The sequence below is a fragment of the Rousettus aegyptiacus genome, unplaced genomic scaffold (genome assembly GCF_014176215.1).
Source record: "Rousettus aegyptiacus isolate mRouAeg1 unplaced genomic scaffold, mRouAeg1.p scaffold_m13_p_2, whole genome shotgun sequence".
NCBI lineage: Eukaryota > Metazoa > Chordata > Mammalia > Chiroptera > Pteropodidae > Rousettus > Rousettus aegyptiacus.
The window spans coordinates 51,998,681-52,058,992 of record NW_023416295.1 but is presented as its reverse complement, the minus strand read 5'-3'; the positions used below and the strand labels follow the sequence as shown (position 1 = coordinate 52,058,992).

Genomic DNA, 60,312 nt, shown 5'->3' with positions numbered 1-60,312 from the left:
TGAGGGAAAGAAATATTGTCAAGTAATGAGAGCCCAGGATGCTGGCATCATCTTTATGGATATTGAAGTCACACACAAAGATGATAGAGGAGGAATAAGAAGAAAATCAAAGAAGAACTAATCAATGAAGGGAATTAATCGAGAGAAATGATCTATAGATTCATAGCTGATAGAAGCAAGAAGGGGTGGAGGATAATACCTCCAAATGGCATGGGCTTAATGGAAAATTTTTGATAAACACACATACTCCAAATCCTCACCTTGCAGTACTGAGGAATACTCGAAAGCAAACAAAAACAATAGCTCTCACTGGAATAGGAAGGGCTGTCCTTATACGTCCAGTTTCATTTACAGCAAGATGATAAATAGAACTTTCGGAGACCAAGTTTCTGATACAAGGGAGTTTTCTGATCAAAGAACAAGGAGTCGGAGCTGGCAGTGTAGAAGGTGATTAGGGGTGGGGTATAGAAATTGATCAAGTTAGGGCTATACAAAAAATGTAGGAGTTTCCAGGGACCCATACTGGCAATAAGGACAATAGAGAGTATTTACTTGTGGTGGTATCTGAAGTAATCAGGGATGTCAAGGATGATGGAAATTGTTATGATAGTTTCGAAGAACCTTAGGCATTGGCTCAATGGGCAGTCTTTCTACTTAAAGTGTGGTTCCAGGAACAGCGGCATTGGCATCATCTAAGAACTTATTACAAATACAGAATCATAGATTCCATCTCAGACTTAATAAATCAGAATCTTCATTGTAGTAAGATCCCTGGGTGTGCACAATAAAGTTTGAGAAGTCTGACCATGGTTATTTACCTCTAAAATATGGGGCACCTCTGTTTCCTCCTCTAGCTCCTGGCAATGGACTCAACAGAGGCCAAAGGTGTGGATTTCATCATGGACTGTTTCTCTACAAAACAGCGTTTTATAATACTTCATTGATGACTACATTACTAGACTTTAAACTTGTTGAAGATAGGGACCATTTTGTGTATCATTAGTCCCTATGCCTACTACCATCAAAAAAACAAAAAGTTATTTCTTAAATATTGCTGAGGACTAGAGTTGTTGAAGATTAGAGAGCAATAGGCAATATAGGCTATATAGGTGTAGTGGAGAAAACCCTTCTCCAATGCAATTGGGCTGCTGGTTGAATCGTAATTTTAAAAAGGTATTTAAAATAGAAAGAAATAAAAAGAGAAGATGTGTAGCAAATATTTTAACTTAAAATACACAAACACATACACATATACACATATTCCTACATTTGTATGTATATTAATTCCTTCACAGATATTCTGTTGCAAGGCCAATGCCTTTTGCGTATGAATTGGTTTTTCAGAATTACATCTTTCCTAAACAAACCACACTAAAAATACATTCTCTGAAGAAACTACTTTGTGTCGTTTTCTTTAAAGCATAGTGAGAAGCACTTTGAGCACAGAATCTTCTTAGATTTTTGTATTCGCTTTTATAATTCTCATTTATATATAACTTAGTGACATTTAAAAAATTATTTGACTTTTTTCTACTTTTCTCAAAACATTCAATCTTGTTTTCTCAGAAATAGCAGCTCCCTACTTTTTGTTCTTATATTTTTATGGTTTACATAGTATTTAATTAAATTGTCTAGCAACAGTAAGGCCAATTCTTTGGTAATAAAGCAATTTAAAAGTTCAACATCGTTCGTGATAGTGATGGGCAATTTTAGTGTATTGCTTATTTTCTCCTATGGTTAATTGTGTGATCATATCCTGGTTTTCAGTGAGTCCGCCCATCAAGTTGACCCAAGCAGGTCTGGTTGTGTAGCTTGTCAATCTAGAGTTCTTGGGACTTGGTCCTCTGGAAGGAAGGCAACATGTCAGATCTTCTGCAGCATTCCATGGTGGCTTCGAATTAAGCAAGAGTTTCACAATTGCTCACTTGAATGCAATCAAATATCTCAAGTGAATGTCAACCAGTCTTCATAAATAACTTCCTGTTAGGATTGTTTCAAAGCTCAGCCTTTTAAAAGATGCATACCAGAGGACAAATCTCTAATGAAATGAGTTATGTGACACTTGAACAACGGTCTGAGACACTCAGATCAGGCAAGAAAAGCTCATTTTGAATGCACTTGACACAGCCATAATAAAGTCAACCTAATTAAACAGATTTTGGTTGGCTCTTGACATGACAATATATGACTAATACAAGAGAGCACTCAAATTTACTTACTTTGTAAATATGCTTTACTTAAGTTCATTTATAAAATATCTTTGGAAATTTGTTTTGTTTTGTATTGTGAAATATAACAAAATCTAAGAGCAATAATTGCTCCTGGAATATTCACTCTAGAACAAGAACTGAGAAACAAATTGTACATGTAAGTGGATACTGTATATTTCACAATAAATATTAGTATTAGCTACAGTAATAAAGAAATATATTTACTCATTAAAGAAATATCAAAAATGAATAGTGGGCTCTCACCTGCATCACAAAACATAACATCAGAATGTCACTCATTATGCTATTTCAATATTGTCTTTTTTTTTTTTTTTTTTTTTTTTTTGCCCTTAAGATCTAAGTTCAAAGGCAATGGAAGTCTTACTCTGCCTACCTTAACTTCTGTCACATGGCAAGACACACAATAAATGGTACTTGAATTGAGATAAAAGTTGGTATTGTAATAAAGAATGGAGGGTCTTTTTAATTCAATTTTAAAGTTACAAATAATGAAAAGATGGCACCAATAATTTAAAAATATTTTCTTTGTGCAACTGAGGCTCTGCCAGGTTTAAAATACAAAGCCAATCATACTTTATTTCCTAAATAAAAATACAAAAGAGCTATATATAAAATGACCAAAAAGAAAAAAAAAGCATTATATTTTTATAAGCACATTAAAAAAATACTCTATCAGATGTTCAAGAAAAGTTATCAAAATTTAGTATAAAGTTTTCTGAATATCTAACACAGAATCTTCTCCATGATTATTTATTACACTATGAGTATCAAATGTTTGTTTTCCTTAAGAAATATCTGATGGCTCTACAATCAGTGCTTAGAAATTCAGCATACAAAATCCATGCTTCCCCCACCTATTATCAATTAAATATTTTATACAAAAGAGAAAAGTACTTAAATCAAAAGATTACAATAGTGATAAGAATTTGTTTTATTGTGTTTTCCACATAAAGAGAAATAAGGACTTTTGGTGAAAAAAAATTATTACAAAGATAATCTATTGATTGAATAGTAACAAATTGAATCAGCAACAAATAAAATTTTGCTTTAAATGAGTCAAGTATTCTGTATTTAAAATTCAGTTTTACAAACATTCAAGATTAGTGAATTTTGGTTAAGGAAAAAAGACTGACAGAATAGAAAAAGAGACCTTTCCAACAGATAGCAATTTATAAAGTTATTTTTTAATTGCTTTGGAAAAACACAGTATAGTTACTTAAGGAAAGTCTTTCAAAGAAGGCTTAAGTGCTTCAAATCAAGTTGGCTGTAGACTAAAAAATATTTTAAAATTTGCCAAGAAATTGAAGTGTTAAAAATAGTCTTCTGTTTATTAATTTAATTTCACGTTTAAGAAAACTTTTGACAAGTAAGAAACAAAAGGCAAAGAATTTACCTGCATTTTCATATAATAAATCCTAGATCTATAAAAATCTCCTGGGTTGTACACAAAGGCCATGGTTTGACCCTCATTGATCCGTTTCTATGTAGTTAAAAAAATACAGTATCAAATCTTTCTCCCACCCCCCCAAAAAAACTAGAAGAAATATTTTCAGTTGTGAGTGTATGAATGTAGTTATGCATATCCTCAAGTGTACAGAACACATAAACAGCACTTTACTTGGAAAATTATTTTCATCATACTGTAAACATCTTTTCCCCTACATCTGGACATTTCAAAATAGTCTTTGGTATTATTAGCTATTGTGCTTTGAAATAGAAACAAGGGATTTCTGTAGCAGTGCTACACAGACATTGTAAGATATAAATAAGAAAAATGCACTTGGAATAAGTTAAAATTAGCTGCTTTTGCATAATTTTTGAAAACTACAGTGTATGCCTAGTCACAGTTTTATGAGAAAAAAATATCTCCTTTTTCAACTCCTTAATTTTAAGGAACACTTAATCATTTTGGCTAAAAATCCATTTTTGGAGTAGATCTGATGGATTGCACGACACTAAGCTTGGATGCTCTCCATTTGCTGAAAGGCACATTTTAAATAATGGATTATATAGAAGTTGATCCTAGAATAAAAGGAAATACAAGAGATATTAAGTTTCAAGAATCATAGTTAACTGATTAATAAAAAAAATTTAAAAACTACTTAATGGTCTCATAGAAACTAAAGGGAGACCTGCACACCAAAGGCACATCATTCTTAACTTGTAATCTTTCTAGAATCAATTATGTTTGATACGATCTTGTCGGTTTCTATGGTGTAAATGCCACCATTTATGCCACTACAGGAGGTATTATGTAAATGAAGAGAGATACACGAAGGAAGGTCTCAATCAAGTTTTCAGACAAGAAATATTCCATTAATATATCCATAAATGACAAACTCTTTAAAAAATCGTAAGTCATAAAAATCGGTCTTACAAGTGTTCTTATATTGCACAAAACAATTTTCAGGCAAGAATTATTAGGATCCAGCTAAGCCATAAAACATATATTTAAAAACAAAAAATACCTTTCATATATTCTCTTAGTTCTAGATACACAAAAATGTACTCAAATGGGGAAGGAAAGAATTAAGCATGTTAGGTAAAAGAATATATATATATATTATTTTATTTTTCTCTGCCATGAAAAAAAGTATGCCTATTACAAGAAGCATTATAAGAAACTTTTTTAAAAGACAAATTTATGGGCAACTATTACTAATAATTTACATAAGCATTGATCTGTATAAGCCATGCTTTAACTAAGCTACTTTACAATTATTTTGTTCCTAAGAATATTTAACTCATAGATATATATTCTCTTTTGCCACACAGGTAGACAAGCATAACAACAAAATTAACAAAGCCTGAGAAATTCTGATGAATAACATTAATAAAATACATTTCATGCATTTTCCCAGATAAGTGATTAGAGTTATTCAAAATAGTAATTACAAAAAGGGGTGAATTAATTGCACTAAGGTACCTTTTGGATCTCCCAAATCTGTTCTCCAGCAGCAACTGTCTTATGACCTTTGTAGGCACATGCCTTCAGCTGAACAAGACCTTGAGCAGCATGAAGACATAATTCCTTCTGGATGTTATGCCGAATTTCATGTTGAGCAGAGTATTCAAAATACTACGAAAGAAAGAATGCTGTTACAGATAAAAGCACTCTATATGCTCAGCTGCCACATAATGGTCCAATAAAAAAAAATCAGCAACTTACTGAATAATGAAGTCACGTCTACTTCAACAAAATAATACATCAGAAACATAATAGGCATCAGAAACATAAGCTGAGCTTTTATGACAGGAGATGCTATAACCTTTCTTCATCCTATCACCTGGTAGTTACTTAAGAAGGTACTGTCTTCCTCGCCATATCAGATATTGGAAGTTATCAGGTAGGATGGAGGTGAGGACAGGTTCTTCATTAAAAAGAGCCTGGAAAGCTCTAGCTAACATATTGCCTGCCTCCTCCTCTCCACAAATGTTCCTTCTCTTTTCATCTCAAGTAATGGCATTCTCATTTAAAGTAGGAACATTTAAAAGGATTAATTTCCATGCCTCAGTTTCCTTAGCTGTAAAACAGGTCATTTAATAGCTCCTACTCTGTTAGGTTATGAAGATAAATGTGTTAACACATGTAGAACACTTTGAACAATAACTAGTACATGGTGGGCATTTGATACATTTTAGCTATTATTATTATTATTATTATTGATGCTTCTCTCTCCCTATACACCCAATTAATTAGTCCCTTAGTCCTAATGAATTTTCCTGTTACCATCTTATCCATCCTTTCTTCCATACCCTCACTTCTCTTGTTCAGGCACTCAGACTCTATACTGCAACATCTTCAGCTATCTCCAATTTCTGTTTTGATATTTCAATTCACACTGCTGCTTGAGTAAAGGGAAACTCACTCTGCTTCAATTTAATGTTGGTCTTTTAGAACATTTATCTGATCCTGTACCTCCCCTGCTTGAGTCACTACTGTTGCTAAGATAAGGTTCATGAAATCTTCCATTATCAATCTTATACCAGCTATTGTCCCAATGATATAGTATGCTCCATTCACCAATTCTACCAAAGCAGAACATGCATATCCACAGCTCTTTACTGTGCTTTGCCTGGGATATCTTTCTGGATCCTTCTCTGCTTAGCTAACTCTTTTTCATCCATCAAAGTCCACTTCAAATATTACCTTCGCTTTTCAGTTTTCCCTGAATTTGTCCTACTGTACAAAATTACACCCTTTTCAGGGTTCCTATGGTTCCTCACAGATAACTTTTATTGCACTCTATTGGGATTGTGTGTGTAGCTAGCTGGCTTCACCGTAGACGGAAGTCAGGTGGTGTATCTAGTAATAACGTTCATTACAAATCAAACATCTTATAATGTTGACATACCAAAGATAAAGTAAGTGAGCATAATTGATTTTCAATAACTAAATAATTAGTCTTAGCACTAATATTTATTAAGTCCTTATTATGTGCAAGGGCAGAAACTATTCTAAACCCTTTATATGTATTACAGTAGCCACTCTACAAACATTAGCTGAATTAATCTTGAGTTCCCTTGGTCTTAGTCTCATGCTTAATTTACCTCCTTCCACAAATATAATGTCAGTCATTTTTATAACTCATAGCTCCTTAGATGGAGGCACTGAAAGAAAATGGGTTTAGATCATGAAAACTGCACTCTGGCTATCTTTAAGAAAAATAAACCTAGGATCTCAAAGATAGTAAGAAAGGTTGCCCAGTATTTTACTTTACTCATATTATTTTTAAAAAATCATTAAAAGGAATGTTATAAAAAAAATGGGAAATAGTTGAAGATACTTAGGCAATATAAAAAAAGAGCACATAATTAGTTAGCTGAGAACATTGGAGAAACTTAGAACCAAGACAAACACCCTGGAAGAGAAAGTAGAAGAAACAAAGAATTGTGTTAAAAAGCCGTAATGTCTTAGACTGCATTGTACCAGTTTATTAGTCCATTTAATCATATGATCAAAATATTTATTTTTACTAGGCATATACAAATACTGCTACAATGGAGTTTTATGTTCTAAAAATATTATTTTCTGGTCAAAACAATAGAAAGGAGCATAAGGAAATGATCCAGTTAGATAATATCTCATAAATGGTTAGCACTGAAGGAACTAAAATTTGCAAAGTAATTTAAATGCAATGTTCGATTGAAAATAAAATGTAAAGGAAATAAACCAAAATAAAATCAATGGCTATGTTAGGGTGATAGAAGCCAGAATTCTCTTCTTAAAATATAAACCAGAAAATATTATTCTCTTGCTTAAAGCCCTCTGAGGGCTTCTGTCACATTTGGAATTAAATTCGAGTACCTTAACGAGGCCTGCAAAGCCTATATGAGCAGACCCCTTATTAACGTCTCTGACGTCTCTGACCTTGTTCCCCGCTCTTCCCTTCCTGAGCCACTCTGCTCCAGTCACACTGGCTTTCTGCTTGTTCTGTGTACCTGCCACTAGGCCTCTGGCTTTGCACTCTCTTTGCCAGGATGCTCTCCTCCTGGGACATGGCTCCTCTCCCAACTTCTCAGGCCTCTACTGTAGGGCACCTGCTCAAAGAGGTCTTCCTGAACCTTGAAAATAACCACCCCTCACACACGGCATCCCTCTATCCTGATTTATTTGTCTTTATACCCAAAATTACATATTCATTTTTGTCCATTCCTTCTAGAACACAAGCTCCACCAGATCTGGGACTTTATCTTTTACACTACTGTAACAGTGCAAGACACATTACAGGCTCTAAACAAATATTCATTGAAAGGATATATGATTTATTTCTCCATTCCCAAATTTCTGAAAGACAACTATACTCTATTTATCATTTAAAAATTATGAGACAATTATAAAAAAAAATATTTATGGCAATGACAAGAGAAAAACATATACAACTGTATGAAATATATCTTCAACTTTCATGATAAAATAAATGTAATGTTAGAGAGAATCTAAGAGAAATTTGTAAGTATTTACATTTAATGACAAGATTTTTACAAATGAAGAAATAGTTCTCATTGCTCAAAATCTTAATTTTTACTAGCATATGCAGTGTTAGTTCTAAAAGAATGTAATTATTTATATAATCATTTTTTCTTTTAATACATAGAGGAAAGGAGATTTAAAAAATATCTATATATGTATTACACACACACACACACACATATATGCATGTGTGTGTGTAATGTGTGTGTGGGTATCTCCATCCCATTTCAGAATTACCTTAACCATCCAGTGATGAATTCTGAGTCATCTGCCTTAAGTGGATTGATTGGTTTGGATGAGTGAGAATTGAAATTACATTAAACTGAGGCTAATGAGTAGGAAAAACATAGAAGAGGAAGGACAAGGACATAAACTGACCTTTCTTCTTAAAACTACAACATCAAAGTTTTTCCTGCTTAACATAGGACATCATGAGTATTTAATAGTGTGAAAATGCTCTGTACACATCTTGAACTCTATAGCAAAATATCTACAATTCTCAGGAAAAAAGACATACCAGCTCTTCTCATTAGCACACATTTCTTCATACTCTTCTCATTCTATTCTCATTGTCACTAGCCACCTCACTAATAGTTCCATTGCTCAAAATGTACCTTTGTACCTTTTCAAAAAAAGAAATGTTTTCAAATGTCATCTTTCCCAGATAGATGTATGGGCACCCAGTCTAATTCAGATGCCCTCCTCTATACCCTCAGAGCACTCTGAATGCTTTATCCCAGACATTACTATCCTGACTACAACTGCTGGTTCTGAAATATGGATTTCCTGAAGGAGTTAAGAATATAAATTGCTTGAAACCAAGAGAGTATCTGAGATGCAAGGGTCACTCAGTGAATTTGTTGAATAATAAATGAGAGAAAGAGTCTAAATATCCCAGGAGTTAACTTATAAAAGGCAAATAAAGGAAATTGAAAACTAGAAATAATATTTTAATATGTTCTCTACCCATATTAGGTTAAATAGTGACATTTGAGATTTGAGTCTAAATGGGTAAAACAGTCAAAGAGTGGTAATAAGCAGAAATGTCATTGATCAATAAGAATCAAGAACATACCTTTTTTTTTTTTTAGAATATTTATTGTGGCCCACAAAAATAAGGCTGCTCTTTCAGTATTAACGTGGTGTAATTTGCTATTGAGTCCAGTTAAATGTAGCCTTTATGCATAACTTTGCAAAATCACCATGTCAATAGTAACAAGACATCAAAATCCACATAAAAGATCCCATTTTTCATTTCAGAAGGGATTATTCTATTATTTTCTTATTCACCTTTCTACTGAATGGGTAAGTAACTTTAAATTGTTTTCACAGTCACAATGAAAATTAAAATAAAGTACTCTGCAACTTCCGTATAAACTGCCAAACTTAATCTAAAAGCATTCACACACCAGTTTTAGGACTTCTGACAAATATACAACAACTTAACTTGTGTTTGTAAGTGCTAATAAGAGGGAGGATTTTTAATGCAGTGCTCACCTGGTTTCCCCCAAGTCCATGACAGGTATACAAAATTAATGGCTTGCCTCCTTGGTTATTTTCTCCAACATCCAGACATAAGGGCTGACCAAAACTTTTAATCTAAAGGAAAAAATTCAAGTTATAAACATTTAAAAAAATCTCCGTGGTTTATATATTTCTTCAGTCAATTTTGAGAAGTAGTGTAAATAATGATGTAAAATCTCAAAAGTAATAAACCAGAAAGTATTTCAGCAATTTTCCCTGAACCACATAAATGCTGGTGGCAAGGAGTATACCAAGTAAAAAGGAACAGGAAAATACTCACATATCCAGATATAACAGGATTAAGGTCTGGCACATATACTTCTGGATAAATATTGTTCAGATACCATGTAAAATTTTTACATTGAAGGCGGTGCTTTATTTCAAATCTTTTTGAGAGATCACCAAATGATTTCTGGAGAAAAATGAAAAGTGAAGGGAAAATTTAACCAAAACAGCACTGATAAAGTACTTTAGGTCTTTAAAAAAAAGTTCTGGGATAATGCGAGATGGAATTTAACTGCATTCACCAGTCATTCCGGCAACAAGGGTGCCTGCTTGCTCATTTCTGGCTTCAAAGAAAATGAAGTGCCACTGTGGTGTTGACACAGTGCTATCTTATTCTTTTTTTGTGCCACAAACCTCCTCCATGGGACAAAGATCTCTAGCATTTCTTTGCTATGAACAAAGAAATGTAGTGGGAACATTCAAAATTGACCCCAATTTTATATCTAAAAATTATCTGTAAAGCAAAGTGTGAAAAAGCAGGTATAGAGAAACAATGCCAACACATAACGTAATCTATAGCTCTTTTCGAGTGAAGACCACAAAAAAGTAACACAGTTGGGAATAATTTTTTCTAGGTTTATGGGTGTTGTATACTCCTAACTATATTCCTTAATAATAACTTAATGATTACAATGTATTGTTAAAAAAAGGCAAGTTTTTAATAAATTGCATTTTATTTTCCTTTAAGAAATTAAGCAAATAATTTTTTAAAAAGCGTTATTAACCTGAAAAGGTATTTAGTTTATAGGTAAAACTTTCCAAAAAATTATGTTATATTTAGTACCTAAATATATGAAGAGGTAAATACTCAAGCTTATCAGTTCAATTATGAAAAACATTTTCTCTGCCAACATCAGTCTTGAACCCGGGTTCAAGCAAAATGTATGCAACTCTAAAGGCTTTGGGCTAGCCTATACATTTTGCAATACAGATCTAGTTGCCCTGTGGTAACAATAGGGGCTTGCTGGCTGACTCACTCCTTTGTGGGTAACAAGAGAGCAGAAGCTGTATTTAGTGCCCACCTACCTGCATAGCCAAGTACCCTTGTGCAATATACAATCCACCCAATTTGTCTCAGTGACCTTGAGTAAAAAGATAACAATAGAACCCCACAGTGCTCTGACTTTGTATCCTACTGACATGTCACATGAAGACACTCAAGACCAAAGAAAAGGTGAAAAGAGGTAACGAGACCTTCACTATAGTCAACACATGTCAATGCCCTTTAAACCCTATGTTCCTGCTCCTCCCCACGAACTAGCACTGTTTCGTATAAAGAGTTGGGTGCCATTTACTGAAGCATGTTCTTCAACTGTCTAGTTCATTTACCATGTCCAATATTAAAACTATTGTAACTCAGTTCTCATGTATTAGGCATTACCATTTTGCAGAGCTTGTATCTATTACAGATCAATAACGACAATAAAACTATACACTTGTTAGCACTTATTTCTTTATTTCACAGCTTATCTGGGAGATAAGCAAGTATTTCTTCTCTCTCAAGACAGGAAAGAAGAAGAGAAGAGACTTGATTGAGCACGCATTACATGTCTAACCAACCTCTCCACCACCTTAATTTCAAAGGGGCTTTGCCAAAGTAGCTCCTCTAGTGAGTAATGTACCCAGAACTGGAAAGAGAGAGAAAGAGGGAGGGAGAGAGGAAGAAGGAAAGAAAAAAAGGGAGGGAGGGAGAAAGGGAGGAAGGGAAAGCTTGATATTCGTGTTTCATTTTCCTACTACACTCTGACAGTTTCTCGATCTCCAGTTCAAAAAGCCACTTTGTACCTCGATTTAGGTGCTAATCACATTACCTAAGACCAGTTAAAAACAGTTCCACTTAATCTTATTTTCTTTGAGAAAAATACTGAACCAAGGTAGTTACAAAAACTAAATGTCTTCCATATTAAAAAGAATAACATTAAGTAGAATGCCTAAATTTTTTAAAAGTAGTTTTCTCAATTTTTCTTAAAAAAAAAAAAAAACTGGCTTCAATAAGTTATATATTTTAAGAGTTAAAAAAAACCCACCTTCAAAAATAGCTTTTAAAATGCTTTGTACTTGAGTTGACTCAAATAAGTAAAAGAACATGTGAACTTGAAGTGGATTTTTACTGTAATTTAATTACTTAGCTCTAACTTACTTGTTTAACAATTTTTGCTGCATCTGTGTTTCTTCTATAAAATATTTCCTTGTAATCATCCATCCATACTTCTGCAAGGCGAACTTGGTTGCGAGCAATCACCTGAGTGCCTTTTGGAAAGCTATGAGGGCTTTTGCTGCGAAAAACATGTCCAACAACAGAGCAAGGCATAATCTCCAACTGCCCACCACATTGCCATACCTGATAATTAATGATATTTGTTTAAATTTACAGAATTTTAGGAAAATCAAAGTGTTTCTCTTAAGTTCTCCTTTAAGATATTAATAAAAGCAAAATATAGAAAAGAGATTTATCACAATTTCACAGTCTTTGTCCTCTGCTAGCTCAACTTAAGTTCTTACATATGAAGAATAATTTCATTAAATGGTATAAACATCGAAGTCAACAAAAGCATGTTTTCAGAACTTTAACATACTAGTGATTTCAGATCTTTCATAAATATGAATCCCAAAATTTTTTGCAAAAAAATTATGCAAGCTCTCTAATGCAGAAGACCAAAGGCTCTTCTGCATTTGACTTCTACTTTCTTATACAACTTATATGACTACATCACTTGAACAACAGAGTCTCTACTAATACTCTTGGAGTGAGTGCACCCACATTTTATTTACTCCTTGCATATTCAATTGTTTAGTCAAGAAAACAATTCCAAATAGTCATTAATACCAATGTAAAACCTATTAAACTGGTAAAGTAGTTGGTCATTATAAAAAGCTCACACCTATTTAGAGAGTCAAAAAATACTTTCTTGCATTAACTCTAAATAAAATACAAATCATTAAATCAATACCTACTCACTTAAATATCTTGACAATTGGTTCTGTCATAAATAATCACTAAGCAAAAATGTTTAATAGTATGTGCTAATATTAGGGCAAGTGATCATATTCTCTTTTTTTTTTCTTTTTGCTTTTTTTAAACAAATGAGAAAACTCAGTGATATGTTCAATTCAACAAACTATGCTTGAGATCTAACATGTGTTAGGGTTGGGAATACTGAAATGAATAAAACAAGACCCCTGCCCTTAAGCAGCTCGAACTTGGCTAAAATCGTCACTGCCATTACGTGATGGAGCCAGAGCCAAAACTTAAATCTTCCAACTTCTAGTTCAGTTATTTTTCCATTACATTTCAGCCAAAGGAATGAAAAATGAATGACAAAGTCACTGCAGAAAATGAATTCATGAAATCAAATAAGTACATATGGAGACCATCCGAAACCTTTGTTTTGTTTCTCATATTAACTTTTAATATGTATAGGGGGGAAAAAAACTCACTTAATCCAGAGAGTTAAGTTCAATGTCCTTTCAAATTACACATAAATGTTTTTCCATTCTGACTCCCTGGATAATCAACTTACTTCCTGAAGCACTAGATTTAATTATATTTATCTTGGCTAGAATTCAGTAGCTACAAGTGCATTAATTGGTGCTGTTGCCTGGACATAGGCGCTTAACTGATTCCTCTTATTAAATTGGCAGTATCGAATAAATAAGTTACATTAAAAAATATATCCTTATTTTAAAATTTCTAGCAGTTCAATTTTAGAAAGCACAAAAATTAAAGACTGCACATATCCATGGTCATTTGTGTTAGCCAATTAGAATAAAATATACATTTCATTGTTTAATATATACATTGTATTTATGAACTTACTCTGAAAGACATTTCTATATTTTCACCTCCCCAGATTTCCATTTCGTCATCGTAAGTTCCAATATATTCAAAATATTCCTTTGATATGGAAAAAAGGCCTCCTGCGAAAGTGGGTGTCCTGAAAAATAATCCATTTTCAAACTTTGTTATTAAAACCAAATAAGAAAAAATAACATCTTTAAAGAGCAATTATCAAATTCACAAACATATTAAAGATACCACAATTTTGAAGCTTTTATTAATCTGTATAAGATTAATAAAAACTAAAAATGCTATATCTTCAAAATCAAGTTCCCAACAGAGTAAAATTATTGTCTTCTAACCAAACTTAAAGATTCTTAAGTAATGATTGTGAAGAAGACATAAGAACTCACCCGATTCTACTTCTTAGTAACATCACGGGTAAGCGCATAGATAAATTACTTCTCTATTCCCTATATAGAGAATGTTTGCGTTCTGTATAAAATATCTTGGATGCAATTACTTTAAAAAGCAAAGCCTGAATACATATTCAAATAATTGAATTATATATAAGACTTTGAGCGTAATCGTCTTACTTAATTGGGTAGGTTTCATCTTTCCTTCTTTGCCTCTCATGATCAGGAAGTGATTCCCAGCCAAATGAAAGGCTCCAGTCAAAATTTCCACGGTTGTGGTTATTTCCATAAGGAGAAGGTTTGTTGAATTCAAACGTATTCATATCTATGGATGCAATATCTGGACTCACAACGGCAGTGTAGTTCTCTGCTATTCTGGCCAACAAAGGTTCTAACCAACCATAGAAACACTCACCTAGAAGGAAGACAATTTTAATTAATTTAGTGAAAACACTAAGCGTTTTTTCCTTTTGTTTTTTTGGAAGCGGGTTTACAGAGAAATGAGAATAACAAGGTCATCTGTATTTTGAATATTTATATAAGGGAGATTTCTTAAAGGTTTCCTGTGATGAGATAAAAGCAGGATTTAAAAAGTAAAGCAAGATTCAGCATAGTTAGGAAATTTTCTCTTCCTTTAGAGAAGAAAAATGATGCTAGTGTACTTAAGTTTCAGATGATGTATTTCTCTTTATAATGGGCCATGAATCAAAGATAACTTTTTGTTGACACATGCCACCTAGTCCCAAAAGTGTTCTGATTTACTTAAACTCGTCTACTTGAATAAGAGTAGCAATCAAAATCTTCATTTCTCTGACTGGATCTTGTGAGAAAATAAGTCAAAGAGTCAGGATATTCCCATTTTAGCAGAAGGACCATTCAAACCTGCCCCAGCCCTAACGGAAAGTGGGACAAAGAAATGCCATAAAAGATCTGGGCTTTGGTCACAGGCCAACCTGTGTCACATAACATAAAGTGTTCAGGAGATGCTGACATGTGCACTCCTACTCAGAGTTCCCCATCAAGCAGAGTTTGGCAATCAGGCCCAGGAGGAAGATCAAATACATTCGCCTTAAGGGGAAGAATGCCAGTCTCACATTATTGTAATGAATACTGGAGAATGGACCATTTCCTTTTAAAATCACTTCTCTTGGATTGCCTGTAGATCTCTCTTCATTTTTCAAGTGGCTAGTATTAAGAGAATACTGGATTTGTTAGCTCTAATAGTCTTGGACAAATCCAAAAGCCCTCTGTGACAATTAGCATATGGTGGAAACCATTTGCTGGGTCACACATAACCAAGAGTTGGCCAATTCAATACTAAACACTCATACATAAAGTAAAACTCACTATACTTAGAGTTAAAGGGATTAAGTGACATTTTGGTAATACCTAATGTATACATTAAACACTGACTCTAAAAATACCTTCCAAATACTTTATTGAAAACCATTGACACTGAAAAACAATATTAAAAAACAAATGAAAAATTCAGCAGCATCAAAAGCAAGCAAAAACTGACAATGTTCATGGGAGAAATATCAGAAGTTGGGAGGCGGACCCCTAACTTGGTACAAGAAGGTGTGTGTGAATCTTGAAAAAAACAAAACAAAACAAAAAACTAAACACAACTTAAAAGTGTCAGTAGGGGGACAAACATTTAAGCAAATAAAACTTTCACTCGTTTAAGGTGAAAAATTTAAGAAAAAAATTGGTTTTTATTGATAGAATGAGCATCTAAAAAAAAATTCCAGGCAGGGATAACTCACTGGGGAAGCTGGTCACTGGAAGACATAAAAGTTGAGTCTTAATCTTAAAGATAGTTAAGAAATCCATATACGTGAAAGGAAGTTCCTATATAGAGCTGCTTGGGCTATAATCACCAGTTTTAAAATGTTAAAGAAAATGCAATTAGACATTTTTTTAAAAAAAGGCTTTCCTACCTTTTAAATTAGAGGAGAGAAGGAAAAATGTTACAATTATGTCTATACATATATACTTACAGTGAGCATCTAAAAATGTGAGCGTTTCAGCTGTTGCTACTGTTGCTCCTAGCAACCGCGCAGTGATCAGACCTTTTCTCTCTCTTTGTCTGACTATTTTTACTATAGAAAATTGTTTTATATATTCCTCTAGTTTATCATGTAAATACTCTGTAAGAAAAAGAAATCAGGATTAATTCTTAAGTTCATTTTCATATATGAAATATGAAAGCTAATGATGAAACTACAGGGTAATTATACCTCCACATTCATAATCTTAACAGTTTTATACACAGTCTTCCAGTAAGAGAAAAATTATATCTTTAACTCTTTATTGAAAAAAAAGCTATACATGCAAATCTTAACTTTCGAACTATTATAACATATAACATATAGCACATACTTATCTTGTACATGCCATATTAATAAATATAACAAACTTGGGGGAGAATGAGAGACTTCAAATGGAACGAACCCCAGGAGTTAAAGATTCATTTAGAGGTCTGAGAAAATTAACTAAGGGAGTAAAAAAACTAAATTTGGCCAAAAAATATATGACACTGTAAAACTGGTATTTAATTTGTAAATTAAAAAAAAAATGCTAAGTATCAAAAGGATTCTCTATTACTCAGGCAGTGCTCAAAATAATTTTAGATCGAAATGTTAAGAAAAAAAGTGAATATGAAAGTCCAGGGCTGCAGTAGTTTGGGACTATTTCTATAAAGACTCAGTAGAAAATCTTCGAAAGCTTTGGAGTGTCCTGAGACATAATTTTTTCCCAGTAAAAATATGAAAAAAGAAAGAAGCATGTAAATGAGGAACGAAGCTGAAAATAGGCCAATTTTTATTAAAAGTATAATTTAAGGTATTCAATATTACAATTTGGGTGATAGGCATTATAAACGAGTTAAGACAGTAAGTAAAAGAAAACACATTAATCAAATCAGTCAAGTGTTCATATTCTTAAACAATTTCTTAAGCCTACCTTTTTCATTGTTAAATTTTTATTTCTCATTAAGTATATAATACAGTTCTTCCAGTAGGCGTCTTGGGCCTATGGCATAGCCTTAAAAATATTTGGTAATATTGAGAACATAAATATCCTAGGATAGATGTTTGTTTCTGCCAGATTTCAGAAGCAAATGCAGATGGCTTAATCTGTGATTATATATGTTTTTCTTCAATTTTTCAGTGGTGCAGATAATTGTTTATTTGAAACTTAAACATTCATAAAGGAAATGAGAGTACAGTACCAACTCTTTTGGAAAAATAAATCTAAACACTGTTGTCTCAGAACAATAGGTTAACATTTTTAACATCTTCTAAGTACCTCAGAATTAATTCTCTGGAAGACAAGCAGGATTGTAATTTGTCTTGAAAATATAATTATGGATATTTCAGCTTTAATCATAGACTTGTAGAATAGAAGCTTATAAAACGAAAACATTTCAAAGGTCTTAATGGAAATTTTTTTTAAAAAATGGAGTCATGACAGATTTCTTCAATAAATTATCTCATTGTTTGAGTTTAGAAATTTTTTTTTTTAATTTACCCATACCTTTCGAACTTACTATAAATTCTTATCTGCCTCCTAAATTTAGTCTCTATCCACACCCCAATTTTTGTGAGGTTAAGAGCACAAAGCTGTGAAATCAGACCTCTTGGGTTCAATTTATAGCACCATTATCTTCGGGCAAGTTATTTCACCTTTTTGTAACTCAGTTCCTTTCTCTGTAAGAAGGATATGATAGGGTTTACTCTCATAGGGGGACTGTTGAGAGGATAAAAAGGGAGATTACTGCACAACTAAAGCATTTAAGACAGTACCTAGCACAAGACCTATGCTCTGAAAATGTTTTTTTGTTTGTTTTGTTTTGTTTTGTTTTGTTGCTATTGTTGGTACTTTACTATCTCTTTGTTGCTTGAATATTCACATATTTATGCTGCTTTTCCCTAAGCCAGTTGAAATCAGGGACTATGGTTTCCACTTCGCAAGCTCCTCACAGCAACCTGGGACACATTTTCCGCTGTGAGTATCCATTAGACAGACAGCTCTTTAACTGATTCAATAAGACACATTACACTAGTATGCAAAGATAGCACTCACCAAGAAAGCTGGTACAAATCTAGTTAATTGCTATAAAGAATTATAAAAATATTCAGATCCTCGGACCAAGGAGTCCGACTTCTAACTTATCCAAATTTATAATTAAAAAGAAAATAACATAAGCTCAAGGATATTCATTACAGTAATGTATAGTAATAGTATAAGAATAAAAGTTAATGGTTAAGTAAAGTGCATCTAGTCCATTATTATCATTAAAAACAAAGTTTTGAAGGTAAAAGAAATGGGGTAATAATAATATTATGTGAAAATGTCAGATTTCAAAACTGGATTTCTGACATGGATATAATTAGATAAACATTCTATATCTATTTAGACAGTGATTAAAAAGATTAAAATAATAGAAACAGGGGGATTTATGAATGGATATACTCCTCATTCTGAGTTCTTTTAATTCTATTAATTTCTTTTATGAAATTATATAATAGAAGCTCCTTCAACTGAAGGCTTACTAGAAGCAGTCTTACTGTACCCTTATTGCCTCATTATTTTAAAAATCAAACAAAATAAAAATCATCTGAGGATAAAGTTCAAGACACCAAAGAGAAAAAGATTTCTAAGGTTTTTTAAAGGTAAAACATATGAGAGGTAAGCAGACTTTAATCAGATGTCACTTAAAACTCCATGGACTGCAGTTCAAATAGAAAGAAATTCAGAACAGGTCAAGCAGCAAATAAATTCGTTGATTACAACTGAGTGGCCTGAGTAAGAGGATTAGAGATCTGTATGCAGTATGTAACTTTATGTAGGGGATTTGAATTTTAAAATTTCCCTATTTGGTGAGTATGTTTCACATTCAGGTCAAAAATCTCTGGTGATAAGCAACATTATTCCAGCGAGATGTTAATTTAACTTGAGAACATAACCTCAATTCACTCAGGATATTTTATTTTGAAACCACAGGAATGTTTAGAATTGTTTGGAGAAATAATTAAATAAACCAGGTTAATAATTTTATGCTTTACTCACTTATTATTCTTTCTGAAGTCTGGATACATCTTATAATTGATAACATGTCACTCATAATTGATAATATGTCACTTAATTTCTCTTCTCCTGGTACATAAAGTAATGGTTTATTTTACAATAAGTTTTTCTTTAGATTTGATGAAAGAGTATTAACCCAATTTTACAGATATGTAAACAGCTCATTAATACTGGAGCTGAAATTTGACCTTAAGGAATCTGGCTTCAAATTTGGGCTTATTCGGGAACAAATAGTAATCATCAAAATAATCTACATCTCTTTGGTATCTAAAATGTTTGTAATGTTTGAAAATTTAGCAAATTAGATTGTCAGGTTAGCTTTGTGATTCTGATTTAAAATGTGTAATTTAGTAACTATTGACTTGTAATTTTAAGTGGCAATGCATTAAAGAATTTGACTAACTTTGCAAACAATATTGGAAAATTTATAAGAGCCAAAATAAAAGAATGTGGTGACTAGTGATTTTTAACTACTCCTTTATATTAATTATGTATTATTTAAATTAAATCAGCTTCAAAACAATTCTAGGCATTATATATACTATTTATGTATTGCCTCAATTCTAAGCTGCATAATTGGATACATCTCATAATCAATGGCATCTTAGTTTAATTGGCTGTGAGGGTTTTATATTCTAGTGGTATATAAACTAATGACACATCGTACAATAAATTTGATGTAATATAGCATTTTCCTTATTTTACAGGTAAAGAAACTGAAGCATAGGGGAGTTAAATAACTTACCCAAGTTACATAGCTGTTTAGGACCAGCGCTGGGATTCAAACCAAGGCAGCCTGACTCAAAGCTCAAGTCTGTGCTATTAATCACTGTGTCTTACGATGAAAATCTTACACTGAGGACTACATTATGAAAATGTTGTTTCATACATTTCTGAACAGTAAAATATTTGAATATGGGCACCATTGGATTCTGCTTTCATACACTATATGTACCATCCAAGCTATTATAGTCAAGCTCTGAGATGGCATACAGAGAGTACAATATAACCAAATAGACTTTGGACAACGCGATACGGGTTTACTTGGGAAACAATCTAATTTGTATGTGCTTTCTTACCATCTACACTAGCATCATCCACCAAAATGATTTCCTTCAGCAGTATGGCAGGTGAAGAATAAAGCACACTGTGGACAGTTCTAAGCAGCGTGGACCACGCTTCATTATGAAAAACTATTATGACACTGGTGGTAGGCAGGGGAGGACAGCGCTTAAATTTTTGTTCAATACATCTAGAAAAAGTCAGAGAAGTAGAATAAGAATTATAAATTGTATTATTTTATTTTACAGATATGTTATTACTAAAATTATTATTTAACTTTCATCACTATAGACATGATACTGAATAGTTTTTTACTATGTAAGATGATCTTAATGCTATGTAACTGTTAAGTAGGTCAAAACAAATTTTTTTTTAAAAGGAGACCACTCACCCAGAGATCATGTTCACTGATATGGATTACATGTCAAACAAGGATTAAAACATGCTATTGTAAACTTTCTCAATAATATAACTTGAAATACAAATAACACATGAAATAAGGAAATTAACCTACAAGTGAGACAACCTGTAAAAAATGGCAAATACTTGTAATTTCTCAAATAAAAACCGAGTTTTTCTCCTTCCTTGCAGACATCATTTTTCTTATCATGTGCAATTTTAAAAACTGCAGTTTTAGTAAATGAATATTCATTGTTATATAATATTACATTAGATATTTTCCTAAGTATATAATAGTTTCCAAGTTTATTTAATCAATTTACTTAATCTGTATTCAAACCAGAAGGGAAAAAAATGGCTTAACAATAAAACCTATTTTCTTATGATGTTCATCATTCAACAAAACATACATTCCTACGACATGCCATATGCCATGCTATGTTAAAGATTTTGCTCCAATAATCCAACCTATTGTTTAATTAGATGAGACTTAGCATTTTAAATATTTCTTTTTAAAAACACTGTACTTTGAAATTTAAAATAAAAGTCCTAATTCCTTGTTAAAAGTCTTGTGTTTCTGTTGCTGCATGAAATATTGATAGGCACAAGGAGACTATAAGTAGTTTTTGACTGATTACTGGTACTACCCATTAGCTATGAACACTAGTTAAATGAATCAAGTGACCTTGATTCATTTTTGTAACAATTTCTTCCTCAATGAAAATAATCTTCATATGAAATGCTGAGGTATGGGTGGACCTGTATAGCCTCTAGCCCTTGAGGCTGGAGTTGATGACCTTCCCATAGCTTACTGAGTGGGGGTGGGGATCAAATCTAATAACATATGAGAGAGGGCTTCAAAACATTGCAAAACCAAACAGTGAACCTGAAACATAAAACATGTGTGGTCTATGGTAAAGATAAATAAATAAAATAACTGTATCTTTAAGTTTACTTAAAAAATATAAATAGTCGTACAATTTTGGACAACAGACAACAAATTTCTCCCATAGAGTCAAAAGGCACTATAAATACAGTGTATGAACAATCAAACAGTGCTGTTCTAACCCAAAGATAAAGAAGTAAATCTTCACTCATGGAGATAGAAGTCTAGAACCCTTCAGTTGCTCAGCCAGGGTCAATGGCAAAACCAGAGCCTCTGGTGTGGTACGTGATCAAGAGCTGAGACTGCCACCCCAAAAACTACAAACTCTCATTAATCCCTTTAAAGCCAGACCTCAGTACAAATGTGTTTTAGATTCTTTGCTGAGAGGAGGTCTTTAGGGTGGAATATCTGTTATTATAAAACAGAAATTAGATTGGGAATAAAATATGGAGAGGGTATTAGCACAACTGAGTAGGAAAACGAGGGGAAGGTTCTGAATGAAAGTGATTTTGCTCTCTAGTATTTTCGTGATTTCAAATTGTAATATACATTCACAGTAAGAAGCAAATAATCATATTCATCCTAACTGGTAGATGAAAGCCAATGATTTATTTTAAATTGAATTTTGGATAAATAACCAATTAAAAATACTGTAAAAATACAAACTAAAATTCATTTGTGCTCTTGATTATAATTACAGAAACAAATGACTAAATATAAGCTTGAATTTTTAAGACATGAAGGTTTATAAACCAACATAAACTATAAGTAAAATTTATGAAAGACTCCATATTATAGGATTTTCTTTTTTAAGAAAAAGGAAACCTTTTGATTTGTTGTCTTATAAGCATGTGGGCAGGGAGTTTCAAGATTATAAACAAATTTATTCTACATGAGACTAATATAATATTAACCAAGAATTACAAAAAGGTTTTGAAATTTTTAAGTATAAAACTTCACAAAAATTCACTGATAAAATGTGATTTTAACCTTGGAACTCTTTCCGTCGGTTTAAGCTAAGATTTATTTACTTAACTGATAATTATGAATATTAGGCAAAAATGTCATGTTATGTCATTAATGCAAATGGTAATAAAATTTCACACTATGATTTTTGTAAACCCCATTTATTTTTAAACAATTAGCAGGCTAAACTTATGCTTTAAAAACTGTTCCACATGTCATTTAAAGTAGTGCAATTAAAATAACTTGCCAAAGTGACTGCATATTCCCAATTAAACCATTTGAAAAATTTGGCATATAGAACTCTGCTTAATCAGTCACATGATCATTTGGCTTTGGGAGAAACTGAATCTATATTTCTAATGGGCATGGAAAAGATTAGCAATTCTTCAGAAAATATGTTCCTTCTAATAGAGGTCAAATTTAAAGTAAGTAAGTATTATATTTTCACCAATTCTTCAGATAGGTATCCATGCCTATCCAAAAAAAAAAAAAAGGTTCTTTATGTGCTCAGTTGTTTTTCACTTACTGGTTAACATTATTGAATATTATTGTAGTTTATCAATGCTATATTGAGGGGGAAAAAAAGCTTATCTTTAGTTGACATTGTCATGTCAAAGAATAAAAGTCATGTTTCTTGATTTGTGATGTGGATTGCTTTTCAGTCAAGACCTCTTCCCAAATCAGTAACGTGCAATATGGCATTTTAATGTTCTAACATAAAAAAAAGAATTGTGCCCTGTTATAAGAGCCAGAATATTTTATAGATATTGTGTCTTCACATATTCATTTAAAAATTGATGAGAAACTTAACTTTGAATCACACAGGTTAGAATAGAGCAACAGAAATCTAATCTACACAACTTCAACATCGAGGGTCTCACTCACTGTTGGAGCAAGTATTTATTATGATCAGATTATAAACCTAGAAAAACATGAATGAAACAATAGACCTAAGTCTGCAAAATTCCTTTTCTTCAGGTTCACTTGTCCAAATATAATTTTATTACAACCAAAAGGCAAACTACGTAGACACTGTTTACAGTTTGTCTATCTTACATTTTCAACAAATCTACAGATGGTTTGAAAGTGCTAAAAATTCATTTTAGCTATTCCAGTTCAAATTGAGCATTTGGACACTACCTCAATGATAACAAAATGGTTAACTAAGGACAAACAGACAGCACAGTAGAATCGAGGGGGAAATAATAATTGAAATACTGTATACTAGAAATAAACATGTAAATAAAGTGACAATAAAAAGCAATGTTGGCCTATCAAAAGCTAAAGAGAGACAACTGTATAATATGAAAACATATTCAACAAACCTCTAGAAAAAGCATCATAGTTGAATTATTAATTATAACAGTAGTGTCCCTTAAAAGAAAGGTTACAAAACACAGGGCATTCTGAAATATAATTATAGCATAGAGAGAGTAACCACAAAGTCTGTGACGTAATTTACAAAATACTGTTATTAACAGATCTAAAATCTTGGCACATTTTTTAACATTTCTATTCTACAGTAATACACAGAGGAATGAAAACGACTCCTCCACCTCTCACATTCCCCAAAAACCTGCCCCGTATTTCCACCTAATAGATGAGAAAATTAAAGTATTTTAGAATAAAGAATTCCCTTGTGGTTCTACAGGGGTCGAATCTAGCATTCAGTTTTCTAATTTCTAAGATAATAACTTTTCACATCTGCAATGCCTCATCCAGATAGATATGGATATCTAGCCCCAATAATCATAAGCAAAAACAATAATAATAATTAAAACACATTAAATGGTATTTGCTGATTTTTTTTTCACCTCAGAGTGCTAAAGAACAAGCATCTTCCTTAGCTAATGGCCCTCCCCTGCAAACCCTGGTGAGAAACAGTAGACAATGAATATCCTTCAACATACTCAGGAGGTCGAGTGTCTGGTCCAAGATCTCGGTGTAAAGAAATCCTGTCACTTGCAAAAGCATTAAAACAGTGTTTTGCTTCCCCACGTTCTTTTTCCTTCTGCTCTTCAGTACTTAAATTGGTTGTTTTGAATGCTTTACCAGAAGCACCAGGTGCATTAGAATCCTGAGGTGGGCGGTCAAGAACGGGTTTCAATTCTGCTGCTGTGTAATATCCTTGCAAACAGGGTCTCTCCCCAGCATCAACGTTTTGCCTGACAGGTGCTCCTATTTGCATTTTTGGCATTGCATCTTTAATATTGTTTACAGCTTCTAGCATTAAATCAAACATCTTGTTTTTGTTTTTCATGTTCCTTTCCATCCTTGATTCCTCTTTGGAATATTGAACACTTACTTCTCGTTGCATTAAAATCAAAAATATTATAAAGAAAAAAATTACTGTACCAAGCTTCCAGAGCTTTTTATGGTAATGTCTTTTAAGATGTAATTTTACTAGTCGCTTTAGGTGAGCCATTCTGACATTAAAAGCTTGTCACTTGACAAACAACAGTTATAGTTTCTTCTTTTACTTATATTTTTTATCATAGATTTGCTGGCAAGAAGCTTTCATTAAATGGTAATATACCTATAAACAGAGATGATAGATGGGATTAGTAGCGATTCATTCCATCAGCATGGTTCATTCATTCATTCAACCAACAATTAAACATAAACTACAAACAACATACTCTTATGGTAAACAAGAGTACAAAGATATCTTTTCCTCAAGAAAATTATACTTTTGGAAGAACACAATTGCTATATTAACTACAATCTATTGGAGCCATAAGATATTAGAAATTTCTCTCCAGTAAAAAAGACATGGTTAACTGGCTAATATATATTATATAATATGCATAAAATTATTTTTATAAATATATTTTGAGTCTAAAAAACAGGTATCTTAAAAATTGAGGGGCCAAAAAAACTTCATTAGACTTATTGAAAAGAATGGAGAAATCCATAAGAAGGCAACGGTATACTGACAGGTACTATCAGCTACATATCTAAAATATTGCCTTTTATTTTATAAAACTTTAACTAAACCAGTTAAGATTAAAAACCAGAGTCACCAACAAGTAAATTGGCATTCTCTCAGATTTACTCACCTGACAGTACTTTGAATTCTGACAGAACCAGTAAAGACTAGAAAATTAAGAGCATCTAATGTATTGTTATCAAATAACCATTTCAAATACAGAACTATACCACACAGACACAAAATCTAAAGCAAAACGAAAATGGCATTCAGCTTTACTTATAGTGTCTCTACAAAGGCAATAGAGATCATTGAATTATAAAAGCAGTATTTGGCCTGATAAAATACCGCTTGCAGTTGATCCTAAGAACAGAGCAACATGTTTACTAAACCCTAATAAAAGCCACCAGGAGCAAAAGAAAGGGGGGCGGGGGGGGGGGACAGGGGAAGAGGACACAGATGACAGCCTGAATCATAGTGAAGGTTGATTTTCTTCATAACGCCTTCAAAATGTAATGTGAAAGAGGTTTTACTACACAATTACATACCATGCATCATTATAAATATTCAAGTACTTTGCAGGGGTAAAGGGGAAGGCCTGTCCTTCCTAAAAGCTTTTCTTTTCTAAAGCCTAACCATGTTTTAAGGAAAATGTCACGTATAGAAGTGAAAAATAACTTCAACACTTTATTCAGTTTCTCTTTCAAAGTTATCACTAAATTTAAAATAAGGAAATCGAGTTCTAAGGTGGAATCTCTGACCTTTAGCAAGAAATTTTAAAACAAATATTTTTAAAAAATGGCAAAAATACTTAATTCTATGTACTATTTCTAATTCTACATACTATTTTTTTTTGGTATGAGGTAGACACTTTGGCTCCAGAGGATACCTCAATTGTGATGTACATTGCCCATAAAAATGAGATTACAATATTTCGGAGCTTTGGTTGCTTTAAGAGACTCACATAGGATTAAAATGACCTATTAGCTTTTAACATTGCTTAAAGACACAGTATAAGGCGTTTGAGAACTCCACAATTGTCGTTTGTAATTTCTTATGTGTCGACTGTTTCTGCTAAGCTGTGGCTACAAAATTAAAGATACCTCTTACCTTCAAGGAGCAAAGACTACTACATAATATGGCACGTCAACAGGCAACCACAAAGCTGTGTAGTGTGTGTTATGACAGGAGACTATGAAAGCAACATGGAGGATAAGGAAGAATGTTAGGGAAAATTTCCCAGAGATGACGGTGCTGAGCAGAATCTTGAAAGATAAGCAAATTCTAGGCAGGTGGACGAGAGAGAGGAGAAAGAGGGAATGGTAGATGCAAAATCATAATAGCAAAAAAAGTCATGGTCAATCCTGAGTATGACAGAAGTGGAAGGCACAGGTATGAAATGGCAGGGTGACAAGACTGAGAAGTTAGTCAAAGACCAGTCCACAAAGTGAAATTGAAATCTACCAATTTTGTGCTGAATGGACTGAATGGAAAGAAGTGGATAATTTTAAAGGAGGATTATGATTCTATTGATGTTTTAGAAAAACACAGGTTCCTCAGCACCAGTAAAATGAAGGGCAGCAAAACATGAAGAGAGCAGGAAGGATGGAGAGGATAGATTCAAGAATCCAGAAAGTGGATTCAAACAGGACTTGGTGAGAGAAAGGGAAAAATGGAAGGTGGATGGGTAAAGTGATGACATTATCAAAGGCAGGGGATATATAGGAAGGAGACTAGATTTGGGATGGAAACTAGGGAGATGATTTGTTCAATTTTGGAAATGCCAAATTTGAGCTGCTGGTAGGACTTCCAAGGTGAGTTCCTATAATCGCGAAACATGTGTGGGACTGAAAATTAGGGAAGAGCTCTGCTGTAGAGATGAAAATTTGAGAGTCAGTCTTGGGGTACAGAAGAGTTCACCTACTCGTTAAGAGACCAAAGAAATAGCTACATTTAAAGAGTGGGAGGAAAAAGGAGAAACTGGAAAGAAAGACCAGGGGAAATAAGAAAAACAAAGGAGAGTGAAGTGAAAATAGATTGGCAGATAAAGTGTCCATGCCAAAATGACTTAGATTTTACAGTCTGCATTGTATCCTCAAAAAATGATAACTGTTTGACAGTGGTTGATGTTTAGAAATAAACTTCACTAGAACTGGTCCAACAAGCCAGAAATGAACCTTGGCAGAAAATCCAACAGACTAGTTGTAGTTATGCCCCTAAGACCCTAGGGCTTAGGATCTAGGTGCTTTCAGATAAACAGGGCAACATGATCTAAGAGATTCTGGGAAGATAAGGATGAGTATATTGAGGTTTCATAGGCAAATGGTCCCCAACCTATGAAATACAACCTGGTCACCTTTCTCTACCCACAGCTTGGTAATAGATAAATAGATAAAAATCAACCTATGTTCAGCCTCCTTTCTGTCCTTGGGAGAACCACGAAAAATTCCCTTCTCTAAAGTGATGTTTTAGTGATACTAGATTTCTTCAGTAGCCAAACATAGGCTAGATTCGAAACTTGAGAAGGGATGAGACAGTCTCCTTAGGATGTTTTAACACGATATAGAAAAGAAAGAGTCCAGGGAAATCAGAGTAGAGGGAGACAACAGAATTAGATCCTTCTAAAGTAGTGATGATTTTCCCAAAACATTTAATGCCAGGAGTCATATGTGTGGCTAGGGTGGAGAATTAGAAATAATAGAATTAATGAGGAGGTTGGAAGAGAGTTCTTTTTTAGGAATAAATTATAAACTATAATTTCTTCATCAATAGGGCAATACTCCTATCGTTGAGCGTGCTTGCTTACGTAAGGAAGCTACTCAATTAGTAGGCTTTAGTTTACGATTCTCTAACGGAGTCAAGGAAAGCTCATGAAGGACATGAATAGAGTATCGCTTATTCATGGTTGTTTTCTGACATTTACTACAATGTTGGTGACACAGTGGGCACCCAATAAATGCTTGTAGACTGGAAAAAAGGAGGACCAGGATTTCATCTATTATTAGAAATGATAAAAAAAAAAGTTAACTTGTTAAATATTAACGAGGTCCTTGATACTTTAACATTTAATATAAATTCCCATTTAGTTTTCCAAGAATCCTGCAAAGTTTGTGTTATTCCCATTTTACTGACAAACACTGAGAGTCAAATAGATTAAGTGATTTGGCTAAGATTATATCGTTTAGGTAGAAGAGCAGTATTTTCCCAACTGTATTCAAACTCAAGTCTGATGTAAAATCCTGAGCTTTTAACTGAAGTTATCTGAAAGAAGGTCTTCAAGAGTCAAGAATTTATACCCTAAATGTAAATAAGATAAGGAGATAACCTGGGGGAGAGTATAAATAGCCTCGTATCATCTCAAGTAAGGTTTTCAGGGCAAATAAGTTTAAACAAAAACTGTTTTGAGACTAGCCTTTGAAAACAAAGATTGAAGATGAGATTGTAAATCCTGATAATGGAAGATTAAGAGACTGAGACCTTTCAGTGTTTTGCTCTTTTCAGGTTATTTCTGAAGGGAACAGTAGTCTTTTATTGATTGCTGATCAGTTGAAGTTTTCAACATAGCTTCCCCAGAGAGTTTATATGACTTTCCTGTCCTTTGCTGCTAATGTGCAATATAAGGCTCCCATTAATGAAAATTACACTCAACATTAAGTATCTCAATCAATGGTCCTCAACTCTGGATACACATTAGTGGAAGGGTCTTTAAAAGTGCAGTACCGTAGGCCCCATCTCTAGAGAGTTTGATTTAATTGTTCTAGGGGCAGGGCCTAAACCCTGCGTTGTTATTTTAGGCTCTCCAGATAATTCTAAAGAGCAGCCAGGGTTAAGAATCACTGGGCTAGTTCATAGGACTTTGAGCAAAACAAAACTATCATCTGATAAAGGGCTGTGTCTATCCAAGGGCAACCACATTAATTTCTAACACTCCAAAACCAGGTTTTTCAAAATAAATTCTTAATATAAATCGAGTAAAAGTGATTTTGACATGGAGAAAGAAGATAAAATTCAAAGCAAGAATGACCCAAAGTTTCCTAAAAAGGCTTAGGAATTAATGCTGATATAAATGAGGCAAATTATTGCAAATTATGAAGTTGTAAATCCATTTTTTAAATACTTTCTTCCCATCAAAAAAATGGTAAAACTCTGAGCAGTAAAATAAATAATTCTAACGACACACACATAAATTCACGAGCAAAACAAAATCAGGATTCTTAATTCCTATTCCTTGGAATAATCCCATATTTCTAGACCGTGCAATTGCCAAATTCGAAGACATATGTGAAAACAGCCAACAAAACAAAATAAATCTCTCCTAGAATCGATTTCCTACTAGACTCAGAAATTTGAGAAGTAAAAAAAAAAAAGAAAAAAAAGAAAGAAAGAAAAGAAAAAGTCAGCACAACAGCAAACTGAGGATATAAGTAATATTCATACATTGGAAATGATTAGTAGAGGAAGAGTTTGTTCTCATATTCTTTCTAAAACCTTTACGCACGCCTATAATGGTCATTTGCTAGTTATAAAAGATCAGATTCACAGAAAAAGAGAGAAGAATACCATAAAAAAATTTTTAAAACTAGAAAAACATTAAAATTTAGACATCTTCTAAATGCTAAATCCTTAAAATTTTCTGAAATTAGAAAAAAAAAATTCAGAATACTTCTAGTCTTAGAAAATATTCATCTATATCCTAGTATATATGTAGATATTACAAAAAGGCATTAATAATAAAAATATCTACAAAATAATATTTTGAAAGGCTAAAACAACATGCACAATTCTAATAGTCTAGGAGACTGGGTTAAAATCAATAGATTATTCTCCGGGGTAAAAATATGCTTTCATACCAACAGAAAAAATTGAAATATCACAAATTAAAGAAATCTAAGTACAAAGCTGTGGTTTCCAATTATCTAGACTATACAGCTTCTCAAACATTAATGCGACAATAAATCAACTTGAGATGTTTAAATGCAGATTCATATGCGAAAATATCAAGATAAGATCTATCTTTATAGTTATGGTCGTCCCTTCAAGTGGAAAAGCACACATTACAAGAATGTTAGTTTAATTTAAAAATTCCAACTGACGCAATCTTCTAAAGCAGTGAAAAGCATAACACTTCATAACTGCATGTGAAAGTAGCATTTAATAAAATGAGAGGATAGTGGCTCTTTCCATTTCTTGTTTCTGTATTTGTGACAATAAAACTTTACAGCTCCAGAGATTTAAAGTCTGGTTCCAGTTGACTTTAATTGGCACAAAGCCTAATTGGTATAGGAAACTTGCTTGATACTGAGTTAAAGCATGCTATAAAGAGTGAAGGGTAACCAGGCAAAGCAAGAAATTACAAAATTACACCCCCATTTAGGTTGTAGATTTTTTAAAGTACATCATTATGCATACTCTTTGGATCTTTGCTACACATTTTCACCTGGATTTACTAACTGAATTAAAAAACAAGACACCACCAACAAAAAAACTTGCCCTGATAATAAACTCTTAAGTTTTATTATTTGGGCAGAAATTTTATTAAGTGCCTCTCATCTGCTGGTGAAAATGTCAGTGAATGGAGGAGTTGCAGGAAGTGATTTCTGCTTGTATTTATTGATGGAATCAAATTTCATGGTTGTTTGCTGCCGCAGTTTGTTAGTTCTGGCTATGTTTAGGTCCATGTTCCATTCACATCTTTGCCAGTACTTCTTCTGAGCAGTATATATATCACATGTGGATGTATGACAAGAGACAAACACTAAATGCAAAGCAAACTGCATTGAGATGGGCACAGAACTATCTCACAGGAGGCGGCAGCAGACATACCTCAAAGATCCCAGCTATACACAAAGTAGAGTTGCTCTACGTAACTGGAAAATGCCACCAGTGAAAAACCGACTGGATGTAATTGTCATAAAGTAGGATGACTTTTATCATAAAGTTGTATGACTCTCTGAGTATCTGCAGTTTATGAGGCAAAAAGCCTAGTAACAGAGTTTGACCTCCAGCAGCTGTGAGGCACAGGTTTTAATACACAGAAGGGCATGGTCAGACATCCAAGTTCTCAGCTACACCTGGTCAGATAAATATCTCCATTTACATTATCTCTGAAGGTGAGAGGTTGTGAAGAGGATCTTGATTTGTGGACCAGCCAACTCTATCTTTATAGTTTGGAGCAAGCAAGTAATTATGGAGCTATACTACCCACAGAGGGTGAGGAGAGAATGAGAATGGGGGCTCAGATACTCTCTCCTACCACATCTGCACTTAAGAATAAACTTCAGATGATATGTAAAAAATATATATTACTTCTTTGTGGCATACCAGAGAGTAGAGGAATTTCGAGAAAGTGCAGGGGCAGGGGGATGCTGACTCTAGAGAAAGCTGTGCCAGGAAGTTACTAGTACTGAAGAAAACTCTGAAGGCCTGAGCAGAAGAGAAAAAGTATGGTAGCAAGAGGCTGGCCAGTGAGCCACACTGAAACCAGGAAGAGAAGCTTCTTCCTACATTCATATCCCTCCAGTGACAAGGCTTAACATTGTGCCAATGAGCAAAGGAGAACTATTTACAGGGCCAGCTCCATTATCACAGAGTGGGAAAACAGAATGAATTGAGAGTTGAGAGGCAATGAATTGGTATGCAACATAGTCTACCCTTTTGACTTCTCAGCCTCCATATGCACACTTTCCAATGTATTTGAACTCCTGTACAATAACAAAACAACTCTATATCCCACATAACACACATCCTTTTTACGAGCAAAGAGGAGACCCCCAAAAATGAGGAGATGTGGAATGCCACCAGCCATTGTACCCTCTGCAGTAAATATATGGATTACTTCTCAAATTCTGTCACAGTACCACCTAATATTTTGTTACCTAAAGACTAAATTGTAAATTTAATCTCTAACACTCTCTATATAACATTTTTTTTAAAAAAAGGAGAAAGAGATAAGATCATTGTTAGCATATACAACTAAATATATACATATAAAAAGCAAAGGGAAAATGTACAAAGCTACTACAGTCCTCATTTATCTAATTAGCCATGAGGCCCTAATTGATATCTATGGCTTCCTTCTTCCATTACCATTCTGTATTTACCTTGTCCTCAGGCATTCTATGAGTCCACAAATGTTGGTACTGGTAGAAAGGGCAAATCTACACCCAGAATATTTATCTCTTCTAATGCTGAAAAATCTCTGCTCCCTCAATGACCTAAGAAGCCAAATATAATCAACCTGCCACCCAGTGGTTGGCTGGTGCCCCTAGGCACTCAGTGTTGATTTCTGCCGATTAAGAACTCAGCAGTAGTGCTAGACAGGTCAACTTTAGAAGAGGAAGTCCATGTTGCTTAGCCCATGCATATATAGCCTCCATTCCTGCCACTGTGGCCACTGTTTATGGCCCACTTGAACAAGCAGTGGAGTGGCTGGGGAAAAAGGCTGACTGACAACCACAGTGTGTCATTTTGTCCACTTGATTATTGAAAGCAATAGATTTCTTATGGTGGGCATTCAGATGGGACACAAATTTCCTCAGAGCCTCTCCTTTTTGAAAGGTCCACCCTCACACCTCTTCCTCAAACTTGTCACTAACCTTCCACTCCTGTTCCTTCCAAGTCCCTACCATACAGTCAAATCATTAGCAACTGTCCTGTGGACCATTACAGATCTGTACTTCTGGCCATCTCTCATTCTAGACATAGTATAAAATCATATCTACTGTTCAAAATTCTGCCTACTGGTAGTTTTTTTTTTTTTCCTCCACTGTCTTTCACAATTACTCATAGTGTGGCTGTAGTGCTGTAGCTGTCCTCTCTTGGGTGGTACCAGCATATCTGTAAACCAGGCTTAAGGTTTTTCTTCTTCCATCATTGAAACTAAGGAAATCCTCAAGAGGCCAAAGGCATGGGTTGAAAGAAAGGAGGCAAAAGGAATTGTTATTAAAGGAGTCTGAGTCACTTGTTTGCAGAACTTGTACTTTACATATCTGTTCAAGCTCTGTCCCTTACATATCACTTCCATTTGATGAAAGATTGCTGTTATGCATGGCCAACCTTATGGCTAGGTATGTTGGACAACTCCCAGTTAACGATGAGAAGCCTGGTCTTCATGGTAACCTAACACTCCATGGTCATGCATTCAATATGTACCTAATAGCAAGCTAAAAGCTGTTTATTAAAGGGTGAATCTTTATCTAAAGGGGTCACAGATTTACTTCAAAATCCCAGAGATCCACACTGTGATTCTGCTATTGATTCTTGCCAGTGGTTCTCTACAGCATTCGTATTTGCCACGGACTCTTATGGAATCATTGAACCTGCTCAGTTATAAAACTAAAGTGGTAGCACAGTGTACACTGTGTCCTGGACTTGCTGCACAGGCTTCTCATCCATTGATCATTGTTAAAAACTAGCAGTCCTATGGTTTACTCTGTAGATAGCTTAATGTAGCATATTAAAATGTGGTTTTATGTTCCCTCCAAAACCCAAAAGGTTTATTAAGCATAGTGACCACTGAATGCCCAGAAATGTTACTGAAGTGCTCCTTAATTTTTGTAGGCTGAATTATTACCCGGTGGTTCTCATGTGTTTGACTAATTCATCTAAAGTACTTGCTGCTTTCTGGGCTTCAGATACAATCAACATAATAACACCCTCAATGTAACAGAGCAGTGTGACAGTTTGTGGAATGTTGGGAAGATTAAGATTTCTAAGACAGGAGAACTGACTGAGCCCCAAAGCAAGACTATGAAGATATACTGTTAGTCCCGCTAGAAAAAAGAAAATTGCTTTTGGTGGTCCTTCTAAGTTGGTATGGGGAAAAAAACAATTAACCAAGTCAATAGTTGCATACCAAATGCCAGAGTTTGTGTTGATTTGATCAAGTAAAGATACCTTATCTGGGTCAGCTACTACATTTGGAATCAGTTTACAATAGTTCAATCATTCTCTAAGGTTCATGTGACTTCTTCACAGGCCAAATAAGTGAGTTAAATAAAGATGTGACTGATATCACAAGTCTTATTTCAAATCTTTGATGGTGGCATTAATCTCAAAAATTCCCTCAGGGATATGGTATTCTGATTTACTTTTAATATATGTTTCAGTTGGAAATAAACCAGTGCCAGCCTATTAATTCTTCTTTCAAAAGCTGACCTCAACTAGGGTAATTTTCTCAGGATCATAGACAGACAATTACCACACAGTGAGGTCTACGAAACATATGCTGAATGCCAAGCTCCATAGGATGGGGTACCTAATTTTGTGAAATCTGTACTTAATTCTTTAGGCAAAGGGGAGAGGCCTTGATAGAGTATAAGCAGGGTGCTGGCCTAATCAGAACTGAAATTTAGAATGATTACTCTTGAAGCTGTGCTGAATATGGATTTTGGGGGGTGGAGAAATGAGAGAGGAGGCTGGAGGCAGTTAGGAGACTATTAAGAGTAATCCAGGCAAGAGATGAGATGAATAGAAGGGGTGTGGAGTCTTGGGAACAGATTTGAGGTATAGTTAGCTGAACTCAGCAAATGAATCAATGGGAGGGTAGGACTGTCATTAAACAACTGTCAAGTGTGTTAAGGATGGGTTCTTGACTTGTTGAAAAAGACCAGCTAATGGAGTACTCTCTGTTCTGGATTTTCTTCAAAGGTAGACCTAGAGCTGAAGTAATGGGCAAGAGGCCATAAAGGAGGTGATGATAGAAGGCAAAAGGTATAAGAAGGAGACTGAAGTAAGAATAAAACCTGACCTAGTTAAAAAAAAAGATGGGCCATATCTGAAAAAACAAAGGTCATGGTCAAAAACCTTGAATAAATGAACAATAAAAATCACAATAATTTGCACTAGAAATCCCCTCTGCACTATTAATTGTCCTCCAGAAGGCCCATTCTGCCATCATTTATTTACTATTGAGTGTTCTTTTACTCTTATCCCATCTGATTAGGAATTGCCCAAGCATGCAAGGTCTCATGTCTCTTCAATGTATCCAACAGGTATGAAGGTAACTTCTAGAGATTTATACTAGAAATATTCTAGTACACAAGAGAAATGACAATTTGTAAGCTTGCACATTAAACCAATGTTTTAATATTAAAAGGTTAAAACAATCTACAACTCTACTAATAGGGAACTAGATAAATAAATTATGATGGAGTTATACCATGTATATTAAGCCAGGTTAAAAATAAAGAAGATATTTTATATGCTGATACACTATTTCTACAATAAGTTAAATGAAAAAAAGCAAGATTAATTTGCTTTTTAAAAAGAGAGAAATATATACATATTGTTTTTATATTTAAAAATATAGTATTCATTGCCTCCATAGAGGAAATCTGGGTGTCAGAGGGCAACATGAAAGAAGGAATTATCATATATCTCCCTTACTTTTTAAAAACTTTGGACCATGTGAACAGGGTAGCTACTAAAAAAAAGATATAATCAATCAACCAACCAATCAATTAATCAATCAATCAGAAAAGAATATATGAGTAGAATAAAGACTTTTCTGACAAGCAATATCTCAAATCTCTTAATTCCATTAAGCATTTTTCAGGAAGTTTCATCCAAATGAGTGAGTAAATAAACAACAGAAGTAATAGTATCCAAGAAATAGAGCATCCATCAGAAATGTGAGCAAAGAAAAATCCCAAACAACAGTTATGAAACAGGTGTAGAAACCAGTAGACCAAAGTGAAACAAGAGGACAGATGGCTCCAGGAAGGGACCAATATACCTGATCAGTTCAATTATGTGGAAAAATCATACTGAGATGATGTTGGAGTATACAGAAATAGAAATTGACATATGGGAAAACAAAGAATGTTTTTTAAATGAGTTAATTATTAACTCCAGGATAAAAAAAAAATCTATGATTAAGGAATCATACTCATCACACACTTGCTTGCCTTAGTAGTCATCCGTATTTCTATAATCATAATAAATAAATACTAAAATGCAAACAAAAGAATGTGAGAATTATTTTAGGAGGCTGAGGAAGGAAGAGCAGGGGGTATGAGTGTGGAAGTGCTAAATATTTATCTACCATAATGGGAAGTTAATAGATAATGTCAGACATGATATACTAAGAAGTAGCAGTATAAGAATATTATTTCAAAAGGTAAATAATGCAGGAAACGTCTCAAAGAGGTAAAAGTGGTTGCCTTTAGTCATCAGGGATGAGCATGACTGGATTTTTGTTGCTGTGGCTCTTATAAGCCTTTTAATAATTCTATTTACATATAAGTAGAATACAAGTACAGTATTTGGAATCAGACTGCTTAGATTTGAATCTTCACTCTGACATTCACTAACCTTATAAAAGAGGCAAATTACCTAATCTCTCAATTTCCCTGTCTCTAAAATAGGGAGAAAAATAATATGTACCTTGTCGGGTTGCTTTGAAGACTAAATGATTAATTTATGTAAGTTGCCTAAAGATACCTGACATATAAGTGCTCAATAGTAAATAAGGTCTAATATTTATTATGACAATAAATATTAACTACTGTTACTTGATAAAAATATAAAGGCATTAATAACTAAAACCTAATTTTGAAAATATGAGCCACATATTAAAGTCTGCTCCTTTTGTGAGTAAATTTTAATTTTTTTAAAGTTAATACTCCCTAGTACTAAGTAGAACTTTCTTTATTTAGGCTGTAGTGTTCACTCTAACCAAAAGTTGGAGGGGAGGGGAAAACAGTGAAAAATTGCAGTTACTATAGTAAGTGCCGAAAAGGAAGAAGCCTTAACTGGAATCTGAGTTTTAGCTTAGGTAGGCCCAAAGATGAGGGAAGAGAGTTACTGGAAGGGGGAATGACACTTGCAAAGATCTAGAGGCAGGAGGAACAGGGCAATAAAAAAAGCTAGTGAAGCTAGAGCAGAGAATAATGATAAGAGAGGTATACGCTAGGCCTTTAGGCCCTGCTAAGGAGCTTACCCTTATCCAAATGCAATGAGGGGTTTTAAGCAGTGGGTAATAAGGTTGAATGTTTTGAAAAGATCGTGATGGGTACAATGTGAGGAACGAACTAGAAAGCATTCAGAAAGAATTCAGATAGACATATTAGGAAGGCAAAGGTCTAAGCAAGAGGTGATGGTAGTGATGGGAATGAAGAAAAGTAGATGCATTTGAGAAATACTTATTTAAGAGGTAAAACTGACAGACTTGGAGATGGAAGACTCCTAGACATTATTTTCCTTTTTTTTAAATTTAGTCTAATTAAATTATATTTTTTACGTAAAAGCTTCCCCCCCCCCCTCCCGCCAACCTCCTCACCAGTAGTTAGGTACAATTGTACCTTAATTGTAGAATATTTATAAACAAAAGCTGCGAAGCATCCAATTACAAAGTTAACTTTTCACTTCTAAATGGTAAAATCCAGATCTTGAAACAGAACCCAAAGGCACAAAAATAACATGGAATTCAAAGGAATGAGATGAAAACAACAGCAATCTAAATTAAATAGACTAATCGAGTATAGTGGAACACGGTTCCTACTCCCCATTTTCTGTGGTCACTACTATTAAAAACAAATATACTGCTCAATGCCTCTCCTTTCCTGTGCCACTTTTACTCCAACATTTTACTCCACAATAGTCTTGGAGGAAAGAGAAATTTCACATGCTTTGCAAATAATTTAAAAGAGGAGTTTGTGTGTGGGTGGGTGTGTATACACAGGTAGGTGCAAAAGCAGACTACATGATATCACATATGTAAGCACATGTTAGAAGTATGCATAGACATATCACCCAGCTCAGGTGTATGTGGAGGTGATATGGGGTACAGTTTTCTAAATGAGGCTAGACCTCAGCTGAGTCTTAAGAACCAGCGAGAGCTATAAAGGTAAAGACAAAAGGAAAGGTACTCTTAATAGTGGGAATAATTAAGCAACAGGATATGGTGGTGGGGAGGGGGGACAATGAAATCTTTTGCTGGGATATAAAATTTGGTTTACAGAGTATAGATCCATAGTTAAGAAAAGATTAGATCCTGTGGGACCAGTTTATGTGCCATGGGTCCCATCCTGGAAGCTATGGAAAGTTTTTAAAAGATTTTAAGCAGAGGAGAGAGAGAGTCAAGTTTACATTTTTAAAGAGATCATCACCTTAGGGGTTCTGCTGAGGATGGATCTGAGCATGACAACACGATCTATTAAGCTATCAGGCAGCAGGTAGTTGTGGTACCCCAGTCAAGAATTGATGAGACCTTGAGCTAGAGTAGCAGAAGTAGAAGAGGAATTTGTGAAAGAAAGAAGGAAAAAGATGGAAACATTAAGCAGACTCAATGATCTGATATTGTAGAGGTTAAGAAATAAAGTAAAAAGTGACCTCTGGGTTTCTGGCATGACATCTGGATATGTACATATCCATAACCCATTCTCCAAAATCCCTAGACCCAAATGTGTTTCAAAATTCAGTTCTATTTTGGATGTTAGAAGGGTGATAATGGTTTGGAAATCCAATATAACAGTGTACCCCCAGCAGGGCCTAGTACAGTACCATGTAATCAAACACAGTACTATTTCTGCAGCAAGACACATCCCACCAAATGAGACAGACAATAAATAGCTTCCTGACAGTTCACTCAGGTTTTACAGCAAATGAGTTCAAGTTTTGCTGATTAATGAGATACTTTCCCCTCCAAAATTGGTTTTCAGATATTTTTTAGTTTTGGAAATGTGACTAAGAAGTGATAAATGTACTAATTCCTACAAATAGAATCTATAAAGTGAAACGAGCTGTCTTTGTGTGGGCTTTTTTGTGGTTTTTTTTGTTTTGTTTTGTTTTTGTTTTCAAGAAATTTCTGGTTTACACATGCATAATCTCTGGTCATTATGACATCTTAAACATGTCCAGCAAACAGTGGGATAAATGAGCAAACTAGTTTGGACAGTTTAAAACTGAAATAATTACAAGGAAAATGTGTACTCGGGGAAATACTCTCTAGTTAGTGCCAAAAATATGAGCCCAAATCAGAGAATGACTCGAGGAGATTTCATCTAATTGCCAATAGTCATTAATGACCTAAAATTCGGAGTCCTACTTGCCTTCGCTTTGCCATAAGTTAATACACTTTGGTCTCTTGCCATGGCTGGCACTGATTTCAATTCAGTGTTGTTACTGGCAGTACATTAATTGTGTAAAAATGATCCAAATTATGTAAAAATAATCATTCTGGTACTCACTATATAATTAGACAGGTGACTGAAAATATTTTTTTCTTGTATGGTAGTTACTAGAAAGAAAGGGCAGTAGGGGATAGGTAAAGATGGGTAAAGGAGGGTAAAATATATGGTGACAAAAGGAGATTTGACTTTGAGTGGTGAACACACAATGTAATATACAGATGATGTATTATAGAACTGCATACTTGAAACCTATATAATTTTATAACCAATGTGACCCCAATAAATTTAACAAAATTTTTAAAAAAGAACTTGAAAAAAGAAAGAAAATATTTCTTTCTCATTTAAGATTTTTACCCATAAAAGATCTGCCATACCAAATGTATTTTTATACTTTATGGACTAGAGAATTGAGTATGTCTGAAGATGACTGGGCACTGATCATTTCCAAAATATTAAATACATCAATATTTTCTTTAGAAGGAAAAAATTCCTTCTACCAGGAATATGAAGGCAGGTTAAAATTAAAAGCTTCTACGAAAGGCTTAATAATCCAATCTGAGCTTCCAACCCTACATCTCGACAGGTCACTGAGGAATCTCTCAATCTCTCAATCTCTCGACTTCACCCAGCATTATAACTCAGCCATAAAATTTAGAATTTAGAATTGAACTGGGCATAATTATTTTTGTCTCTTAAATTTTCACTTGATAGTTATCAAAATCCCATCAGGTTAACCCATTTAAAATACAATAACGTATATTGAAGTTGTATGTAGTTTCTAATGTTTGAGAGATTTAGTCTAGCACAGGTCCTAGAATCTCAAACCCTCTAATAAATGTTTAATAAGGATTACGGTATAATTTTATATATTAAAAAAGTACAGTTTGATTTTTTTCTCGTAAGCGTGTATGTGTGGAAGGGGAGAGAGACAGAGACAGTAAGCTGATAGAAAAATCAGCTTTAAAAAACGTAAATGCAATAGGATACTACTATTTTTGTTGCAGGTTCCAGCCCATTTATGGTCAAAAATAAATCCAGTGTGTTGAGACCAAAATTTTTAAAATAAAATAAAAGAACACCCATGTTGTAAGTTTTGTCTTCTGAACCTTGTTTCATTAATATACACACACACTAGAATGCACTGCATTGAGGCAAAGGATGCATTTTTAAGGAGGATCACAGTCCAAAAAATAGTTTAAAAAACACTGGTGTTGAGGAAGTAGGCTTGCCAACCCAAAATCTAGAGTGTTGCAAAAAGAGGGAAGACCCTGGGTCGCTGCCTTGTAAAATATATTTTAAGCCAATACAATAAAAGATCAGACGACTAAATTATGTTGTCCATGTTGATTCAAAAAATTAACTGTGGCTCTGAAATACCAAGAAAAGATTTAAAATCTCAATCCACATGGCATCTTTAATACACATGTGATTCACAGTGAGAGGAAATGAATGATGGCCTCACTCAATCTCCCTAGAGTCAGGTATTATCTGGTCAAGTAGAAATTAGGGCAAATCAGAGCTGGACAAAAAACAATTGACTATTCTGTCATTTACAAAGGCCTTACAAACTACATGAAGACAAAAGGATAAATATCTTATGATAAGTGTGAATGTGGGTGGTAAAAAGTGAAGATAACAACCACTGGAATAATGCCATGTCTACCACTAACTTGCCAGGTGAACTGAAATTAAAATACCTCTCTTGGCTTCAGTTTTTCACAAGCTGGATGGGTGGACTAGGTCTCCAAGAGAGAACGGGGATCCTGAGAATGCTAAGGCTAGAGGAGTTTCTTGGTTTGTTTTATGACTCGGTCTAAGAAAGTTATTATTTTTCCAATTTTACAGGTAGTTTGACTAGGTACACTGTCACTATAGCTAATGTGAATATGTTACATTTATTCCTAGAGTTAAAAGTAAAGATACTCTAATAACATCTGGCCCAATAATCAGTGCAGATTAAATTAATATTCTAAATTCAGGTAGCAACACCTACATCTAATATTATTTTAAATATTATTTAGCCTATTTATTTCTCTGTATGAAGACAAGATTAAGAGGGCAGGCAGGGCTCTTTCAAGAAGCAGCAGTTGTAAATAGCATTAATAATTATGTTCTGTTATGCTGTGGTTGACTTTTTAGCTTTTAGTTGCACTTTTAACAACAACAGCAACAAAAAACCAGTATGGGTTGCCTAAGGCATTTTATGTTAAATATGCAATTTAGATATATTTTTAAAAATTAGTAAGGATAGAAATAAAACAAATCTAGGCAGAGGAGCTGCCATTTATTATTAGAAATGTCTCTGTAAAAATGCTGGTTAAAGCAATATAAAAAGAAAGATGATTGTACTAAATTGTTTAGAATGTTTAAACTAAAGCTAAACTTTGGATACTAAAAATTAAGTTTGAAGAAATCTAACTGTAGCCATAACTGAAAGAAAATTTATACAGTAAAAGAAGCGACAGATTTTTCCACGACCAGAAATTCTCAAATTAAAATGCAGTAACTTTCCGATGTTTTAACAATAGAATTTGAGTTTAATGTCATCATTGTGTAGTATAACTTCTATAGCATGTTAGCTTAACGTTTTCTAAAAACCGGAAAACTTGGTAACTGGATGGGGGTTCTAAAAGCAGAAATAGTTATTTGATGAGTTTGAAGTGAAGTGTTTTGATGAGCTTTGACAGAAGGAAGTGCTTTAATGAGTTTGAGATAGAAGGAAATAAAAGTCTAAAGTAAGCACCAGTTTCACCCTCAGTTCTTAGGCTTCTGAAAAGCCTAATTAGGTAACGAAAGGAATCTGGGCCTGGCACACCCAAGTTCAGACGTGGCAGGATCCTGAAACAAAGTTTTTTTGAACTTTTGAGTCATATGCCACAGACCATAGCCGCAATATGCAGGTCATTAAGTCAACAGGTCCTTTATCTAGACGGTGTGCGGTTGGTGAGTGGCAGTTAGGTTCCCTCCTGCCACAAAGAAAATAACTCTTCTTGATCAAACCGGAAAGTGGGTGCAACTCTGGCTTAGGGAGCACACCCGGAAAAGTGTAGAGACGAAACGGAGAGAGAGAGGGATGTCCGCGTCCCGACCACAGGGCGCTTTCCAAACCACCCGGAAACCATTTAAATGGCTCGGGCAGCCGCGGTTTCCAGCCCATGACTGTCTGGGGTCCGGCTGGGAAAGTTGTCTGGCAAAGTCATGCCCTTCCGAGTCGCGGGCTTGGCCCCCTCCTGCACAGGAGCGGGAGGAGACTGGCAACCTGTTAGTCCGAGTGGGAACTCGGCCGCCTCGCGCCCAGCTCCTCCGAACCCCCAATCTGCGACCCTCGCAGGGACAGGCTCCGGCCCACCAGGACTTCGGCCACGGTGCGGCTCTTCTCGGGGCTCCCTACAGAGACTGACAGGGGTCACCGCGGGACACAGGGCTATCCCCGGGGCGCCGTCTCCCCGCCGGCATCCGGCGCCCCTTTCGGCCTCTCCCGAGAGGGCAACTGAAACGCTGCTCTCGAGACCATCTCCAACCGGCCACCGGGACCGTGCCTCTCTCCCCACCACGTGAACATCCGCGCCCGTCCTACCACCCTCTCCGACTGTGCCCGGGGGCTCCGGGTCCCCCCGCCCGAGCGCCGGCCCGCCGCTTACCTGGCGGGTGGGCAGGGCAGGGCAGGGCGGCGGGAAGCGGTGGCCCGGCGGGCACTGGACGTGGGCCGGGCGCCAGGTGCAGGTGGTGGCGGTGGCGGTGGCGGCTCCGGTTGCTGTCGTTACAGTTGCGGCTCAGTCCAGCTCCACCTCCGCCGCCGCCTCCTGCCTTCCCGCTGGGCCTCCTGTATTGCCAGGAGAGGCCGAACCGAGGCTCGGCTTCCTCTTAGAGTCTCCCAGGTGAGCTCCAGCCTCCGACGTCGGCAGGGGCGAGGCCCCCGTCCCGCGCCTGCGCGCCAGCCTCCTGCCCCGCCCCAGCCCTACCTGAGCGCTCCAGGTGAGGACCCGGGACCGCGCGCGGGGCGGGGGCGCAGTCCTTGAAGAGCGCGGTCGCCTCGCGGCTCCTCTCCCCGTGGCTGGTTCTCCGCGCGAGGCGTGCCTCAGCCCGTCCACATTTGAGGAGTCCTGCACTGACCTGGTAGCAGTGATCACGTCGTAACCAGAGCACAGTCTGGGTCCTTGGGGAATCAGGTCTAGATTTGCCCCTCGCGCTTCTTTCCTTCCTCTTCGATTCGCCAGAATGAAGGGGTGCGCTCCCCGGAGGCTGGGGGACTCAGCGCCTCCGAGGACCACCTCATGACTGCAGCAACTGTTGGCTCGTATGGTTTCCTTGAACAGGGTTCAGCAGCTTCTGTCACCAGTTAGGTCCGTGAGCTCTTGGGAGAGCTTCCTTCCCATGTAGTCTTGATTTCATCACTTGACTCACTCTAGCGCAGCTAGTGGTTTCCGTTTCTGTAAGCGCGCGCTCTGGTAGGGGCGCCTCATGGCCAAAGGAGGAGCCTTCCTCTTCCAAAGAAGAGCCTCTGGTATTTGGCAGAGCCTTGCTGATTTGGGGAGCACCACCGCTCCCTGGGTTGCTATCGAAAAGCAAACCAATTCCCACATGAGAGGGAAAGCAGCGACAATAGAGAGAAACCTGCTATCCTTGCTGGGAAAGACACTGGTTTCCTGGAGAGGGCTTGCTTATACGGTAGGTTTGTTTAAAAGCTCAACATCAGTTGGGAAGGTGAGAATGCAGACTCTAGGAAATGGTGGGTTTTGCTGATGTTTTTAAGACAAAACATTTTTAAACGGTATTTTTTAAAAATAATTTTCACAACTTTCTGTTTCAGCCTTCCTTCTGCTGTTATGAAAAACATTGACATACCAAACCCAGGACTTAAAACGGACTTTATACCTTCCTATGAACTCATTCACTTATTTAGCACTATTTTCGCTGTACATAGGACTATAAATAGAAAAATAGCTGTAAACGTTTTAGTGACATGCTTAGATATAACACAACAGATTTTTCTATAAAGTTTAGCTGTGGATTTCCTCCTGAATTTTGACACGTATTCTTCCGATTCTTATTTATTGGTATATTAATGTTGTGTGACCTAAAAATAAGATTTAGAAATATCAACAGGCTTTACAACTTGCCTAGTCTGATATTTGTTTTAGCATCCACAGTGCTATTTTAAATCCAGTTCACCTGGATTTAACACTTTAGTTAGTTGTTTTGTATGTTGTGGTTATTTTGTAAGTATCAAGGAAACTTTGTGTTATGACATTTTAATAGCAGTGCCTACAAGCAATTTTTAAGCACTCCCTGTATCCCCCATAAAAGTTCAGGAGCTATTTATGTATATGACCATACTAACTTGATAATATTTGTCCTTAGGTCCACAGCTGGAAACACTAACTACCCAAATCTCGCTTGAGGTTCTGCAGCTTGCTCTGCTATTTGCCTGCCTCTAAATGGAAATTAGAGTGTTAGTCTTTGGGAAATTTGGGAAAAATCCTAAATGTATTCAGTATCACTTGTCTTGAATGAGGCAGGAGCCAAAGATTATCAGGGGTTTGGCGTCCCACCAGACAAAGATAAACAATTTTCACTGACAGAGCAGGACAGAGCAGATGGATATAGAAAAGCAATCTGAAATCCAAGGACTGAGGTGCATCGATAGCAAAACTACTTAAGTCAAATAACCAAAAAGAGAAGGTAGGGCAGAGCTATAAGAGGAGAGAGCAAGCACATACAACCAAAATGCTGCACGAAATGTGAAAAAGAATAGAAAAAAAAATCAAAATCAGGAGCTACTAAAAATTGACTGTCAATTTGCAATGGAGACAGATAATTTTAACAAGGAAAGCAGTGTTTCTGGGTCTGGAATATTTACCAGCATTACGTATACTATTTTATTTCATTCTGAAAGTAGTCTTAAAATTAATGAAAGTTTTTAACTTAACAATAAAATTAAAATGCCGCAGGCCCGGAGAAAAAATATTATTATGCTGAAATGTTCAATGCCCTAAATCTAATCAGATGAAGAGTTTTTGAAAGTATGCTATTCAAAATTATGAAATAGAGAATTCACTTTATGAAAGGGAAATTAGCATTTCATCATAAAATAAAACTCAGAAACTTTGGTGTAGACATGCTTCTCAGAAATAAGCTTATTTTAATAGTATATGATTGGCATATAATGGAAGTTAAAATTAAAAATTGAGCAGATTTTACACAGGAAAGGGAGAGACAAACTTCTCCTTCTTCCCACAAAGCATGCACGCACACACGCACAAATACACACTCGCACCAAGACTAGCCACAAAAATGCTCATTTATATAGATTTGAATAATACTCGGTGTGTAATCATTTCTGTTAACAGTTAAATTAATGCCAATACCAGTATCTAGTGCTCAGTAGATACTCAGCATTTGTTATCTGAATAAATTGATCCATTAAATACCCTGAAAAAACCAACATGCATAATATCTTCAGCAGAGTACAAATCCAAAGAATGGTTTTACCAAATATTATGGAGAAATAATCTAGGTCAGGTAAGTGTAATGGATTAGGAATCTGAGGGACAAGCTCCTCATAACAGTAGCTACCAGTTAGCAATGGCCTATTTCATAAGGTTCTATGCAAAGCAATTTATACTCCTACAAGTTAATTTACTTCTGGGCTTAAATTTTCTCTTCTGCAAAATAAAAGTGGTACAAGGTGATCTCCATGTGCATTTACAGACTAATTCATGTAAACTCCATGATAAAAGAATGTACATGCAGAAAACAAAACAAAACAAACAAAAACCTCTTCTGGATATAGGAATAATATTTAATAGAAAACAAAGAAGACATATATATTAACTGAAATAGAAACTTTAATTCATAAAAATTCACCATAACAAATAACATAAGAAATGAAATTGTTCAGATTTATTAAGTCCAACGTCAAACATTTTTAGATTTTTAATTGGTTAATTATTGATTACCCAAGGCTTAGCAACTGTAGTTTGAAACATATTGCCTAATTTAGCCTTTAAAAACCATTTTGCCTAGTGTGGAAATTGGAATCTCCAGTCAAGATCTCAAAGTCAAATTGATATATTTGGCTCAAGGACTGAACAGATTGAAATAATTTCTACAAAAATAGTTGAAAGGCTATTGATTCAAAAGGAGAATAGTGCTAGTATCATAGTGAAGAGCCACAAATATGTGGGTATTTTATTTTATTACAATTCAGCATAATTATACATTGTGTTTAAAATATTACAAGAGTTGAAATAGTGAAAACATGAATAGATTATTTTTAGTATGAACTTTCTTGGCCACTGTTTTATATGAGGATTGCTTTTTTTTTCCCTCTGAAAAACATTAGAACGACCATCTGGGACTTTCAAAGAAGCATGAATTTCTATGAGGGCATTTATTGACTTAAATTGCAACAGAACTATGTTTTGTTAATCTTGTATTTTTAATGCTTGGCACATAGTAGGTACTTAATAAATATTTGATGAAATGGATTGAATAGAGTGCAGAGTTTCAAGCTTTTAAGCACTAGCATAAGAGCAAAAACAAATGCCATGCTGAGTCAGGCTAATAATCAATCTAGCTAGCTCTGAATCTGACAGTGGCACCGAAACATGTTTTGTGGGAAAAGATGGTGACAGTACTGCATGATGTTGAGCTCAGAGATGTATTCCAGGTATCCTCTACTCTCTCCTAAACTGATCTTTCTTTTTCTATAAAATGATGTTTTAAATTGTAAAGCATTTCATGTTCATCATAGAAAATTTAGAAAATACAGATAAGCTAAAAGAAATCAATTTTGAAACATCCAAACTTTCTTATATGAAGATGAATCAGTGCTAACTACCAGATTCTTTTATATTTTATATCTTTCCAGATACTTTTATTTGAAAAAGTTGGGGGAGTGGAATCAGAGAGATGGCGGGAGACAGAGACATGTTTTGAAATAAAAACTAAATCATATTTGGGTCTTGTTTTATAGCCAGAGTTTTCTATTTACTGTATCTTTTCATGCCAATAAATCCATTTTTAACGGCATTATTTTTAATTACTGCATGGTTTATTTTTGTATGGAAAATCAGTCACTTATTAATGGACAGGAAGATTGCTTCCAAATTCTGCTCTTGCAAACAGTGTTATGATGACCACACTCTTCATCTAGTGATTATCATTTCATTTGTTGAAACCTTTATAATGATTTTCTTCTGACTTTTATTAAGCCACGTTGTATCGGTAATCCAAGATCTTAAACAATGGTGTTATCATTAGAGGTATTATATCACAAAGACAAATCATAAAAAAAATATATTAGCAATTTATCATTTCTATTCGTAAGAATATTCGTTTCTAAACCTTTATGTAAAGGATGCTCATTATAAGGAAAACCTTATCAAATGTGTAATATGTAAGTACCATGTCCCACTTATTTCAAAAAAGTCATATCTCTTACTTTCTCCTAATAACACACTCAATTTCCCACCTCTGAAAATCTATGTATCTTTTGATATGATATTCTTTTCTCTTTTCACCTCTCTAGACCTCCTCCAGCCCACCTGAAAGCCCTAGTATCCCATGGAGCCTCCTGAATCAGCCCAAATCACCTTGATATTTTTTAATTCAGTGCAGTGGCATAAAGTAAATTTCCCTCCTCCCTTGGACTTCAGTACCCACCCCATCTTCCCCCTTGCTCCAATACCATGAAGGGAGAATTACGGAGCAACACTATTTGAGTGCAGTATCACTTGCTACCAGATCAGTTATGATGGTTTTTTAAATTAAAGTCATTGAAGAGAGGATGCTCTTTCATCATAATAGGTCTAAGGTATTTAAAATAAAAAATAGCATCGTTATAATTAAATTGATATATTTGGCTCAAGAAATAGCATCATTATAATTAGATTAAAGAAAAATATTGATTTTTCATGTATAATAGAAGAGGAATTTTGAAGGAAATTATACTTTTTCAAAAGTGTCTTTTAATTTTAATTTATTAACAGAAAAAGTAATTTGCTTCCCAAGACAGAATCTCATCATCAAACCTCCTTCCCTACATTGAATCACAGAATCCACCTAATCTTTATTCCCAAGGGAATCAGAAGATGCTAAGACCACAGCCTACTCCTTCCCTCTGCCAAGCTTCAGACATAGAAGTCTCTGACATGAAGCTCACATTTGGGGCTACACACACACAAAAATCACTGTTAGGGAGGGGAATTCCTTTATTTCTATTGAAAGGGTTGGTGGATAACAGAGAAAAGGGGGAGTAGGAATGGAGATATTGCAGAATGGGTTTAAAGGGCTTAGGAAATGATAAAGAAGGAGTAGAGGATTAAGGAATCATTCAAGTGGAATGTTTTTGGAAGGCTTAAGGAGACTCTTTGGGGACACATCCCCTACAGCCCAAGAGCTGGTAATATGGCTTCACTCCAGGGAGCAAATACAAAGCAGGAGAAGTAAACCAGGAATAACATCCAATTTCTTTCCCCCTTTCTTCCTCCACTGCTAACTCTGTACAACTTTGGAATAACTACCTAAATTCTGTGGTTAAGATCTTAGCCTTCATCAAAATCCAGAGTGTACTGATTCATAGTAAGATGGTATTCAGCAGAGCCTCTGCTAGCCTAAACAGTGCTTTGTGTAAATTAGAAAATTTCACCACTGGGCAGAGAGAATCCAGGCACATGGCTTGGCAAGTGGATGACTCCTGCCTTGTACTAGATGCACATCCACTCTAGGGCTTCCAGCTGGCCAAATGGAACCGGCTGCATTTCAGCCCTACTTAGCCTTTGCAGGAAACCTTTATGCAGGGCGTAACATCTATGGCCTGGTATCTAATCAGATGAAATGGGTTTCTTTACCCTTTGAATCTGTGCGGCTCTCATTGACTAACAGAATATGGTAGAAACAACGTTATGTGACTTGCAAGGCAAAGCTTAAGATATTTTCCACCTTCTGCTTTTACTCTCTTGGAATCTTGCCATACCTTGAAGGAGCCTGGAATGAAGGATCATGGAGAGAGAGGAACCCAACTGTTCCAGATGTTCCAGCTTAACTCAGATTCTAGTGGGCCACCAGCTGAATGTAACATTGAGACAGAGCCTAGGCAAATACCAGCAGAAGAACCACCGGGTCAACCCAGAAAATCATGATATTATTAGTCTGTTACTTTAAGCCACTACATTTGAGTGGAGTTTATTTTATTCATTTAACTATTTCATCTAAATTTGGTCTCTCAACGAGAACATAAACGCTTTTTACATTTGGGCACCCTTTATACTCTCCCTATCCATAAAGAGAAATCTTTTGAATGCAAAAGCTTGGGCTTACTGGATTTTTAAAGTCTAAGTTTTGAATGACTCTACACAAAATGTATGTTATAAACCATATCTTTAAAACAATATGTGCTCCGTCTGAGCCAGTCTTCTATTCCCACCCCAAAGATGATAAAATTTGTACAGAAGGGGAGAGAAAAGAGAATAGGGGGCAGCCAGGGTGGGAGAGCACTGGCTGCATGCTGGGGAAGTCCTGTAACCTTACTATGCAGGAGCACCACAGTGCACAACTCCATGGGCCTCCAAGCAAGCAAAAGGGAATCTGGGCTCAAAGGCTCTACCCTGGAGAGCAGTACGACCGTAAGTTTATTACTTACCCAATGTTGGGTAAAAACAGAGAATATTTCTAAATGCTGTGGATAGCCCCACAGCCCTCTTGTGCCCCACAATGTTTTCCAAAGTAGGTGATAATGATTTAAATCTGCATGTTTTCATAAATTAAATTTTATTGAAAGAGAGGCATGCCCATTCCTTTACCTGTAGTCTATGGCACTTTTGACATGACTAAGGGCAGAGTTGAGTAGCTGTGACAGAAACTGTGTGGTCTGCAAAGCCCAAGATATTAACTATCTGGCCCTTTACAGAAAAAAAGTTTGCCAGTAATTGTTTTAGATGAAGCACAGGGAACTGGGAAAACCTAAACTTTGTGTGATAACACAAAACAAAAATAAATTAGACCATGACTAAAAGACACATTGGGACCAAGATGTAATATCAGCACATGATGGCTTGGATACCTGTGATGGCCTAACACTGACTGTTCCCCTACTCCCAGCTCATACCTTTCACTAGGGAGCACTTATGAAATGCATACCCGAGTCCCTTGTGAAACGGTATGTTCCTGATTTTACTGAGATTATACCACCTTGTAAAATAGGAATTTGAAATGGAAATTAACCTTATAAACAAAAAATAATTTTACTTTAAGTTTCACATGCATCTGACTTCATCTTTAGAAACTAGCACCCTATAAAGCCTTTCATAGTGATAGCACAAAATCGATGCAAAAGAAATCTATGGTGAGTGTTCAGCCTTAGTATGTTTTCCTTTGGTCTCTTATTTTACAAAACTGAATGATGGCATTGCCATTTCATATAGGAAGTATGATATTTACAACTCACATCTTATACTTTCTTTGATGATGATGATGCGCATTTATTATTTCCATCCCCTCCCTCTACTGTAAGGTTTTCCATTCCCCCCCCGCCCCCCAAAACACATTTCTCTCTCTTGCCCCAAACTTCTAAAATAAAAAAAAATGGTGAATAGGAAAACATCTATGAAGTGAGTGGGAGGAAACAGCAGGGCAGGGATCCTGAGGTCTGTGGTTTATATCACAAAAACACTGGCAAATGCTTTGGATGATAAGGAAGTTGCTCATAATCCATTGCAATGACTGATGTTCTTACACTGAGAAAATTTAACTTCCTCCTTTGAGCTGGAATGTGGGGCAGAGAGAACATTTATAGAGTACTAACTGTGCCAGGAATTATTTCTACATATCTCATTTAGTCTCCGCAAAACCTCTGTGTAACCTTTCAGGTGAAGAGATCTCAGTGAGAAGCTCAAAGGTGAACACACCTAATTGAGCTAGAATATGAAGGCAAGTCTGTCAGATCCCAAAACCCATGCTCTATTAACTGCATCATATCATAGAACTTACAAAATCATTTTTCCTTGAGCAAATGATTTGGCATCTTTAGCTTGTCTTTCTTTAGACATTCACTGACAATTTTATTTTCACAGTTCCAATCCATTCATATAATGATAACATATGGAAAAGTTAAGCAACGTAAGATTTTTACATATAAATTTTTACAGTTATCTCGAACATATTAAAACTAAAATGATTAATTTTGTTTCGTATAAAGAGTCCTTTCAATATAAGATGCTATGGAAAAAAGTCCAACCAAAAAGCAAGTACACTCTTTTCTGCAATCAAAACATTGAGGATCACAGGAATCTCTAGATAACTCCAGAAGATAAAAGGCTAAAAAACCATTTCAATACAATGCTCCATTTCACAATATGAACATATTTTAAATATAATAAGAATCGAAAAAACAATGGATTGTTAAAATTTTGGCATTGTGTAGCAAGTGGGTATGAAATATTTAAAAACATAAAACAAAATCCTCTAAAGTAACGCTTTATAATATTTAATAGCACAATTTTTTCCATTTAGTTACAACTAAAAAAATATAAATAAAATGCATCCAAATTGATATTTTGACATAAAAATGAGTTTCTCTTACTTTTAAGTAATATATAAACTTTAGTTGAAGGTGAAATGTTTGTAAAGACTTTCGGACCAATGATTTATAATTAAACCTATCTTTTGACAGAAGCGAAAATGTGAATTAAGAAGATACAATAAAGTCATTAGTATCAAAAATGGAATTCTGAGTTTTGTAATTTAATTGTATTGGAGCACATACAAATACACTAGATATATGGAATTGTAGTGTTGTATTTAAGGATTCATTCTAGAACCGTATGACATGAAACTATTTAATGAAAAGGTAGACTAAATTAAGAATCCTCATGCATAAATATATTTTGCAATATCTCAGTGAGAGAGTTTTCAAAATAAGATTTTATTTCTAAAGAGCGCCAAATGCAAAAGGCCTGGGGATAGCCTGTTAACTCGTTTTATGAAATTTGACCTTTGCAGCATCGCAGACCATAATGAACTGGACTGACTAGTTCTGCTGTTGTTTTTAAATAATAATTAAGCATTTCCATGATCTCACAGAAATCAGGAAATAATGTCCCAAATCACACACAAGAAGATGAGTTATAAGTGACTAAATTATTATATTAGAAAATATTTTGCTTAGTTACAATAATGGCAATGATTGTGTAGCACCCTTTGCTTTTTATTGTTTTTATCAAATTTTGAGCCATTTCAAAAGAACATTTATTAAATATATGCAGAATACAAGGAATCATAATGCAATGAACAACTTTATATTTACTACCTATTGAGAAAGAAAGATTACTCTAATGTCCACTGTAGTATTCTCTCAAGTCTTACCACTTCTCAACTTTGAATTTTGTATTATTTATTCCCTTGCTTTTCTTTAGAGTTTTGCCACCTATGTTTGTATGCCTAAACAAAATACTGGTTATTTTTGTACATTTTTGAACTTTATTACTATGGAAATGTATGTGATATTCTACTACTTGATTTTTTAATTTTTTTTTTGCTTATGTACATATATTCATGTGCACAAGATTTATATATATTTTTGCATGTAGCTGTAATTAATTTTCACACTGATTTGGATTTATCCATTCTACATTTGAACATTTGAAAAATCTCCAGATGTGTGTACAAGAGAGAGAGATTACAAACAGCGCTGCTGAGAACACTCCTACTTGCCTTCTGCTGAGAGTGAAAAGCATATCTCTTCGATAAATACCTAGGAGTGAGATTGCTGGGTTGCAAAAAATTTACCAGATAATGCCCAATTGTTTTCCAAAGTGGTTCTGTAACACCTTTACAGTGTGATGGCATGCTCCTTTACTGAATTATAATATATATCTGTTTATCTATATACTCTTTTTAATATATATGTTACTTCTTTTCTGAAAACATTTTTTTTAATAATAGAAATCGAAATAACAGTATTAGTACTGCTTTTCCAAAGAACCAAAAATTGTGAAAGATGTGGTTGATTGGGAATTTTTGTTATTTGTTGCCAAGAAACAAAATATTAAGGAAAAAATGAGAAGAATGTTTTAGTTATGTCTTAACAGATGGAAAAACAAATGTATTTATCTTTCACTTGCCTTCTGTTACGCTACCGATGTCTTCACTTCTAGGACTGAAATAGGCATTGACTCCATTCTTGGTCTTGGTCTTTGGTCTTCTGAAGAAGTCCAGGGCTAATTGCTGACATTCAAAAGAATGTGTTAGACAAGAAACCAATTTCAGGAATGGAGGGAAAGCTGCACTTCTTTAGCTATAACTCCTAAAAATCATCAAAGTGGGAAATTGGAAAAGATTTCAATATCTGTTTATCTCCTCCATAACTTTTTTTGTACATTTTTTTCACTCTTGTAACAATTCTCCACTTTAAGTTGAAGACGGTTTATTAACTGCCCAACTGGGTATATTTCAAATACTCTAAAAGTTTAGGCTTACTTAATGAAAATCCTCTGGGTACAGTACCACCAGAAGAACATGCTTCTCATTTATATCTAATAAGGTTTCTTTAATCAGTACAGGCCTATTAAAAAGTACTGTTCTTTAGAAGGAACATTTTGTAAAATGTTCTCCCCCCCATTTTTTTTTTTAATTATCTTCATGTAAACATCCTACTTCTCAAAGCTTCTTAGTGTTATGGAAACTGCAAATTACTTAAATTAGAATCAAGCAAATGATAATATTTGAACATTTTTCTCTCTTGAGTCCTACCCTCCCAGCTCTTTTGATTAATGTGTGTGCCTCTAGGACCACTAGGACCAGAAAGATATAAAACCCTATCTTGATATGTCATGATGCATTCATTTCAATGGGGGCAGTGCATTCGCTAAGATGCTTTATAAATACTAAATGAGTAACCAGAGTTATTTATAAGAAGTTCTCACCATTAACATAATGAGGAATTATTGGACATTAAATACTATGAATAAGAAACATATTATAGGCCTCTACTATAAATTAAATGGAGACTTGCAGCTTGCAGAAATTTTCTGAGATTTCAAGAAAAATGAATATGGACTCTAAATTATTTGGTCATTTTAATTGCTTTGTTGATGGAGTGCAGAGATGCTTTCTAATCTACAATACAATATTGCAAGAAAAGTATATCAGCTATTAAAAAATAAAATATCTTAAGCTCAAATAATAATTATATTCAGTGAATATTAACAAACACTATTATGTGTACTAAGCATTTTACATATTTTATTTAATTTGCACAAAGGCCAATTAAATAGGTAATAATATTACCTGTTACAGATTAAGAAACTGAGGCTTAGAAGATTATATAAATTCCCAAGGCTACAAAACCAGTGTGCATCAGAGTAAGGACTCAGCATACAGGCTAATGCAGAAGATTGTGTCCTTAATCACATTGCGAAATTCTAAAGACCTCAATGATATGTGTTTTTGTATTAGTACCTTCCTCTTCACATCTAAAAACGTTGATTGTCTCAGCACTAGGTACATATACTTATGTCTGAATGAAATGCCACTGTGTATACTATGCTGTCGGGAGTAATACAAAAACTCATTCATTATTCCTCTCCTCCCGAGGAGCTTACACTGTAGATGGGGATAAAACATGAACACAAATACATAAAATTGAGAGCAAAATATGGCAAGTGCCATATATCAGATATATTGTAGTAATGTACAAAGGAAAGAAACAATGTTGGCTAGGGGGATAAGAAGAGTCTTCATAAAGCAGGTAATAAGAATCTTTGGAGGAGAGGTGAAGTGGAAAGTCAGGATTTTGCACTAAGCATGTAGTGCAGCCAAAAGCTGAAGGCATGTTGTAGGCACAACCTGTTGTAATTCAACCTAGTTGAGTTAGGACAGGTTTATGTATAAAGAACACCTAGATGTTGGGGCGAAGAGCTTGTGCTTAATTATTAGACAAAGGGGAGCCTCTAAAGGTTTTAAAGTAGGAGGTGATATCTTTCATTCCACAAATATTTATGGAGTTAGTGTGCGCCAGGCACTGTGGTCAATAGATGCTGGAATGAACCAAACCAGTCTATTCCCTGCCTTCATAGCTCTTATAGGCTGATGAGGGGAGAAAAAGGCTAATTTCACCATCACTGAGAAAGTGATGACTATGTACGAAACAGGGATAAAGACTCTGTGTAGAAAAGAATTTTGATGCTTTGGTTTGTATTTTCTCTATTATCTTTTTTTAAAAAAATAAGTACTTTTTCGAGGATAATTCTAGATTCTATTTAAATTTTAAAATAGTATTATATAGTGCTATTTTTGTATATAAAAAACACATTAAAAATCCGAACTTTATTGAGTATGTTCATGGATCTCAATCACTATTAAAACTGCTCTTTGATCATTTAAGGCATATCATTCCATGTCAGAACTCTGTGGGATGAACTTAAGGAAGACTAAGGCTACTTTTTACAGATTTGGTTAGTTGCCCAATACAAAATGCTACTACAGCTAAATAGATTTACATATTGAATGGTGTGTCTTTGAAACTTCAGAATCTGACTCTGATCCCTCTCAATATAGAAAATCACAAGGTCTATTTGAGTTGAAAATTTTTGTAATGACCAAATAATTGTAACAAATATAAGAAAACTAGTTTAAAAATAAATCAACAGGAAAGGTATATAAACTGATTATCCAACTATGATCTAACATCTTTATGAAAAAAGTTTTGTGTTAAGTCCTGCTTGTTTTAAAAAATTTTTAAGGCTTAGAAATGTAAAACTTAGAGACTTTTAAAACTGAAAAAGTAAAGAAGATTACTGAATTTATCTTGAGGTAGTAATGTCTCGGTAGAAAATAGCAGAGGTTAGTACTCCAAAACAAATTAGAATGAAGACACAAATTAGAATGAAGACACATATCTGGTGATGGTGGTGGGGAAGTTTTGGTTAGGAATAAGAAATCATATTAAAGCTAAATATCTAAAAAACTTAAATGAAATATACTGATGCCTAGTTTCCTTTAAACATCTCAACACATGACAAATGTGGAGATAGCTGTTAAAACTGTATGTTAATTGCCAACATAACTAATATTCACTGTAAAAAATTTTTCCCAAAATATGTTTTTCATCATCAAATAGCCATATACATCTATCATTCGTTGATTATGTCTTGAAATGTATATATTATACTTCTGTCTCCTTTCATGATTAAAATATAAAGTTTTATATTCCCTACTATATCTACTTTAAGAATATTCTAAATATTGAAAATCATTTTTTTTCTATAAAATGTCATTGACAGCTGTTCTCTGTTTATCATGTCTTAAAAACAAAGATTTTATTTCCTCAAATCAAGTGTATTCTTACAAAAGAGCTTCTCAGGAAAATCTTCCCTTTTTCATTGTCTCCATACCAATGATATTTCACTTCACCATCTACCGGTCCTGAAATTTCACAGTAGCAAAAATTCTACTATACATTATACTTTTCTCTTGTATCTATTAATATGTCTTTGGCTACAATTTACCAAAAAAGATCTGACTAATAGTGACAAGAAATAGAAGTTTCTTTTCTCATGTAATAGGTCTAGAAGTGGGTGGTTGTTGCCTTTGGCTTACTGAGCAATATAACCAATAACTTCTATTTTTCTAGTCCATTGTCTTAGGTGTGTCAGTTTTTCTTCCTTATGGTTGTCATATCAAGGTGACAAAATGGTTGCCAATGGCCAGCAAAGCATTCATGTCCAGGCGAGGACAGAATGGCAGGAGTCCGCCAGCTATTTCTGTCTCTTTTAGTCAGAAAGGTAAAAACTTTCCCACAGGCCCCTTAGTGTCTTCTCCTTACATCTCAGGGCCACCATAACTTTCAAAGGAGGCTATGAAAGCAGGAAACGAGATTCCCATGACTGACTTAGATCATTGTGAGACATTGCCCACAGATGGGTACATTAAAATTTCAAACAAAATCATAAACTCTGTCAGCAAAGAAAATGGGGAAACGGATATTTGGTAGCGAGCAAAAGGGTCTGTCTAAAAGTTTTAGGTCATTTGGAATGTAAAATTCTTAAAAGCTGGGATTGTGTCTACTCCCTTCCTTATATATAGGATTTAGGTCATAACTAAAATTGTTGACACTACAAATCCTATATTAGATACAGACTATATTCTATATACTAAGGCAATATCCCCAAATTTCATTCAGTTATACTAATATGAGAGGTACTATACAAAACTAGAGGGTAATATAGATATGTAGAGTCTTAGCTCAGGCTGCTATGATAAAATACCATAGACTAGGTGGCTTAAGCAACCTAGGGATTTATTTCTTACAGTTCTGGAGGTGGGAAGTCCAAGATCAAGGTGCCACCAGATGCAGTCCCTGCTGAGAGTGAGTTTCTTGACTTGCAGACAGCCTGCTGCCTTATCACTGTGTCCTCATGTGATGGAGAGAGAGATCTCCAGTTTTTCCCTCTTCTTATAAAAACACTAATCCACCATGAGGTCCCCATTTCATTTCATGACCTCATCTAAACCTAATTACCTCTAAAAGACATTACTTCTAAATACCATTACATTAAGAGTTAGGGCTCAACATATGTATTGGGGGGGAGGGGCATTGTCAATTCATTACATATATTATATTATTAATATAACATATTTTACTTAATCTTCCCAGCAACCATGCTAGGTAGTTATTGACCTCATTTTAAGGATGAGGAAACTGAGAACACTTGAGAATTTAAGTACTTGTTCATGGTCACTAAAGTCATAAGCAATAGAGCTGAAGTTGGGACTAGGTCTCTTTTTTGCCCCAAAACCATGCTTGCACGTAGTGTACACACCACCATATTCTGCTTACTTCATTTTGTGAATGAAAGCTTTCCTCATTTTATAATCTCTTGTTTTACCCTTTTTATTCTTAGCTCTCTCGCTAGTAAATGGGCAGATGGAAACAAGATCAGGTTACTGAGAGATCACAAAATGATGAGAGATTAGATTATTAACAGAGACAATGTTAAGAGTGAGAGGTGAAAGATTGAAACAGGAGCTAAGAGAAAAACAGGATTATGAAGGCAGCAAACAGGAAAGGGGAGAGAGAAGAAGCGAGTGAATACTGACTGGGTATTTCTCTGGGCTGTGGATTGTGGGAATGGCAGGATCCCACTCCATGTCCCTGCTTTCTCTGATCTCTGGCCAAGCATGTGGCTTGGCGCTATACATCTAACATTTAGCAGGGTTCTGGGAGAGGCTCGTGTAGTGACTGAATTACCCTTTCTCTCGCTATTCTTGTGTTCTAATTTTTCCCCGAATGTCTTTTATGGTTAATCTCAAACCACATAAATATTTAACTCTCCTTTTCATTACATTCCTGTAGCCTGTTCTCAAACAAGTAGAAGTTAATACTCTAAATTTCAGTAACCACAAACAGAGATTAATCTACCCTAATGTCATGGTGTTCTTCCTCTTCAACTGAGTTTAGAGCATGGATATGCAAAAGGCTTTGCCCATTTGTACCTATTTTTACCTCCTTAGTAATATAGCACAGAATCTCAGGTATGGAAAGGAGCTTAAGGTCCTAACCACTTAGCCAATATCTCAATCCACCTCTCCCTGTGAAGCCCTGCACTTCCCCAACTTTTTTTTTTTAAACAATTTCCAAAGTGATCTTTTAGTTGTATTTGAATACTTCAAATCCAGGGAACTCACCACTTCTGCAGCTAGTTTTTTTTCCATCTTTGGACAACTCTGATCTTTAGGGAGTGCTTTTATATTTTGCCAGTCAGCCCAACTGACATATTCCACAATAACAAAAAGCCCTAAAATGTCAGTGACTTTTTAACAACAGAAGCTTATTTCTTGCTTACATTATGTGTCTATCACAGGTCAGCATGGCTTTGCCCTACAAGGATTTTCCTCTAGGACCCTTGCTGATGGAGAAACCTCTCTCTGTGTCATTACAGGTCTCGTGACAGAGGAAAAGAGATGGTGGCAAATCACATGCTGTCCCTTATAGTTTCCATTATTCATTAGCAACATAAGTCACACAAAATCCTCCCCCCAGGGAGGGGCAAGTCTATGAGAGAGACATCCCATAGAAAGGGAGCGAATATTTTGACTAATAACTCAATCTATCAAATATTTTTTGAATCAATATCCTTTTCCAACTAATATCTAACCTGTGGCCTTTGCTCATTGCTTTTTCTTTCTGCTGGTTCTGTAAATGTTGGAAGACTGCAGCCATGTTTTCTGTGAGCTGTCTCCTTTCTAGTTAAATAAGCTTCAATTCCTTCAATGACTTGTTCCCTATATTTAGTTAATGGTCTCACCTAACATATCTTCAGAGCTTATTCAGCTGTCTTAGGTCACTTGGTGAGAAAATTATTGTTTTAGTCTCCAAAGGAGGGTATCCCCTGACACACCCTCCTTTGAGATGATGTATTTTGGATGGCACTGAGACTTCTAGACAAAAAAATAAATAAATAAAATTTTTCCATATTTTTTTATCAGCTCAGACTCTTAAGCTGTTCATAAATTTCCAGGTCCTTGAGCATTTCTAGAGAGCAGATGTCACATCCCTGACTGTATTTTAATTAACTTAGCAATTTGAAGAAGGTTGTGAATAGGGGGGAAAAGAAAGTTGTACTGATGAAATTTCTCAA

General features: G+C 34.9%; 1 protein-coding gene across 3 annotated transcripts; it reads right to left on the bottom strand.

Annotated features, from left to right (window-relative positions):
* Window positions 1-1,448: 1,448 nt before the first annotated feature.
* Window positions 1,449-44,119, bottom strand: GALNT3 (polypeptide N-acetylgalactosaminyltransferase 3). 3 transcript variants are annotated; one of them, XM_016156382.2, is made up of 11 exons: window positions 43,636-44,119; window positions 24,523-25,148; window positions 20,379-20,551; window positions 16,209-16,358; window positions 14,389-14,623; window positions 13,832-13,949; window positions 12,155-12,355; window positions 10,010-10,141; window positions 9,703-9,804; window positions 5,158-5,310; window positions 1,449-4,253 (listed from the first exon to the last, which is right to left on the bottom strand). In XM_016156382.2, the coding sequence occupies exons 2-11, from the start codon at window positions 25,035-25,037 to the stop codon at window positions 4,131-4,133; spliced, it is 1,902 nt and encodes a 633-aa protein (XP_016011868.1). In that variant the 5' UTR covers window positions 25,038-25,148; window positions 43,636-44,119; the 3' UTR covers window positions 1,449-4,130. The 3 variants fall into 3 exon arrangements, with proteins under 3 accessions (XP_016011868.1, XP_016011877.1, XP_016011886.1); XM_016156391.2 differs by having other exon boundaries at window positions 43,787-44,119; XM_016156400.2 differs by lacking the exon at window positions 43,636-44,119 and adding an exon at window positions 43,315-43,629.
* Between the last annotated feature and the right edge of the window lie 16,193 nt (window positions 44,120-60,312).

Coding starts and splice junctions, on each gene's coding strand:
- GALNT3 (XM_016156382.2), bottom strand. CDS start 25,037: ATGGCTCACCTAAAGCGACTAGTAAAATTACATCTTAAAAGACATTAC. Junction 14,624..16,208: donor CACATTTTTAGATGCTCACT/GTAAGTATATAT, acceptor TCTTCCTTCTAG/GTGAGTGTTTCTATGGTTGG. Junction 5,311..9,702: donor ATGGACTTGGGGGAAACCAG/GTGAGCACTGCA, acceptor TTTCTTTCGTAG/TATTTTGAATACTCTGCTCA.